The sequence below is a fragment of the Lolium perenne genome, chromosome 3 (assembly GCF_019359855.2).
Source record: "Lolium perenne isolate Kyuss_39 chromosome 3, Kyuss_2.0, whole genome shotgun sequence".
Classification (NCBI taxonomy): domain Eukaryota; kingdom Viridiplantae; phylum Streptophyta; class Magnoliopsida; order Poales; family Poaceae; genus Lolium; species Lolium perenne.
The window spans coordinates 118,765,467-118,837,555 of NC_067246.2; the positions used below are offsets into that span (position 1 = coordinate 118,765,467).

Sequence of the window (72,089 nt, forward strand, 5' to 3'; positions counted from 1 at the left end):
TGCTAGGCTCGTAAAGTTTTAACCTTAGTATTCGCATGTGCAAATCTGGCTTGCATCCGTTGTATGCACACGTAGAATCTATCACACCCGATCATCATGTGATGCTTCGAAACGATGAGTCTTAGCAACGGTGCATACTAAGGACGATCACTTCATGGATATGCGAATATTGTTAGTGCCCCAATAGTTGGAAGATTGTGACGCCTGGCATCTTCAACCTTCATACATTCCCATAAAACTTATGAGTTTATGTAGTCTCACCAAATTATATTCTATCATCTTGCAATAAGGTCTTAGATATCACATATATCTCATACCTTGATTATTTCTGAAAACTAAATTTTCAGCTCCTTACTTTTCAAACATATTTGAACTTTCAAGTTTCACGGAGACAAGATAACTTTAGGTACTAATTGAAACCATAGTTCTTTGAATCAACAATGTGAGGTTTACTAAAAGTTTGCAATAGAACTTATTCAATTCTTGATTCTTTAACAATACGGTACCAATCCGTAAAGTTTCTTGTCATATTTTAACAGTATTTATATCTCAATAACAAGACTAGCGCATGGTAGAAAGCGGATGCCAATACTACAAAAATTAATTCAAAATACTACTCAGACTATGTTTATGATAATTAGTTCATGTTTTAATCTAATTACTAATGAACTCCCACTTAATACAACATCCCTCATAGTTGTTAAGTGGTACACGATCCGAATCCACTACACCAAAACCGATCATCACGTGAGATGATGTAGCTTCAATGGTGAACATCAACATGTTGATCATATCATCCATATGACTCGTGTTCAACCTTTCGGTTTCCGTTGTCCCGAGGCCATGTTTGTACATGCTAGGCTCATCAAGCAAACCCAAGTATTCCGCGTGTGCAACATGACTTACACCCGTTGTATACGAACGTTGAATCTATCACATCTGATCATCACGAGATGCTTTGAAACGACGAACTTTGGCAACGGTGCATACGAGGGGAGAACACTTTATTATCTTGATATTAATGTGAGGGATCATCTTATAATGCTACCGCCGCGTTCTAAGCAAAATAAGATGCATAAAGGATTAACATCACATGCAATTCATATGTGATATGATATGGCCCTTTTGTCTTTGCGCCTTCGATCTTCATCTCCAAAGCACGGACATGATCTCCATCATCAACGGGCATGATCTGCATCATCGTTGGCGTAGCGTCAAGGTCCATGGCGCCGTCTTCATGGTTGTTCACCTCATGTAGCAACTATTACAACTACTTTGAAATACTACTCAACATGAAATTTAAAGACAACCATAAGGCACCTGCCGGTTGCCACAATACAATAATGATCATCTCATACATATTCATCATCACATCATGGCCATCATCACATCACCAAACCCTGCAAAAACAAGTTAGACGTCTCTAATTTGGTTTGCATATTTTACGTGGTTTAGGGTTTTCGAGTAAGATCTAATCTACCTACGAACATGAACCACAACAGTGATACTAGTGTTGTCAATAGAAAGAGTAAATTGAATCTTCACTATGGTGGGAGAGACAGACACCCGCAAAGCCACTTATGCAATACAAGTTGCATGTCGAACGAGGAACAAGTCTCATGAACGCGGTCATGTAAAGTTAGTCCGAGCCGCTTCATCCCACTATGCCACAAAGATGCAAAGTACTCAAACTAAAGATAACATAAGCATCAACGCCCACAAAACCATTGTGTTCTACTCGTGCAACCATCTATGCATAGACACGGCTCTGATACCACTGTAGGGATTCGTTGCATAGAAAACTAAAATTTTCCTACCGCGAGAACGCAATCCAAGCCAAGATGCAATCTAGAAGATGGGAGCAACGAGGGGATGAACGAGACTAACCCTTGAATATTTCCAAATCCTATAATAGTAGGCTCTTATTGCTGCGGTAGACGATCACTTGCCGCTTGCAAAAGCGCGTAGAAGATCTTGATCACGGTGCCACAATCGGGCAGCACCTCCGTACTCGGTCACACGTTCGGTGTTGATGAAGACGACGTCCTTCTCCCCATTCCAGTGGGTAGCGGAAGTAGTAGATCCTCCTCGGAATCCAGGTAGCACGACGGCATGGTGGCGGTGTCGATGGAGATCTCCGGCGGAGCTTCGCTAAGCATATGCGGGAGAAGTAGTGGAGGAGGGGTGCTAGGGTTTGGGGAGAGGGGGTGCCATGGGCGCCGGCTCAAGGGGGCAGGGGTGGTGCGGCCAAGCCATGGGCTGCCCCTCCCTCTCCTCCTCATTATATAGGTGGAACCCCAAGGGTTTGCCCAAAGTCTTCGAATAAGACCCCAACAGAAAAACTGCCTTATGGACGAAACCTAGAGGGATAGGGACTCTCCCCTTCCCCCTTTTCTTGGCCGGCCAAGGAGGTGGAGTCCACCATGGACTCCACCCTCCCACTTGGTTGGCTGGTTAGGGTTTGTGGAATCCCTCCGGGACTCCTCCTTCCATAGTGATTTATTCCGGATAATTCTAGAAACCACCTTCCATAAATTCACCGGATCATTTCCAAACTTGGAAAGTGACTTCCTATATATGAATCTTATTCTCCGGACCATTCCGGAACTCCTCGTGATGTCCTGGATCCCATCCGAGACTCCGAACAAAACTTCGAACTCCATTCCATATTCCATATCTACTTAAACGACATCAAACCTTAAGTGTGTCACCCTACGGTTCGCAAACTATGTAGACATGGTTGAGAACTTTCTCCGACCAATAACCAATAGCGGGATCTGGAGATCCATAATGGCTCCCACATATTCAACGATGACTTAGTGATCGAATGAACCATTCACATACGATACCAATTCCCTTTGTCACGCGATATTTTACTTGTCCGAGGTTTGATCATCGCTATCACTCTATACCTTGTTCAACCTCGTCTCCTGACAAGTACTCTTTACTCGTACCATGGTATGTGGTCTCTTATGAACTTATTCATATGCTTGCAAGACATTAGACGACATTCCACCGAGAGGGCCCAGAGTATATCTATCCGTCATCGGGATGGACAAATCCCACTGTTGATCCATATGCCTCAACTCATACTTTCCGGATACTTAATCCCACCTTTATAACCACCCATTTACGCAGTGGCGTTTGGTGTAATCAAAGTACCTTTCCGGTATAAGTGATTTAAATGATCTCATGGTCATAAGGACTAGGTAACTATGTATCGAAAGCTTATAGCAAATAACTTAATGACGAGATCTTATGCTATGCTTAATTGGGTGTGTCCATTACATCATTCATACAATGATATAACCTTGTTATTAATAACATCCAATGTTCATGATTATGAAACTAATCATCCGTTAATCAACAAGCTAGTTAAGAGGCATACTAGGGACTTCTTCGTTGTCTACATATCACACATGTACCAATGTTTCGGTTAATACAATTATAGCATGGTATGTAAACATTATCATAAACACAAATATATATAATAACCATTTATTATTGCCTCTTGGGCATATCTCCAACAACCGGTATAAAAGGTACCGACATAATGAGTTGTAAGCACAACCAAAAGAACTGCGAAGTTTTATCTTACATCATGAACCCCGGCATACCGGGGTAGAATTTAATAAACATTGTTTTGAGACAACCAGGTGTCGCAAGTACGAACTGAGGTATATTCAAACAACGGGGGGCTAAGGACCGGCTTCAGGAGCTACTGGGGCTTGCTCTGGAGGCACTTCACCCTCTTCCGCATCCTCCTCTTCACCCTCACCGGAACCTTCATCTTCGTCGTTAGAGACGTCGACTTTGACATCTTCCGGAGGAGGGATAATGGTGCGGAACCAGGCGAATTTGGCGATACGGTAGGCGCGGTCTTGGCGCTTGGCAGTCAAGACCGGGTCCTTGTCAGTAGGCGTGTCACTGCGAAGGCTGTGGAGGGCATCGAGATCCAGGTCCACGTACCAAGAGCAGGCAACGCGCAGCGCTGCGTCAGCTCTGGCACGGGCCGCTGAGCACCTCCATTCCCGGAACCTCCGGCAGGCATCCTTGAGGCGGTCGGAGAGGAGCATAAGGTTCTTCGAGATAGCTTCCCCGGGCCATAGCACTTTGAAGATTTCCATTTCCCTATCCGGCAGATCAACAAGATGCCGATCCACAGCGCGCATGTGGGAGATGCGGGTGGCAAGCGCAACCAAGTGGTCATAAGCTTCCCAGGGCACATCCGGGTTGCTCATAGCTTGCTCAGCCCTGCGCTCCGCCACCTTCTTGAGGGCATGTGGCTGCGAATCCGGGAAGAGCTCTGCGGGGAAAGAGAAGAGAAAAGGAACCGGTATAAAAAGATGTTGCTGGAAAGAAAAAAGCTTTTAAGGAAAAAGAAGAGAAAGGGGCTTACTGAAGGCCAGCGCATCAACCTGCATGACCAGTCGGTTATATTCAGCTTGATCTGTCGTGAGGGTGGCGATCCGGTCTTGCGCCTCTTTCCGCGCTCGGGTCTCCTCCTCCAGCTCTGTCCGCAGCACCACGCTGGCGTTGGTGAATTCCTCCAGAGACTCATCCAGCTTGGCCTCAGCTGCAGCCTGGGCCTCCTTGAGCTCCCGTGAATGCCGGAGTTCAGCTTGCGTGAGCTGGTCTTTCAGCCCGACGGTGATAACCTTCTGGGCATCCAGAGCTTTGCGGTGCTCCTGGGAAAGCTGCTCCTTTTCAGATGTAAACTGGAAGAAGAAACAGTTAACAAAATGAATCCAGTAGATTCAAGATATTCAAGACAAACAAAAAATAAAACAGTACCCTTGAAGGAGGCTTCCGGAAGAGCTGGTGTGCAAAGAAGTTGTATGTACTGAAAGGAAAAAAGCAACCGGTAAAAAGAAGCCGGAGGCACAGGAACTAACCTCGGCACTTGCTATGGGCCTTTGAGAGGTCCCGATGCTCCCATAGAAGCTCTTCGAAGAGCTTCTTCCGGGTGTCCAGCGTGCCCTGTTCAAGTTAAAAGGTTCCGGTAAGAAGATGCCGGTAATGAAAGGAGTTTCGCGCTAAGAGCTGCATTCTCAACCTGAAACTCGGGGACTGGCTATGCCGGTTTTTTGTGTTTCTAAAGAAGTTTCGCGCTAAGAGCTGCGTTCTCAACCCGAAACTCGGGGACTGGGAGTATATATATATAAGATTGAAAACCGGCATGAATGCAAGGAATTTTGAGGTTGTGCAACTTAACCAACACATTGGTGTTGGCATCGTGCCACGCGGTGTCAAACTCTCTGACCGCACGCCGGAGCCGGCTGAAGTGTTGCCCAGTGCTCCGAGGGCCGGCAGGGTCGATCACCGGAAGCTTGTCCTTCCCGAGGCCGCGGGTCGCTGGGGACAGATCCGCCTGATTCCACTTTTCAGCATAGTCAAGCAGATGCCCCAGGTCGGCACCTCCGCGGTTGAGCTCGGTAATCCTGCCCAGCTCAGCTGAGGCCGTCTCACCAGCCGCAACGGCGGCGCGGCCGGCGTGCAGCACAAGGGACTGCGAGCCGGAAGATGGAGAGGTTGTTGTTGTGACCATCGTAGCAAGTTGCTGGGCGGTGAACTTGGCACCCTTTGAGGGAGTTGGCTTCGCGGCAGCAGGTTTGTTGGCAGGAGCCGTTGGGAGAGTTGGCGCTATTTACGCGAATGGCGCAGGGGCTTCCGGCATTTACTTGGACGGGGGAGAAGCTGCCGGGGCAGAAGGTTCCGGTATGATCTTGGAGGGGGAGGCAGCTGCCTTCTTCTTTTTTTCTTCTTAGGAACGGGAGGAACCAGATGTTTCGCCCGCTTTGCTTCTTCGGTGCCGGCGCCGGTGTTGCTGGCGCCAGTGTCTTTGATCTCTGGAGGGGAAGGTAAATCCTCCTCCGCGCGGTGATCAGAAGGTTTTGGGGCCGCGCGCCCCGCACTTGTATTGCCCCCTCAAGAGGAGGCAGGAGAATTGCCGGCACCAGATGGTACCGGACTTGCTTGATGAGGAGGATAGGCCCTGGGAGCGTCCTCAGGAGTTTCCGGCCTCATGCCCGGTGCGCTCCGGGTGAGGCTCAGCGCGGGCCTGAGAAAGAAAAGAGAAAGGAGGATGGAAAAAAACAACCGGACAAGCAATCTCAAGCAAAAAAGCAAGAAGTAAAAAGAACCGGAAGCTTACCCAGAGGCAACCGGCATTTGAGACCGGTAGCGCTTGACGGTGCCCTTCTTGCCGGCGTCGCCCTTCTTGGAGCGCTTGGCGGGTGGATCCTCGCTCGTGCCAGCCTCGGAGGCCGGAGCCTTGTTCTTGCGGTCGCGCGAGGTAAGGTTGTCCAGAAACTCCTGGACAACCTCTGCCTGCAGCGGTGCAGCATACTCCACGACCTGTGGGTTGGTGCTGCCTGAGGGGAGATCTACAGAGAAACAATATATGAGGAAGAGAAAGAACAAAATACCTCAATAATAGAGACCTCGTCATCAGAACCGAAATCATGGGCTGAAAAGTTACCGGGGCGCGAGGTATGGGTCCGGCCCATCTTGTGTTTGTTCCCAACCACGTAAGGATCCGGGTCCACCTCGTCCAGGGGGCGTTTGCAGCAAGGGCCTCGTGCCTCCGCAGCAATGCGAGGAAAACGCTCGCAAGCTTGAAAAAGAGAAAAAGGATAGTTAGCTACACATCAGAGGCTACCGGAAAACAGTCTGGATTGCTTAAGCTCTTACTTTGGCAGATGGAGGATTGGTGGAGCTGAGGGGAAGGTGGCCCCAGGACCACTCCAGCGGCATATCGGTTTGGCAAATTTGCCTAGCCTTAAGGACCACGTCCGTTGTGCTCAGGTTACAGCTGGTGATCTTGGTGGGATCGCGGGGAAAACACCAGATGCTGGAGGGGGAGCACCCGGCATGAGATGAATACACGGATGATGTCATCGGAACAGATGTTCGTGTCCTTGATGAGCTGCTCCATGAACCGGACAATCCGGTTGGTTTCGATATGGGTATTCCCCGGATTGTGTTTCCAGTTGACCCTCGATGGCGTTCCCGGATGGTAGGCCGGTAGGTTGATGAAATCAGCGGTGCCCTTGTTCCTTACATAAAAGAAGGTCTTTTTCCATGCCCGGCATGACTCCAGTCCGGAGAATTTGAAGAATGGGCTCCCCTGGCGCGCGCTGATGATGCAGGAGCCGCATTGAGTCGGAGGCTTGGGTTTGGGAATGTTTTTGCCCTGGACCGAGTTGATCCGAAGACAAAAGAAGCGAGCAAAAGCTTCAAGAGTAGGGAGGAGACCTATGTAGGCCTCGATGAAGGAAACAAAGCAAGAAAGATAAAAAAATAGCGTTGCCAGGAAGATGGTGAGGTTGAAGTTCGTAAAAATCGAGGAACTGGCGGAAGAAATTAGAGGCCGGTAGGCCGAAGCCGCGCTCGAAGTGAGCGGTGAAGACTACGGCTTCTCCGGGTTCGGGCGCGGGCTCCCGCTCGTTGCCCGGAATCCGGCAAGACACCTGTGCCGGTATCCTGCGGGAGCGGTACAGCCAGTCGATCTCCGGCTGCTTCACGTCTGAGCCCTTCTAGGCACCGCGGGTAGTCGCGGCCAAGTTCACACCGGTACCTTGGCCGGAGCTGTTGGCCTCCTAGCCCCTTCCGGGACCGGCTTCCGGAGCGGATGATGAAGCATCCATCTGGGCGAGTTCAGCCTCGAGCCCGTCGGAGGCATGGTCCGCTGAGATTTCCTCCGCGGTAGATGCGGTGTGGGTCTCGCTGTGAAGGCTGCTGGCAGCAGATTCGGAAAGGTACTCTTCGGTAGACATTTTGGCCTAAAAAGTTCCGAGATCTACCCATAAACAGTTTTCCCCAAACCTAGCCGCTCGAGAAGATTTACGAGTAAGAGAAAAAGCAAAAGAAATGGGAAGATAAATACTCTACCGGCCCAGGAGCAATGCAACGAAGGAGTAAGAAGTAACTGAGTCTGTGAGGCTAACCTGGGGCAGCGGTGAACGGCGGAGACGACGGCCGCCGGAGTCGAGCGATCTTGCGGGCAACGGTGAAGAACGGAGAAGAAGAAGAGAGGATGTTGTGAAGCACTCGATGCAGGAAAGGTGAAGGTGTGCGGAGAAACTCTGCGGAGCGGAGCTCGGCGGAGTTGCTGCAGAAATTCGTCGGAGAAAGGAGCTCTCGCGGCGAACGACGACAGCGGGAGCGCATGGGGCAAGGGCTCAGAGTGCGTGAGAAGTGGTGAATGCGAAGAAGAAGAGGAGGAGGAACCGCTGCGCCCTTAAATAGGGAGAGGAGGTCGTGGGCTGGCAACGGTCGGGCCACGGCGCTTCGCGTCGTGGGCCGCCACGTGGCGCGGAGGTACACGCGCAAAAAAATGAAAATCCATAGGGAGGCCGCACGGATCCGGAACGGCGGCGAGGATCCGGTGTGGTGCCATAAATGCTAGCGCAGAAGTCGAAGGGAAGTGATCCCTGACACTGTGGCACCAGGCACAGTGCACATGTCACTGACAGGCACTGTGCCCAAGATATTCTCGACTTCTCCGAGGAGTCTTAATAACGAAGATACCAGAAAAGATCGGTAAGATGAGACGAGTTCGGCAGAGATGCCGGAAAGTTTGAGTTGATTTCCGGAAGAGATAAACTGGTACATAAAGAGATAGGAAACTGGCATGGTCCGTCGGATAGGATCCGCCGGACTATACCAGCTTCGGGGACTAATTTTGGGGGGTGACCCCCGGTATGCCAAAGGCATGACGAACCGAGCCTTGTGCAGGCTAACGATGTACCGGTTTAAAGGTTATTCCGGATAAGAAAGGTTGGTTCATGATTAACTGAATCGTACCGGTATCCCAGGAGGGGTATACCGGAACTGGCTAAGAAGGTGCCGGATTACCGGTACAGGCAATATTGTAGCATGTTGGCAAGACTGGTCAAAGATGCTCTCAAGAGCTAGAGGACAAGGATGAGCGAAGCACTTCAGCTTTAATCGAAGCCCTGCGGCCAAAGCAGATGATGACGTAAAAGGTACCGGAGGATGTCACCGTTCCTGATTAAAGGTCTACGGTGTCATCCGGGCCAAAGTGGCTTTGTAAAGTAGTTTGTCTAGTCAAAGATGCCATTAGGGTTTCCTAGGGTTCCTTCCCATGTAAGCCACCCTCTCCCCTATATAAGGAGAGGGAGCACACCCTTGCGCGGGGTACCTGGTAAGCTGTTAGCAGATGAGAAGCTAGCAGTAGAGAGATAGATCTTGTACTGTACATCTTCAACCTCTGGCCAAGGCCAAGTTCATCAGTAAACATACCGGTATTCCACCCGAATTCCATCCTTGTGTTACCAAAACCCTCTCCCAAATCCTCTAGCGCACATTCGGCCCCAACTTAAGCCATCCCATGGCATCTGTATGTTCACCATGACGACATTATGTGTTCACGGCGCACTGATCATGGGATCGTGAACTGTATACATAACGGGTATTTCGGACAGCTAGTCTGGGGTCCCCACAACTGGATCATGTGATCCTTTGATGTAAGACAATTATGAGTTGTAATGAATGATGTTCTCTGATATCAATCTATTATGTCTCGCAAAAATAATATTCCTGGGATTGCAATGTATGGCATAATAGGCATCTGGACTTAAAAATTCGGGTGTTGACAAGTTGGTATCAGAGCCATTGTTTGACCTTAGGAGATCCTAGTTAGAATGGACGTCTGAAAAACTGAGTTTCCAAAACAAATCAAGTGACTATTTATGAAAACTTATTCTCACTCTTACCCTTGAGATCTTTTCAAAATGAGAAACCCATGCTCTATTTTTCCTTATATCACTACATAAAATTTTGACACACTTGCTCACTTCTCTAATTGCTCACAGATGGAGTACAACTGTGAGTCCTATCAGCTTGGCCACGGAGGAAACCTAATGTTCAGGAAGGATTTGAAGCAGCTAGTTGAATATTTAGGACGCTGATGTCTACGCATGCTTCTATTCCTGTAGACAGTGTTGGGCCTCCAAGAGCAGCGGTTTGTAGAACAGCAGCGAGTTTCCCCTTAAGTGAATCACCCAAGGTTTATCGAACTCAGGGAGGTAGAGGTCAAAGATATCCCTCTCAAGCAACCCTGCAATTAAGATACAAGAAGTCTCTTGTGTCCCCAACACACCTAATACACTTGTCAGATGTATAGGTGCACTAGTTCAGCGAAGAGATAGTGAAATACAAGTAATATGGATGATTATAAGTAGTAATTGCAATCTGAAATAAAGATGGCAGCAAGCGAACATGTAGCAGAACTTGTTGGAAACGGTGTTTCAATGCTTAGAAATAAGGCCTAGGGATCATACTTTCACTAGTGGACACTCTCAACAATGATCACATAACTGGATAAATAAATACTACTCTCAAACACTCTCTTGTTGGATAACAAACACCATTCATTGTGTTGGGCTGCAAAAGCACACCTCAAGCCGGAGTAAACAAGCTCCACAACGTCATAAAGGAATCACACACGATGCGCAAACTGTCACCATCACACCGTGGAGAGTGACTCCGGAGTTCATATTAAAGTAACCTCTAGAGTGCATAATAGACAAGAGCAACATCTACATATTCAACTGGATTACAAAGCTCATGATCACATAAAGATCACACCATGGGAGAGAGAGATGAACCACATAGCTACCGGTAGAGCCCTCAGCCTCGGGGGATAACTACTCCCTCCTCATCATGGGAGACAGCAACGGCGATGAAGATGGTGGTGGAGTCGATGGAGATGACTCCGGGGGCAATTCCCCGTCCCGGCGGCGTGCCGGAACAGAGACTTCTGTCCCCCAAACTTGTCTTCGCGATGGCGGCGGCTACGTAACTTTTCGTGGAGGAAGACCGATCATACTAGGTTTTTCCGATATGAAGGAATATATAGGCGAAGGGGCAGCGTCGGGGGAGCCAGGGGGTGGCCTCCCCACACCTGGGCGCGGTAGGAGGTGGGGCCGCGCCACCCTATGGGGTGGACCCCCTGCTAGCCTTCTCCGACTCTTATTCGATCTTCTGGAACACTAGGTGGAAAATAGGGCCGTGGGCATTTGTTTCGCCCAATTCCGAGAATATTTCCTGTGTAGAATTTCTGAAACCAAAAACAGCAGAAAACAGGAACTGGCGCTTCGGCATCTTGTTAATAGGTTAGTCCCAGAAAATGCATAAAAACATTATAAAGTGTGAATAAAACATGTAGGTATTGTCATAAAACTAGCATGGAACATAAGAAATTATAAATACGTTGGAGACGTATCAAACATCCCCAAGCTTAGTTCCTACTCGCCCTCGAGTAGGTAAACGATAAAAAGAATAATTTCTAAAGTGACATGCTACCAACATAATCTTGATCAATACTATTGTAAAGCATATGAGATGAATGAAGTGACTCAAAGCAATGGTCTATAGTTTGCTAACAAAAAGATAATGACTAAACAACTGAATCATATAGCAAAAACTTTTCATGAATAGTACTTTCAAGACAAGCATCAAAAAGTCTTGCATAAGAGTTAACTCATAAAGCAATAGATTCTTAATAAAAGGTCTTGAAGCAACATAAAGGAAGATTTAAGTTTCAGCAATTGCTTTCAACTTTCAACATGTATATCTCATGGATAATTGTCAACACAAAGTAATATGATGAGTGCAATAAGCAAGCATGTAAGAATCAATGCACATAGTTCACACAAGTGTTTGCTTCCAAGATAGAAAGAAGTAGGTAAACTAACTCAACATAAAGTAAAAGAAAGGCCCTTCGCAGAGGGAAGCAGGGATTAAATCATGTGCTAGAGCTTTTCAAGTTTTGAAATCATATAGAGAGCATAAAAATAAAGTTTTGAGAGGTGTTTGTTGTTGTCAATGAATGGTAGTGGGCACTCTAACCCCCTTGTCAAACAGACTTTCAAAGAGCGGCTCCCATGAAGGACGTTATCTCTACCAGCAAGGTAGATCATCCCTTTTCTCTTTTGTTTACACATGTACTTTAGTTTTATTTATGGATGACACTCCTCCCAACCTTTTTCTTTCACAAGCCATGGCTAACCGAATCCTCGGGTGCCTTCCAACATTTCACATACCATGGAGGAGTGTCTATTTGCAAAATTAAGTTGCTTACTGATGAATCAGGGCAAAACATGTGAAGAGAATTATTAATGAAAGTTAATTAATTGGGGTTGGGAACCCCGTTGCCAGCTCTTTTTGCAAAATTATTGGATAAGCGGATGAAGCCACTAGTCCATTGGTGAAAGTCTGCCCAACAAGATTGAAAGATAAAACACCACATACTTCCTCATGAGCTATAAAACATTGACACAAATAAGGAGTAATAAAGTTTTGAATTGTTTAAAGGTAGCACATGAAGTATTTACTTGGAATGGCAGAAAAATACCACATAGTAGGTAGTTATGGTGGACACACATGGCATAGGTTTTGGCTCAAGGTTTTGGATGCACGAGAAGCATTCCCTCTCAGTACAAGGCTTTGGCTAGCAAGATTGTTTGAAGCAACACAAGTATGAACCGGTACAGCACAACTTACATAAGAACATATTGCAAGCATTATAAGACTCTACACTGACTTCCTTGTTGCTCAAACACTTTTACCAGAAAATGTCTAGACCTTAGAGAGACCAATCATGCAAACCAAATTTCAACAAGCTCTACGGTAGTTCTCCACTAATAGGTTTAAACTACATGATGCAAGAGCTTAAACATGATCTACTTGAGAGCTAAAAACATTATAAAGTGTGAATAAAACATGTAGGTATTGTCATAAAACTAGAATGGAACATAAGAAATTATAGATACGTTGGAGACGTACCAGACGCCCATATCCCGAGTTCTTTGGAGTGCCACTCAATACTCAGTCAGGAGGACAACCTCAATGGGAAGTTACTGCAGATCTGAGAGGAAAGCTAGGAGCCCCAATTTGGGAAACCATATGGTTTTCTGTAAGGGGGATCACTTGGAAGGAAGGAATAACCAGAGCTATGCAAGAAGCAATTGCCCGTCTTTGTGGACAGAATGTGAACAAGATCAAGAACACTCGCTTCATTTACAACCCAAGACATGACCCCATGGGAAGAGCAATAACCATGCCCCCGCACCCGGAGATGAAACACTATGTTGCCCACCTGGACTTCATGTTATACAAGACCAGAAAGGAGTTGGACAACGCTCACACCTTTCGCCAAGAACATTACTCCTGAAGACAAAGAACCCACCATGAAGAGTAGTATCACTAGAGCACTCTCGTAGGTGTGAGTTTGTATCAGGATCCCTTGTATCGTAGAACGAAGGAATGGTTCTTAAAACCAACGGTGTGTTAGTTTTTGTAATGTGTGTGGTTTGGAATGAATGAAAAAGTGTTGTTGGTGTTACCCCTCAACACTACTCAAGTTTTGAAACTTTTTGAACTTTAAACCAAACAAACCATAGAAATTTCCCTCTTATCTTATCATCTACCTCGATGTTCAGATGGCCCCTCCAACCCGCAGCACCAACCAGGATGCAATGCTGCAGATGCTGCAGATGATGATGGCAGATCGAGAAGTCGAAAGAGCTGAGCGACAAGAAAATATTGCCGCACTGCAGCAGATAGCCTAGAACAATCAAGGCCATGGAAACCATGACCACCCTGGATCCAAGCTGAAGAACTTTCAGAACACCAACCCTCCTATGTTCAGCAAGACCGAAGAGCCACTTGATGCAGATGACTGGCTCCAAATGGAAAACAACTTAGAAGTTGCGGGAGTGGAAGCCGCAGAGAAAGTACTGTTCGCCACCCACTACCTATCAGGACCTGCTAGAGCCTGGTGGACAAGTGCCCGTGCAATTAATGCGGGACTGATGATGACTTGGGAAGACTTTAAACTCAAGTTCAGCAAATATCATGTACCCCAGGGACTGATCAAGAAGATGAGAGACGAGTTCAGGGAACTCAAACAAGGAAGGATGTCCGTGGTACAATACCGCGACAGATTCCTCACTCTGTCAAGGTACGCCCCGGATGAGACCGACACCAACGAGAAGCGGAAGGAAAGATTTCTGAATGGACTGCACGATGAGATGCAGACTGTATTAGTGAACATCCCGTTTGCTGACCTCGAAGCCCTGGTGGAATCCGCCATCCAGATGGAAGGGAAGCTTCACAAAGCCAACGAGAACCGCAAGTGCCGTATGATGAACCAGAATGGGCCTAGCAATGCCCAGAAGTACAGCAACAACTCATCTGGAGGTTTTACCCCAAGACACAACAGGCCAACTACTCAGACATACCGCCCAAACTACTCCAACAATAATGGAGGACCCTGAAGCCCGGAGGCCACAACAACCACCCCAACAACAACAACAACAGCAACAACAACAACACCCAGAATGGTGCCAACAACGACAACCCCAATACTGCCCCAAGGACTGGAAGCAACGCTATCCCCGTCACCCCGAAGGACAAGTCAACAGTAACCTACTATGAATGTGGAACTGTTGGGCATTACTCCAATGAGTGCCCCAAGAAACTGGCGAAGACAGCCCCCAATACCACTGCACCTACCCAGCAACAGCGCCGCTTTGCAGCTAGAAGGAACCAGAACAACCGCAACGGCCGTCTCTACCACATGAGTGCCACCGAAGCCCAGGAAGCACCACAGTCCATGCAAAGTATGTGTTCCCGTTATCCAATTTCTCAATCTCTCTTAGGAACCTAAATTTTCTTAAATCTCGGGATGAGATTTTGTTTAAGGGGGAAGGATTTGTAACATCCCAAATTTTAAAACAAAGAAGAAAATAAATTTCCCTATTTCCAAAATTTGGAACCAACAAAAACTTTAATTGAGTTAGAGATTGTGCATAGTACTCATGCTTATATGTTGTGATTTTTTCCATGATGTTTATGTGAGGTACTTTGAAATGCTCCTAAACCCTAACCTTACTCTTCTTTTCACCATCCAAGATAAAACAAAATTAAATTAAAAAGAAAAACCTATGTGAGCAAATAGACATATTTTACAAATAATAAACTATGCCATGTTATACCTTGTTTAGATGGTTTGAAAAATCTCAACAAACCCAACCTATCACTTACCAACTAAATCAAGGGTGAAATAAAAATAAAATAAAAATATACATAGAGGCATATGTGGCATTTAGCCATAATGGCAAATCTTGACCTAAGCCCTCATACCTTACCCAAATGGGTTGAAACCATTACCAAACCCAATCTAACCCTAAATGGACCCTAAACCATGCCCAAGTGAATCAAGTGAAACAAAAGAGAAGAAAAAGAAAAATAAGAATATCACCTCATATGAGACTTTGGCCATTTTTGCAAATCTTCAACCAAGGTCATATTGAATTGTGCCAATGATTGGGAAACATAAATAAACCAATAACAAACACTTTTGAACCAAAGAAACTCAAAAAAATCAAAGGAAAATTCAAATTCAAGTGACATGTGATAATGGTCACTTGTGCCATTCTTAACATCTTACCCTCTTTGAGCCTTTGTATTAAGCAGTTCTTAAACTAAACCCTCTAAACTCTTTGCACCTAATCCAAGACCTCATCAAGATGAACAACTTTGGTCAAGACCATCCCTGCAAATTATTTCTAGAACTCAAATTATCATCAAGCAAAGTAGCAACATTCAAACAGATTCTAGATTGTGCCATTTTTGAAATCTTGCAAATCATTTAAAATTTGCACACCACCACCACCATTGTGTGCCAAATAATATATGAATCCACTCCACCAAAATTCATTGCAAAATTTGAAAATTTCTTTCTTGCGGCCATTTGGTCGAACACCTGGCAGGCTGCAATCTGCCAACTCCATACATGCAAATATCCAGCGGATTTTTGCCCTAACCATCCATCTGAGGTCACCTTGAGTCCACTCATGTACCCCTTGCTTCACTCCAAGCACCAGAGACACGAGATGGTACACGAAATCATCACCATTTGACCATGTCGTGGCATGACATGATCACACCATGCCATTCCTCTTCCCCATCACCTCAGACGTGCCAGAGCGCAGCAAGCCCTCGTCACGGCCTTGTTTTCACCACAATCAAGCTTGGCATGACTTCATTGATAGCGCCAACTCGCCTGCATCATCGCCCAACCCTCTGCGCCCATGTAGACATGTCACCATGGACGACCTCCTCCACAGAGCCGCAGCACCTCGCGGCGCTATAAAAGGAGGCACTCCCCTCTCAATTCCTTCACAGCACTCACCTCTCCTCTCCTCTTTGACCCTCCTTGACATTAGCCACCATAGCCCGCCAATTTCATCGTCGGAGCCCGTGGAGCCGCCGCAGAAGCTGCCGGAGCTAGGAGCCACCACTGGAGACGCCGCTTGTACCTGGAGCCTCGTCGTCCTCGACAACGCCGCCGCAGAACCTCACCGACAATCGCCGCACCGCCGGTGAGCCCCGACCCCCTACCCTCGCCGCGGCAGTAACCTCCTCTCGCCGTCGGCGACGATGCACCTGCGCAGTTGGATCACGATCTAATCGTGTGTTCCAGACTTAAACATACCGATTCGGTATTTAGGAGACACTGACGCATAGACCCCACCTGTTAGGTGGCCTGCTCGCCCTGGACACGAAGTGGGCCGGCCCAATTTCGTTTCTCTCTGCAGCCCAAGTGTTTTCCCGCGCGAGCCCAACCATTTCAAATCAAACATTTCGAATTAATTCAACTTCCTTATAGATGCCATTTCAAAATTGAATAACTTCAAATCCACTAAACCAAATTTGATGAATTTTATATATTTGGAAAGCTTATGAAATTCCCTAAACAACTAAACTGGTCTCAAAACTAGATTCGTTGTAGAATTAATGTAGTGAAAATAACAAGGCATGGCCTTTTTATACTTTAAACATTTATTAAAAATCAACCATAAATGATTTTGAGTTGATTCCAACTCTCATAAATCACATTTGGTATTGTCTAATTGTTTATGCAAAAATATGACATGGTTGCTTCATATGATCATGAGCTAGAGCAGAATAGTGGCTATGTGGCCATTTCTAGCCATTTCAAATTATCCAAAATTATTTATTAAATAGTATGAGAGGATCCATCTCATTTAAATCATGGTCCTAAGAAATTCAATATGAAGTGTGACTATGGTCTATAGCACCTCATAGTGGATTACTTAAGGATATAAAATTGTTGCAATAGTAGTATTTAACAGGCACGAGGTTTAGTACCTCATTTAAGTCATTTTCCCCAAATCATAGATATGAAGTGTTGACCTTGGTCAACATGTGCTCATACCTTATTATTATTTGAGGAAATTAAATCTTAACAAGATTTAATGGGAGGAAGTTATTTCTCAAAGAACATAAATAACATCCCTAAAGATTATTTCAATGAGAGGAAATTATTTTTCTTAAAAAGAAAACAAAGTCAACCAACATGTGAATAATGTTGTGATGTTAAAATAGCTTGTGTGAACCATTTGAGTGTTTAGTCTAGCCTTAAGGCTTGTTTGGTGATTGTATACCTCGTATTCGATTATAGACGCTAGTACCGAGGAGTACCAGGAGGAGGAGGTCTACTTGGAAGAAGAAGAAAACTTTGATCAATACACCACTCAAGGCAAGCTATACTCTTGCAAGTTACCCTAGTGCAATCTCAACTTGAGCAAGGCACTAACACCATTCTACTTTGTGTTTTACTTTACAAGTCCCAGTTTTATCTCTCAAAGCTTCTACCTTGATTTTTCCAAGTATTACTTTTATAGTTAACTTGAGTATAGATAAGGGAGTGCAAGAATATAAAAGTTAGCCTAAAAAGCTACAAGCTAGATATCACCCCTCATGACTAGTTGCTAGTGCTAAATTAAAAATGACTACTCTACTTGGGAACATGTGAATCTTTAAAATTTGAAAACCTTGGAATGAGGAGTCATTCTATTGAAAGATTTTGAAGGTGAAAGTGACTTGTGATGAAATGGTGAGTTTGATAAAAACTAATGATTGGGTTGGATGCGATACCATTCCAATTTTTGAGTACCCCCACAATACCTGATTATGGGTAAGGCTTTAGCTGGAAATTTATGTGTCTTAGTATGGGTTCCCTCTGAACAAGCGTCATAGAGGTTATGCTGAGGCTGCCTCCGTTGAAAGTGAAATCACGTGAAAAGAGTTGAATATCCTACCCAAGCCCTGTGCAGTTCCCGGGTTAACAGTTAGTTATCGCCGGGAGGCCAAACTCATGGGGGAGGTGCCTATACTAGGGTGTGTAAGTGAAAGGTTAATGGTTGATGATCCGCATACTGGCTATTCAAATGGCCAGACTATGAAGATGAGGACCAGTATCAAGAAGGTGGACAGCAGGACGTCTATGACAACTAGGACTACTCCTAACTTCAACAGTTGCCTGTGGAGCAGATGGACCTCTACTACGTTTTCTTCCGTTGTGTGTGTTTTGTATTGGATCCTTAGATCCACTATGTTGTATTAAGACTGGATCATGTGATCCTTTGATGTAAGACAATTATGAGTTGTAATGAATGATGTTCTGTGATATCAATCTATTATGTCTCGCAAAAACAATATTCCTGGGATTGCGATGTATGGCATAATAGGCATCTAGACTTAAAAATTCGGGTGTTGACATTATGGCTAAGTAGTATCCTTAAGAATTGTTTGGTGATTGTTACCTCGTATCCATTTATAGACGCTAGTACCGAAGGCTGCGAGGAGGAGGAGGTCTTCTACGAAGAAGAGGAGGAACACTTTGATCACTACACCACTCAAGGCAAGCTATTACCAATACAAGATATTACTATGAGCAAGCTCTACTAGAGCAAGCCACCCTTGCAATACTCTTTTGTTTAAGGATTTATCCAAGCCCAAGTTTTTATCTTGCAATCTTTTACTTTGTTTACCAAAGCTTTTTCTTATAGTTGATTTGGTCTAGAGATAGAATACTACAAGAGCTTCAAACTTAGCCTAGAGAGCAAAAATTTAGTAGCACCCCTCATGATTAGTTGATAGTGCTAAACTAAAATTGACTACTCTAGATGGGAACTTGTGATTCAAGTAAAAAAATTTGAAAACCTTGGAATGATGATTCATTCTATTGAAAGTTTTGAAGGTGAATGTGACTTTTGAATGACATTGTGAATTTGACAAAAACGGATGGTTGGGTTCGGATGCGATACCATTCCAATTTTAGAGTACCCCCACAATACCTGATTATGGGTAAGGCTTTAGCTGGAAATTTATGTATTTTAGTATGGGTTCCCTCTAAACAAGCGTCATAGGGGTTCTGCCAAGGCTACCTCCGTGAATAGTGGAATGACGTGAAATCAGGTGAATGTCTGGCCCAAGCCCTGTGCAGTTCCCAGGTTGGCGGTTTGCCCTCACTGGGAGGCCAAGCTCACAGGGAGAGGTGCCTATACTAGAGTATGTAAGTGAAAGGTTAATGGTTGATGATCCGCATACTGAGTTATGATGATTCAGGGCTATCCCTGATGGATGTAATCAAAAGTTGTGGCACAAGAGTACGACCTCTGCAGGGTGTAAAACTATTCGAATAGCCGTGTCCGCGGTCATGGACAGTTGGAAAGGCCATACTGTTCTGTCATCAAAACTTTTCAAAATGTGACTGGTGACTTGTGACTTGAACTTGAATTGTGACTTTGACTTGATCACAACAGAGTTGTGGGAATGACACTAATGTTCCCACTTGAGTATGTTAGGTCAATAATGAGTCTTTTCTATAAAGTGTTTATGAAATAAAATTGGCTTTGTGCAAATGAACCTAGAAGCTTAGAATACCTATTAGAGCTATTAGTACTTCTATTAGTATTAGTTTGCGAGTACTTTATAAAGTACTCATGGCTTTGTCCCTGGCTATTCAAATGGCCAGACTATGAAGAGGAGAACCAGTACCAGGAAGATGGACAGCAGGATGTCTATGATAACTAGGACTACCTCCTGACGTCAAGCGTTGCATGTGGAACAGATGGACCACTACTACGTTTCTTCCGCTGTGTGTTTTGTATTTGATCCTTAGATCAACTGTTGTTGTAAGACTTGGATCATGAGATCCTTTGTTGTAAGACGATTATGGTTTGTAATGAATGATGTTCTGTGATATCAATCTATTATGTCTCGCAAAAACAATATTCCTGGGATTGCGATGTATGGCATAATAGGCATCTGGAATTAAAATTCCGGGTGTTGACACTTCTCCAAGAGTCCAAGGGAGGGGCAAAGGGGGAGAACATGCTACAATTGCGGGGACAAAAGTCATTTTGTTGCGGATTGTATCTATGAGAGAAGGGAAGATAATGGTCGAAGGCTCGTCCGCAAGGACAAGTTCAAGTCCCTCTCCAAATGATTCTCTAAGTTCTCCTCCAAGCCCGGTGATGCCAAGGTCTCCTTCACCAAGAAGCCAAGAGCTTTCATCATTCGTGAAGAGTACTCCTCCGATGAAGGTGAGAAGCGTGAAGACAAGAGCTCAAACAAGGAAGTAGAGGGAGTGGCCGCCATCGCCATTTCCACTCCCTCCATCTCCCTCTTCGACTCTCCTAATGAGAACCTCGTCACCAACAACTCCTGTTGCCTAATGGCAAAGGTATCTTCGGAGGACTATGCTTCAGGTGGTGCCAAATGGGTGGTTGATAGTGGAGCCACAAGTCATCTGACCGGAAGCAAGGAAATTTTTGTCGACCTTGAGCCATCTCATTATACCGTTTCTTATGGAGACAACACAAGCTCAAAGGTATTGGGTCTTGGCAAGGTGGTGGTAACACCCGACATTTCACTTGTGAATGTCCTCCTTGTCGAGACCCTCGGTTACAATCTACTTTCCGTTCATCAAATTGCACGTATGGGTATTTGTACCTTTTTCGATGAACATATGGTGGTCCTCTTGTGGAGAAAGACACTCCGTGTAGCCTTTGTTGTATATGTGGAGAGCGGGTTGTGTGTTGTTGACTTCTCCGGAAAGATGACATCTTCCGCTCTTTGCCTATTCGCTAAAGGTGACAAGGGTTGGTTATGGCATCGCTGACTAGCCCATGTCAACATGAGGACTTTATAAAGTCTCCACAAGGGAGGCCACATTCTCGGACTAAAAGAAGATGTTTCCTTTTGCAAAGATCGTATTTGTAGGGCTTGCGTACAAGGAAAAATGCATGGAGCTCCTCACAAGGCCAAGACGACCATCTCTACCACAAGGTGCTTGGATCTCCTACATGTTGATCTCTTCGGTCCACCGTCTCATGAAAGTCTTGGAGGGAATAAATATTGCCTCGTCATTGTTGATGACTATTCACGTTATTGTTGGGTATTCTTCTTCAAGTACAAGAGTGAGACTCAACGGACCATGATGGAGTTTGCCAATCAAGTTCAACGCAAGTACAACACCACGATCCTTGCAATAAGGAGCGACAATGGAACGGAGTTCAAGAACTACACCTTGGATGACTTCCTCAGCAAAGAAGGAATCCAAGATCAATACTCCTCGCCATATACTCCCCAACAAAATGGGGTCGCCGAAAGGAAGAATCGAACTTTAATTGAAGGTGCTCGAACAATGATGATGGAGTACAAGTCCAACTATTACTTTTGGGCGGAAGCTATCTCTACCGCATGCCATGCTACCAATCGCCTCTACTTTTGCAAGGGTCTAGAGAAGACACCATATGAGATCCTCACCGGTGACAAGCCTAATGTGTCATACTTCAAGGTCTTCGGATGCAAATGCTATGTGCTTGTCAAGGACACACGTCTATCCAAGTTTGATTCAAGAGCTCAAGAAGGAATCTTTGTTGGCTATGCAACGGATTCTCACGCCTATAGAGTCTTCAACAAGTCAAATGGGCGAGTTGTAGAATCTTATGATGTGACATTCGATGAAGATGATAGATCCTTGAAGGAGCGAAGTGCTTCTTGTGAGAAAGGAGATGCCATTCCCCCGGATGCCGTAGGAAGGATGGGTGTTGGCATTCGCCGACCTCAAAAGCTACCTTCTATGAGTACCGGGGAAGGACCAAGTTCCACCCAAGTGGAGCCATCTACACCACAAGGCCAAGCTTCTTCCATTGATCAAACAAGTGCAAGCCAACTACTACAACAACCTCAAGTTCGACATCGACAAAAACAACAATCGCAAGCTCATCTACAACAACCGCAAGTTCCTCTACAAAAACAATTACCACCAAGCTTCAAGTTCTACATCGGATGTCTCGGGAACCAATATTCCGGATAATGCTTTCTCTAATTCCTCTGAGTCATCCGGCTCTCATGAAGATGATGATGCTTCTCACAACAACAATGAGGGTCAAGGTGAGGACCTAAATCATGATGAAGATCAAGAGGCCTCACAAGAACCTACTCCTATGGCCGATACTCGCCGTAAAGATACCACTACAAGGCATTTGCGCCTCAAGTCTCATTCCTTGCGTAATGTCATTGGAGATCTAAAGAGCAAGGTCACTATCCGGAGGAAACTAGCAAAATTTTGTGAGCACCATCCCTTTGTCTCCATGGTGGAACCACTCAAGGTCAACGATGCACTTGAAGATCCCGATTGGTTGATAGCAATGCAAGAGGAACTCAACAACTTCAAGAGGAATGATGTCTGGACTCTCATGAAGCGACCTGATCATTGCTGCAATGTTACCGGCACTAAATGGGTCTTCAAGAACAAGAAAATGCACACGGCATCGTCATCCGCAACAAAGCAATATTGGTGGCACAAGGCTATTCTCAAGTTGAAGGCGTGGACTTTGGCGAAACCTTTGCACCCGTTGCAAGGCTTGAGTACATCCGTATCCTTTTGGCCTTTGCCGCTCACCATGGTTTTAAGGTCCAACAAATGGATGTAAAGAGTGATTTTCTTAATGGTACTTTACATGAGGAGGTATATGTGAAGCAACCCCCTGGGTTCGAGGACCCCCATTTCCCGGACCATGTCTTCAAGCTCAAAAAGGCCCTATACGGTCTCAAAAAAGCTCCTAGAGCTTGGTATGAGCACCTAAGGGCATTGCTTGAAGACCGTGGTTTCGAAGTGGGGAAAATCGATCCCACTATTTTTACTAAGAAATTCAATGGGGAGCTCTTCATATGCCAACTCTATGTAGATGACATCATATTTGGCTCAACTAACACAAATTTTAATGATGAGTTTGCTAAGTTGATTACTAATAGGTTTGAGATGTCAATGATGGGGGAACTCAAATATTTCCTCGGGTTCAAGATCAAGCAAATGCGATAAGGCACCTTCATCAATCAAGCAAAGTATCTCCAAGACATGCTCAAGTGCTTCGACATGAAGGGGGGCAACGGTATAGGAACCCATATGCACCTAAAATGTCAACTCTCTCTTGATGAGACCGGCAAGGCGGTGGACCCCAAGCTCTACCGTTCGATGATAGGTTTGCTTCTTTATGTTTGTGCTTCCCGTCCGAACATTATGTTGAGCGTCGGTATGTGTGCACGGTTTCAAGAAAGTACGAAGGAAAGCCATATCGTGGCGGTGAATAGGATCTTTCGATATTTAGTTGATACCCCAAACTTCGGACTATGGTACCCAAGGGACACGGACTTCTCATTGGTTGTCTTCGCCGACTCCGATTGGGCGGGAGACAAGGTTGATAGGAAGTTTACATCCGGAGCTTGTCACTTTCTTGGAAGATCCTTGGTGTGTTGGTCCTCAAAGAAGCAAAATTGTGTCTCCGTCTCTACCGCGGAAGCCGAGAGTGTTGTCGCGGCGAGTAGTTGTGCTAAAATCTTATGGATGAAGCAAACCTTGCGGGATTATGGACTTGAGTATATCAAGGTCCCTCTTTTGTGTGACAATGAGAGCGCCATCAAGATCGCCTACAATCCGGTTTCTCCATGGAAAGATGAAGAACATTGAGATAAGGAACCACTTCATTCGGGACCACATTGCTCGCGGAGATATTGTTCTATCCTTCATTGGTAGCAAGGAGCAGTTGGCGGACATCTTCACAAAGCCCTTGGATGAGAAGCGTCTCATTGAGTTGAGGCATGTGCTAAATATCATTGATCCATCGAACTTTGCTTGACCGTCGTGCACACATACCACTCTTGATCTATATGTCTAGATGCAGAGCATGCATGAACATAGGGGGAGTGTGGTTTAAACTTATTGAGCTATCCCTCCCCCCATAATGCATAAAGAAATCCAAAACATGCGCTATTTTTCAACTAAGTGACTAATGAGCTTCATGATGAGTTGTAGCCGTGAGTCCTAGATAAATCTACGCGACCTCATACTACTATATTCTTACACGGTGGCTTCGGCCACCAACCTCCTCCTTGAGGAGTTTTTGGTTCTCTTTGGTTCTTCTTCATTCTTTTTGTTTTTCTCTTATCTTCGTTCCTAGTTGTTTTTGGTTTTTCTTTTTCCATGTTCTTTATGGGAGATTCACCCAAGCTTGGCTTTTCACGTTGATTCTTGTAAGCTTGGTTGAGTAGTACCTTAACAGTTTCATATTCTATCCTAAGCCAATACCCACCTCATGAGCCACCTCTATCTAAAATCACAAGTCTACACCAAAAATCTGAGATTTTCCGAGCTTTGGAGGCCGGTACTACCGCCCCAGTGCAGGGTCCTGACGATTGTCAAGATTATTCCCTGGAGCGGTACTATCGCCTGAGGTACCGGGCAAGTACCGGTAAGCGGTACTACCGCTCATACGAGCGGTACTACCGCTTGCGCCCTTGACTTAAGGTACCGGGTGGGACAGGTTCATCCCTATCCCTCACTTTTCCCCACCCACCACGAGTCAAAGGCGCCCCCAAGCTCAAAGACCTCGAGGAGACCGGCCCCAATCTCCTCCTCCGGCCATCTCCGGCCAAATCTCCTCCGTGGAGAAGCTTCCCCACCTTCTCCTCCACCATGTCCTCCGGTATGAGCTCGAACCTCTCTCTCTAGGGTTTGTTGGATTCCCTAGATGCATAGGTTAGGGTTTGTTGGAGTTTGTGGTGGAGAACCATTCTAGGAAGCCTTTCCATGAACAAGGATACTAGCTAGCAACATTGTGTGAAACGATGAACCTCAATGCCATGTATCTCATAGATCTAGTTGTGCTGAGCTCGAGCGGTAGTACCGCTCATGAGCGAGCGGTACTACCGGTATATGTTGCGGTACTACCGCTATATCTGGTTTCACTCTTGTTGCTTGTTACTGTTTTTTTTTTTTTGATCTTTAACTCCAAGGCTTGTGCACTTAACCCCTATTCCCTCCCCAACTTATGTTGTTTCACAGGTCCATCTAATAACAGCGGAAGAAGAGTCAAGAAACTCTCATCTCGTCGTCCTCGTCCCCAAGATCAAGATGAGAAAGAGGAAATTGTCTCGCCGAGGACCACCAAGCACCTAAGGGCACCAGTAGCGGCAGCTAGCAAGAGGACCACCTCGGGTCACCAAAAGCTCATGAGTGCTCTCAACAAGTCCGAGTTTTTGGAGATAAGGAGGATCAACCATTATTTGGTGCCAAGGAACCCGCGACTTTGCCCAAACAACTTCTTCTACCATCCAAACCAAGAGAGGATCTACAATGACATCTATGGGGCCAAGGAGTTCAATTGTTGCCCTCAATTCTCTATCAACATGGCCAAGCTCTACTCAAAGCCCGAATACTTTGGGGAGGCCCTTAAAATATGCGAAGAACAAGGACTTATCCCCTTGATGACCTTCACCCACAACTACTCCAAGGAAGTGATTTGTCAATTCTATGCCACCGCGGTGTTCCTCCAAGATGAGTCTAGTGCCCGTTCTATCAAGTGGATGACAAAAGAGCACGTGATGGAGGCCACTTGGGGTGAGTTTGCAAGAGGCCTAGGCTATGAGATCCCCGGCAACGACACCAACTACTTCCGTATCCATCTTCAACACAAGCCAATGGACAAGGAGAAGAGGGCCAACCTCTACATCCCTGGGAAAACGATGTGCGGAAGTGCCTATGACCTCCTCCCCACTTTTGACATCATGAATCGCATCTACCGCAACACCATCAACCCCAAGCACACCAACCACGATGAAGTGCATGGTTTTCTTGTGAATCTCCTTGTGCGCACTCAAGAGTTGAAGGGCAGCGGCAAGCTTTTGGATATCATGGACTACATTTGGCATGAGATGCAAGGTTGTGCTTTCCTCTGCAAGCTTCCCCATTATGCTCCATACATCATGAGGCTTATTTGGCTCAATTGGGATGAAGCCAGACGTGGAGACCTCCTAGAACAATGCTACCCCATTACCATCCACAAGGAGCGCAGCCCCGCCGTCAAGAAACATGATCTCCCAAGGAATGCCCCCAAGGACAAGGAAGAGGAGGAGGCCGATAGTGATGACTCCGACTTTGCGCCCTCCTCCGTCAAGACCAAAGGCCTCTTCGCCAAGCTCACCGCTCGCCTCAAGAAGTCCTTTTGCTTCAAGGAGGACCTCCAAGACAAGATGTACCAAGTCCACCATGACAACAAGAAGATTCGTCAACGCCAAAAGGCAATGATGAGGCACATGGGCCTCCCCGTCTCCGAAGGCTCTGAGGACAACATCACCCCTCCCGGTGAGTGGAAGTCCAAGCACACTTGGACGAGTTCCGAAGAATCCATCCCCGAGCACTCCTCTCCGCCACCTCATGGCAAGGGACAAGTTGAAGAAGAAGACGAAGAAGAGGAGGAAGACGAGGACGAGGAAGGTGATGATGAGGAGGACGACGAGGAGGAAGGCTACGAGGATGATGATGAGGATGATGATGATGATGATGAGTGATCTCCTTGGGGCATTAGCATGCTTCTTCTCCCTTTTTGGTGTTCCGGTGCCAAAGGGGGAAAAGTTGATCTATTAGGACAGGTATTTGCATGGGGATGCCAAGGGCTCGGCGTTTCTCTTTGGTTCTTTGGCATTGGCATCATGTCTTACCCCTAGTTATTCGAGAACTTATTTGTATGCTTGCTACCCTATTCGTGGATCTCCCCCCGGTTTGTATTAAGACCTATCGTGGTAGCCTATATTGGTCTTCGTTGATTATCTTATTGTTGGCTACGCCAATTCTATGGAGGCATTTATTGGGAGTTTGGGTTTTCTCAAGGCAAACGTATGAAAAATCCAACCAAAACTCTTTGTATGATCATGTGTTGCCTCCATAGTGTGCATATACTATATGAATATGTAATTTATAATTGTTGCATATGTGCATGGTTTGTAAAATCTAGGGGGAGTTATGCCTCTAGGATGTGTGTATATGTATTCAAATGCATATTCCAATTATGCACACGTCTAGGGGGGGCTCCGTCTAGCTTTTGCAACTCTAGAACCTTATCATAATATCTTATGCCATTGCAAATTCTTGTGTTGTCATCAAACACCAAAAAGGGGGAGATTGAAAGAGCAAGGTCTATACCCCGTGTTTTGTGTGTTTGATAACAACACTTGAATGAATTTAACCGTGTGCATATATTGTCTTTGATAGATTTGTCGGTGCACGGTGCCCTCGTTGAACACGTCATGATCGGAGGACCGAAGCGTAGCTTATAGGTTTTCTGGTTTTGTGTTTGTGTCGCGAGGTGAAGTGTCTGGAGAGGGAAAGAGAAAAACTGGTACCGCTCTGGGATTTCAACAGAATTGACCCAGAGAGAGTGTTACGGTACCTCTACGGTACCATGGGCGGTAGTACCGCTTTGGTACCGCTTAGGTACCGTAACTCAAGCCCGAAACTTACAGAGGTCATTTCGGTAGCAAAGCGGTAACGCCAGCGGTACTACCGCTGTAAGTCCACATGGCTATTCTGTGGAGAGCATTCGAACCCAGAGCGGTACTACCGCTTGCCCAAGCGGTAGTACCGGTCGTGCGGGAACTGCACATAACGGTTGGATTTGAAGGGACCTATATAAAGGCCCCTTCTTCCCCAGCTCGATTTTTTCTCTTCTCTCTCTCTCCTCCATTGTTGCTGAGCTCAAACCTTGAGGATCTCCCCACCTACCCAACCAATCTTGCTCAAACTTTGTGGAGTGGTGGAGGAGGCCCCGACCTATAGTTCTACCAAGAGAGATTTCGCCAATACTTGTTAGTCCTTAGTGGATCTTGGAGTTAGGGTTCCTATGGTGGGATCTTGGAGGATGTGCTCCTATGGAGGCTAGCTTGGAGTTGTGCTAGCCCCATATGGTGTTGGGAGCCTCCGGTGTTGTGGAGCTCGCCCCAACCTTGTGAAAGAACCACCGCCTCGACCGGTGCCTTAGTGGAGAAGGGGGAGCCCCTTTGTGGAGCTCTCTCGAGGAAGAAGGTGAGGCCTTCCTTCGTGGTGTGGCCGTCTAGCCTCTTGTGTGAGGCTAGCACCTCCTCAACGCAGACGTACTCCCTTTTGTGGGAGGAACTGCGGGAAACAAACCTCGTCTCATCTCCGCGCCCCCCGGTTGTCCCGCTCCCTAACTTTAGTATCTTGCTTGGTTCCTTTCCTTGTTGCACTAGCCTAGGATCATACTAGGAACACCTCTACCACTAAAGCTATCACCTTTACCTTCTGCATCGCATAAAAACTGAAAAAGGCATAAAAATTATGTACCGTCCATTCACCCCCCCCCCCCCTCTTGTTCGCTACAATCCATTCAGGAGCCACCAGGCGGCCCGGATGGGCGGCCACCGGAGCGACCGCTGTTGGTGTCAACGAAGGGGCGCCCCCCTCCACGGCTGTCACCGCCCTGCCGTGCCACGGTGTTGGCGGAGGTGGAGAACTCGGGGGCTGAGCGTTCTGCTCCTTGAGGGACTCACGGGAGAGGAGCATGGAGTAAAAATCCTCCACGCTAAGGTTGGCCGCGCCGGCGGCGGCAAGCACCGTGAGAGAGTGCTGCAGGGACTCATACTGAGGCCCAAGACCGACGACGATGTAGTCGATCAGTTCCTCGTCTGAGATGGGAGAACCGACCATGGCCATGGCATCCGCAAACCCCTTCATCTTGTGGAAGTAGGCGGCAGCAGTGAGGTCGTTCTTCTTCAGCGACGTAAGCTGTCGTCGCATCTGGCGCCCCAGCCCTGTTCTGCGCCGAGAACATGGACACGAGGCATGCCCACACGGACGCCGAGGTGGTGCGGCCGATGAGGTGACCGAGGATCTCCTCCTTCATGGAGCCGACGAGGATGCTGAGGACGCATTGATCCATGTAGAACCAGAAGGCGTAGTCCGGGTTGGGCTTGGAGACGGTGTCGTTGCCGGTTCCCTCGGTGATCGTGGACAGGGGCATCTTGTAGGAGCCGTCGAGGAAGCCGTACCATCCCTGGCCAGCGATGTTGGGGACGACTTGCATCTTCCAAAGAAGGAAATTAGTGTGATCTAGACGCACGGTGATGGTGTTGGTGTTGTGGCCGGTGGGGGCGGAGATGATTACGCCAGCGGGGATGGTTGGGGTGGAGGACGAAGCCAACGCGCCGACGGTGGAGAGCTGCATCGCGGAGGAGCTCATCGCGAGAGGCGGCGCGGCGGAAGACACGCGCGGCAGGCGGCGATAGGGAAACCCTAGGAGGTCGACTTGCACTGATACCAAGTCAAAAAGAGTTGTTTGCTGTGGTATCCCCAACCAGCTGGCCTTGCTTATATATTAAGATCAACTAGTACAACAAGATTACACCGGTATAAAATACCGTACATGTACACATACGTATATACAACTCTAACAAAGAACTTTGGACTTATATCAAGATCTTTATTCTTTTTTCCCCGAGTCGGAAAAACTCTCAATATTGGAGTACACAGTGGAATGTCAGTATGGAGCACAGGCGTTTTGGCACACAATAGCGCACCAGAGAGATCTCCAAGGAACCCTCATGGCCGTGAATCCACTGATGCTGCCTTTGCTACCTGCAGAATATATTGCCTTATTTCAAACAAGATGTGTAAAGACAGTTAGCCCAGTGTTCACAGACTTTACAGGAAAACATCTTCTACCCCAAGTTCAGGAAAGGAAATCTTTGGTTCTACCTCCCACAGAGAAAGTAACAACAGGGCATTTTCCGAAGAGGCTATTGGAAGCGTTCAGCCAGCAAAGAAGTTGCATTCATCCATTGCCCACTGTGCCACGAAAAATACAAAACTGCAGTCCTCAAAGGAAAGGTAATCAGTTGAAGAGCCTGTTGAGTGTGCCAGGGATGAAGTTTTCTTACATTGGCATTTGTTGTCGGTCGTTTTTCCATTTTTCCTATCTATTACCCCTTCTATGCTCGTTTTCGTTATTTGATGACTTTCTTCTCTCTCTCTCTCTCTCTCTCTCTGACTAACCAGTGCTCCAATGCAATGGAGTCAGTTTTGGCATGTGCATCAGGTTGAAACGCAAGCAGCCAGGATATATTTTTTTTGTGTGTGTGTGTGTGCAAATTGACTAAAACTATTTCAGAACTTAAACTTATTTGAGCCGTCTGATGCAACGCAATTGCCATTTCACGATATGTGCGGATTCTTTTTTCTTTTAGGAAACAATGGTGGACAGAATCCCACCAGCAGGACTTTTGTTACTCAGAAAGGGCAGGTTGTGTTACTCAAGTATGTCGGTGATTTGGGTTTTAAATAGAAGTTCTCAATTCCAGCAAAACAGAATTTTCAGGTTTCCTGTTTAAATGGATCATTCAATCTCTATTCATTTAACAGGTGCTTTTGTATGTCCATATCAAGTCAACAAATGTAATCTTATCATGGTTTGAACGTGTTTGAACATTTTTGTGACTGAAAGGAAGACGCACACACCTTTTTGCCAACCACACAGTACAATTGACCCAAAGAAAACAGGGATAAATATGGAGATGTCGCCGTTTAAATGTCAGCATTAGGATTTGAACCCTTGGTCATGCATTGTGGCGCCAGATAGAACAATATTGATCTTGATCAATGAATCATCCGACAGAGCAATACGAAATCTAGTGAACACATGTACCCACCTCGCCCAGAAAAAGGGAGTAAAAACATGCACCATACCTAGTGTGTGCTGAGCAAAATGTTTTACAACCACAAACACAGTAACAGTTGGGAGCTTGTTAGGATGTTCGGGCAATTTATAATTAAACTACTCCTCACGCACATTTCCCTGCTTAACAACTTCAAACATCATCGACCCCGCCCATAAAAAGCCAGCGAACCACACTCTAATTAACCTCAACAAAGGACGTGCAGAGGCAACAAGAAAAACTTGTACGATGGGCATGGCGACCGCAGCCGCCACGACGGACGATCTCCGGCAGCCGTGCAGGCCTCGGCCGGGCGCGCAGCTGTGCTCCGGCTCCAAGAACCGGGGCCCGAAGCCGCCGGTGGTGATCGCGCACGAGTGCCCCAGCGCGATGCGCGCCCACGTCCTGGAGGTGCCCGCGGGGCGCGACGTGCTGTCGTGCGTGGCGGCGTTCACGCGGCGCGGGCGCCGCGGCGCGCTGGTGCTGGGCGCGGCCGGGCGCGTCGTGGACGCCGTGCTCTGCAGGGAGCCCTCGCCGCTGGTGCTCCGGGGCACGGCGGAGATCCTGGGACTGGCGGGGTGCTTCTTCCCGTCTTCCGCCTCGCCGGCAGGCGTGGCGGTGTTCCTGGCCGGGCCGCGGGGCGGCGTGCTGGGCGGCGGCGTCGCGGAGGGAGGGCTCATGGCCGCCGGGCCGGTGGTGGTCATGGTGGCCACGTTCGTCGCGGCCGCGTTCGACCGGTTGCCGCTGGTGAAGGGGGACGAATCCGCCAGGGCTGACGGGTGCGGCGTGGCCGGACACTGGCGGTGCGCTAGCCTGCCGCTGCAGCAACAGTGCGGCTGGGCGCCGCTGTGTCGTAAGCTGGGCGCCAAGAGCTGAACGGGACAACGGAGCCGGTTTGAAGAGACAACTTGGGCTGAGGTAGCGTGGGTTTGCACAAGGCCCGTACGAAACTTAGTCCAGCTTTGAATAGTTTCGTATATTTTTTTCGTGTTCTTCTTGAAATCATTACCGCCATGTTCTTTGACTGCGAGACAGCATAAACTTTTCATCAAGATACAATATTTGTACTGGAGAACATATGAGGTGGATGGCAGTTACTAAACAAAATAGAGCATTTTGATATTCCACTCTCTTTCCAGATTCTCCTGTATCATGTGCTTCCCCGGAAAATCGATCTCCTTACTTCGAGCCAAATAGCCCAGGCATGGACATTCCAACCATCAAAACAGAATATATGTTCAGGTTTTACTCAATATGACATGTGCCATATATGTCCTTTGCAATAAGTTCATTAATACTGCTCACAGAGAGTACAACTGACAAGGTCGCAGAGAAGAGATCTAATACATATCTAGACACCTGCACAAGCACTATCTAAATAAATGTCCACAAGGTACCACTAGGAGCCCAAAGAAGGCTTATTATTGAGTTCACCGATCATATCAGTTTAGGAACAAACACCGGTCTGAAACACCATCGTCAAATGAAGAAGGGAACATAATGCAGATAATGCAACTTCCATGTCAGGACTACTGGTAACAGTGGCCTACACCCTGCAAGTGCTAACCATCATCTACCCCTCCTGCGCTTTCCCGGTGTCTCCATCTGCTGGAAGATGTACCTGAACACCTCTTTCATCGTCGCCTTCCTATTTTTCTGGAAGTTCCATAGCTCTGGAACCACATACCTTCCGCTGGGGTTGTACTCGTTTACTTCGCTCAGAGCGATCTTCACTGCGTTACACACATCGTCACCATAATCAAGCCACAATTCCCGCAGTCTTGGGTCATCGTTATTTACAACTTCCTGTAATATCCGGTGAATATTATGATTTCTCAACAAAAAGAAGAGATAGCCTCTACAACTACCAAAGATCAAGTCAGTAGAGATACCTTGTCGGTTCCATCATCAGCCTTAATAAACTTATAAGGATGCCATGCTGGCTTCTTTATTTCGTCCTGCCAAGCTGAGATCAGCTCTGCTGCTCTCATCTCATAATCATCATTCCCATACTTTCTCCTGCATGCATTCTCAAAAGGCCTTACATCAAGTTCGCCCATTCTTTTGATCCCGATAGCTGTCCGCCCGCTTAGTATGTCATCCAAACCCTGAGCATGGTGACAATAACTATTTCATGAACGAAAGCCTATTCATCAACGTCAACTACAAAAACAGATTAGGTGCAAGGATATTTCTCAACACTGTAGAGAGAAAGGAGCAGTACCGTTATCAGTTCTTTCCGGGCCTCCTGTAACTCGTCGTTACTTTCACGCTCTTTCTTCACCAGCTCTCCGCTCATCTCTTCCAGGCGTTTCCTTTCATGCTCTAGTCTTTCACTAAGCTTCTCCATCTTGTTATGAATATCCCCATCATCATCTCCCTCCAAATGTTTCATCACTTGGAGTGTGCCATTCAATCGCGTCACTTCAAGCTCAAGTTCTCGTTTCTCATGCAGCTCCTTTTCCAACTCAAGCATTCTTGCAAGGGCATCCTCCTTTTCCCTCTGTTGTTGTCAAGATTAATTCTCATGTCCAGGGTCCAGAGTACACATCTATAGGAAATAACACGGGTAACAAAGGGTAACAAACCTTCTGGTCCTCGACTAGCTTCAAAATATCTTCATCATTCCTCTGCTGCTCTATACTCGCCAGCTCAAGTTCACTTTTGTCGTCTTTTGTCTGTATATGTTTCATAAAGGACACTCAAGACAGAGTTATATCTTGAATTACACATTATAAGACATAAATATAATTTAAACTACACTTGTGCCATCAATGATGTGTTCCATGTTAATAATTGTTCAATACCTTGATTGGCAATTGTAGCTTTAAGGGAAACTAGAAAATTTTCAGCACTACTTTTATCCAATATAAGTGAGCCACTATTTAAGCTGTCCGTTTATGGCTCTTGGGTGCATATTCTCCCTTTATTTTGAAATGCATCTTTGATACATTTTGAAATGTCAAAAAAGTTCAAACGAATAATTTAATTGTACATCTTCACATGCTACGTGCGCACAAAGTCTTTCCGTGAAAATCGACTTGTTGTTTGGGCTGTGTAAAAAGACAAAAATTGGTGCTAAAAACAAGGCTTTTTGTGAGACATGTTTTGTCTTTTTTACATTGACCACAAAAAAATATCGGATTTTCACGAAACTTTACGAACGCACATAGATTATCGAGATGTACATGTGAAATTTTTTGTTGGAATTTTTTAACAATTAGAAATATATTTTTTGGGTGGAGGGAGCATATGGACCTGGTAGCCGAATTGAATTTCCGTTTCTGGACACACTAGGATATAACTTAGACAAATTAGTAAGTTATTAGTAGACACTCATGGCATCAATGGTGTGTTCCATCTCAAATCTAACTTAAATATGAAAAGGCAGCTGATAGCAAAATTTTGGTTTCAGACTGAAGCTAGCCACTCGAAGGACATAAACAACTGTTGATATTCTGAAAATTCAGAATATTGCAGTTAGCCACCGAAAATATAAAAAAAAACAGTCCATGTCCTGAAATTTCAGAATAGTGTGTCGCAGGCATGGAAATTTTAGCAGACAGTACATTAGCATAGCTTAGTGCCTCACATGCACAGTTCAGCAGTTTACCTTTTGCTTCTCATCAGCAAGTTCAGCAAGCCTTTTCCTGTCGTTAGCATTCTCAGCTGACAACTTCTCCAGCTCCTTAGCACGTGAAATCAGTTCTCTCTTGTTGTTTTCTATTTCAAGCTTCAAATTTTCGTTGTCCTGGAAGATCCTCACAGCATTGTCACGAGCCTTGCGATGCAGGTTGCGCATTGCTGAAAGGGGAAATGTCAAACTCATTACAATGCCATAGGTTAGTGTATGGAAGAGTAACAACACTTGAATGATTTTGCAACGGCAAGAAAATAAAGCTAAGCATTTAAAGGGAACCCAACATTTATCTCATCAGACAAGTCTTTTAGTGGTCAATACATACAATGTTAAAGAATATAACAGACAAATGAACAAATTGCATTGCATAATGATATATATATGTGTGTGTGGAAACCCAGCAGAGCTGATCATTCAGGGCTCTTGACATTCAGTTGTAAATGAGAATTTTTAGCAAATAGTACTAGACAGAAATACAAGGTACTGAATCACAAAGTTTCAGCTACATTAGTAGACATGTGAAACATGGGTAAAACACAGACAGGTAACAACCATAAAACAGTTGAAAAAAGATAGACCTAGAGAAAACGAAGCAGCACAGTGTACCTTCATTATATTCCTCATGCAGCTTCCTATTGTCAGCCTCAAGCCTTGCAATAGAGAACTCAGTTGCATTTGTCTTTGTCTCGAGATCCTGCACATGTTGATTCTTAGCCTGGAGCTGAGATGCCAGTTTAGCCACAACCTTGCCCATTGGCTCCCTCTGACGCTTGGTGATCTCATCTATGGTGTTGAGATTGGTATGCTTCCTCAAGTATCTTCCCACCAGATCCCCAGCGGTGTATTCCACCTCTCGGGCAACCCATCCATAAACCTTAATCTCAGAATCGCTGCTGTTGTTCCCCTCTCCGTTGTTCAGAGCACCTCCAGAACTAATCTTTGATGCCTCCCATTCCTTCTTGCCAAGCTTATTCATGCTGAAATGGTTGTCGAGCGCGAGAGCGTCGCTGAATCCACCCCAGCCAGGAGCGAAGCGCACGATCGCGTAACATTCCATGCCTTGAGACTCGTCGAAAACTAAGGGCACGATGTTTTCCGGGCTGAACATGGCCACTCTATCGGCAAAGGCATCGGCATTGAACCCGGCACCTGCGGCAAGGATCCCACACCATGGCCAAGCGAACTTCTCCTTCCCATCCTGCGGCGGTCCCTGGGTGGCTGCCGCAGAGCTGGATCCTCCAGTGATGTGGCCATTGGGAAGGACGGCCTTTCCCTTGTCAGCGGCGGCGGCGGCGGCATCTGGTTTAGGAGGGGCAGCCGGATACGGGTCTGGAAGGCCAACGATGGTGGCCAGCTCGTGGGCTAAGGAGGGGTCCTCGCGGACGAAGCGGCCAAAGGCGCGGTGGAAGGCGCGCTCCCTGCCGTGGCGGCGGTGCTTGCTGGAGACGCCGATGCCGTCGGCGTGCTGGAGGAGGTCCTTGAGCTTGTAGTCCTGCTTCTTCTTGCCCGGGCAGAAGGGGCAGCGGAAGGTGCCGTCCGGGTTGCGCACCCGGTGCTTGCCGGACTTGAGCAGGGCGTAGGACTTGTCCTCGTAGTCGCTCTCGGCGTCGGAGTCGTCCGACTCCTCGCCGTCGGACGCGGCAATGGTGGGGCCGTTGACGCCGGCGGCCTCCGCGGCGGCGTCGGCCTCCGCCTCGTCGTAGGGGTCCATGTAGTCGTCCATGTCGAGATCCATTGCGGGGCTAGAGATTTGGCTGCAGAAGGGCGGGATTTGAGGTTAGGGGATTATCTCTTGCCGAGGATAAAGAGTGAAATCGTAGAAAGAGGAACCGGGGGATTTACCTTTCCGCGACCAAGAATGACGGGGAGCGGCGAGATCAGGATGGGGGGGCAAGAGTTAATAAGAGCGCGTCGGAGGCAGCAGGGGTTTTTTGGGGGTTGGGCGGCGGCGGCGCACGGGAGGAGAGATGCCACTGTACTGTTACGGTCGGCGATGAAGGACGAGATGCGTGCCCCCACCACTCAGTCGCGCGGGGCTCATGTTGCAGGGGCTTTTTTTTTTTTTGCGAATTTTAACATTCTCACTTATATTGTTGTTGTGGGATCCCTGACAACTAGGGTGCCATGGACCTATGGTTGCTAGGCCCATGATAACCCCTCGGAGACAATCACTCCGGGAGGAAACTTTCGAGTAAGGCTCCGCGAGGTGTAAAACCCTCGTGGGGATATCAAGCCGGAGCAAAAGACAGGATTGGAGAGGAATTCCCTCGCGGAGATTCCTGAGCCACGGACTTCTCCACATGGGGAGGTCCGTGTGAAGGTAACAAGACCAACCTATTACTTCTCCACTAAGCCAGCTGCCCGGACCAACGGAGTGGGCTCCCAGGCTACAAGACAAGCAAGGCATGCACCACTCACGTCATGGATGAGCTCACAAAGCTCCGTCTCGAGGAGGCAAGATTCCCTTGCCCCTTTGGTGATTAAAGCGGGCTCGATGAGGACCAGAAGACCAAGGCCCTGCCCTTGCCACTTTAGTGCAAGGCTGGGTGGACGGCATAAGCTGTCAGTGGAGGCGTCATTGACGACCTCAACATCTGCCATGGACCGGTAGTTTAATCGACCATGGATTGTGTCCATCTTATAAAGGGTAGAGAGTTTCCCGCCCTCAGTTTGGAGATGTGGGAACCCTTCCCCCTCAAGATATTTCGAGGGGAAGAGGACCAACTCCTCTAGCCTTGCTAGCGTAGAGGGGGCGATCCTAGGCGATCACAAACCCTAGATATATGTACGGTCATCTTCTCCATTGTGACCTGCAATACATACACCAAGGCAGGACATAGTGGCTTCACCTCTCCGAGGTCTCTGGCCCTGGGTATCTGTTGTGTCTCTCTCTGCAGTGCCCAATGATACGTTGCAAACATATCTATAATTTGTGATGCCCCATGCTTGTTTTACACCAATTATATATGTTGTGTTTACACTTTGTTGCTCTTTTATACATTTTCCGACACTAACTTATTGACAAGATGTCATAGTGCCAGTTTCCTGTTTTTTGTTGTTTTGTATTTGAGAAAAGTTATACAGGAAATATTCTCGAAATTGGACGAAACAAAAGCCGAAGATCTTATTTTTCCGTAGCGAAGACGAAGTCCATAGGGGAGACGAAGAGGAGCCACAGGGCGGCCAGACCAGGCCTAGGCGCGTCCCAGGCCCTAGCCGCGCCTAGGGGTGGTCTGGGCCGCCCTAGCCTCCACCGACCTTGCTCGTCCGCCTATAAATGCCTCCCGGCGCAAAAACCCTAAAAAAATAAGCCTCCATCCATGAAAAGTTCTGTAGCTCCGCCGCGACCGAAGACAAGATCCGGGGGATAGAACTCTCTGTTCTGGCACCCTGTCGGAACAGGGAATTTCCCCCGGAGCCATTTCCATCGACTCCACCGCCATCTTCATCACCGTTGCTAACTCCCATGATGAGTAGTGAGTAGTTATCCCCCCGGAGCTGAGGGCTTTACCGGTAGCTATGTGGTCTATCCATCTCTCCATGGTATGATATTTATGTGATCATGAGCTTTGTAATCTAGTTGAATAAGTAGATGTTATTCTTCAACTATGTGCTACTCAAGTGGTTTTATTATGTGATCTCCGAGGACACCTTGTCCAATGGTCTGAAGGTGACAGTGTGCACACCGTGTTTGTTTTTAAGCTTGATTTATAGAAATACTTATGAATTGTGGTGTCTAGTTAGTATCATCTTTGTATGCTCAAAGTGACAGCGTGGGGTGTCCATAGATTGGGAATGCGAACTTTAAGGAATGCTTATGCAGCTCTACGCAATGAATTTGTGTTTATTATCATACCGGAGAGTGGTTCAGAGTAGCATAGTGAAGTGATAATATCTATGTATTCAATTATGGTATCATTGTTGAGAGTGTCCACTAGTGAAAGTATGATCCCTAGGCCTTGTTTACAAGCATTGAAACACCGTTTACAACGAGTTCTGCTACATGTTTGCTTGCTGCCATTTTTATTTCAGATTGCAATTACCACTCATAAGCATCCATATTACTTGTATTTCACTATCTCTTCGCCGAACTAGTGCACCTATACACCTGACAAGTGTATTGGGTGTGTTGGGGACACAAAAGACTTCTTGTATCGTAATTGCAGGGTTGCTTGAGAGGGATATCTTTGACCTCTACCTCCCTGAGTTCGATAAACCTTGGGTGATCCACTTAAGGGAAACTTGTTGCTGTTCTACAAATCTCTGCACTTGGAGGCCCAACACTATCTACTAGAATAGAAGCGTGCATAGATATCAAGCTCTTTTCTGGCGCCGTTCCCGGGGAGGTAAGGTAAAAGGTACTCACATCCTCTGGCTACTAAGTCTTTTAGTTGCTGGTGAGTGCTCGAAGTTATTTTTTTTAGATTCTGCAATTATATATTTTGTTTCTTGTTTTTATTTTCACTAGTTAAGTTTAATGGAAAACAACAACAAAATTAGAGAGCTTTATAGCATTTATCTTGAGTTAGGACATGAGGTGTTTGAAGAGAAAATTAAAAAAAAACATATGGAACTTTGCTTGCATGCTTGTAGAAATGTTATTAGTATGAATTCTTTGAACACCATTATTGCTAATGATATGGAAAAGTCTAAGCTTGAGGAAGCTAGTTTTTATGAAAATGATCTTTTTAGTTCCCTAGCTTTAGAGGATGAAATTTTCTATGATGATACTATGCCTCCAATAGATGATGATTACACTGATGATTATGTTATTTTCAGTCCACCTACTATTGAGGAGAAAATTAATTATGATTGTAATATGCCTCCTATATTTTATGATTATGGTGATGACAATAATAATGATAGCTATTTTGTTGAATTTGCTCCCACTACAATTAATAAGAATGATTATGCTTATGTGGGGAATAATAATTATTTTATGCATGTGGCTTGTGATAAGAATGCTTTATGTGATACTTATATTGTTGAGTTTATTCATGATGATACTGAAAATTATTATTGGAGAGGAAAATATAGTTGTAGAAGTTTTCATGGTACTAAAACACCTCTCTATATGGTTGTTTTGCTTTCCTATGTTTGTTACTACTAGCAATGACCGGCGCGGCGGCACGCCGCGCCCGAAATGTGATTTCAAATTGAAGAATAAACGATGGTCTTTCTTAAGATGGTTTTTTTTAAAGAGTGCGTTGCATAGTTCTACAAAAATGCTAGTCTGTCACTTTCACTAACATTCAAATGCTAGACATGTAGGTGCATGCCCGTACATAATGTGCAGATTAGCTTATAGGTTTGTATCTCAGACATAATTTTCATTACACCATTAAACATAAATGCAACAATACAATTAAATATAAAACAGGACACACATTTGATAACAACCGGAGCCTAAAAACACATTAGAACACCATGGCAGTACAATTATTTTATTCTTTCTACTTGTAAAACCATCCGTACTTGTGGAAGGTGTCCTTGCAATCAGGGGATAGGATGATGATTTTCATGCATTCGCCTACTATGTTAAGGAACAGCACCACATGTGAGATCCTTGTGGAAGGCTTGGCTTTGGCACCGTTTGGGAAGCTAACATCTATCTAGTCGAGAAGACGATCTCCTTTCTTTTGTGTCTCCTTCCTTTTGATAGGCAGCGTAGATATCTTGTATGGTTTCGATATCTAAGTTTCAACTGGACCGACTCCTCTGTGGTATGCCTCATATGTGTCTTTTTCTTTGGTCTTTGACCTGAGCTCGTCTATTCAAATGAAGGCTGCAACCCTTTCATGGAAGTAGGGTATCTGGAAACAATGTACAAATACTATTCGGAAATGCAGTGCGAATGCAGATGCTGTTATTAACTTCGCCTATGTTTGGACATGGATAGAGGGTTGCATGCCTATAAGAAAATGAGGACAAAGTTAGCTGATTTGATTATGATAGCATGGTACAGAAAGTAGGATGCATGAAGCTGAATTGTGATAAATGACTAAGTGTAGATGTAAATGGTTACATATTGTTTTTGACAGTAAGCAAGCCAAGTGTCAAGTTTTCAGAAGATACCTCTTGGTCGTCGACAATAATGTCTACCTCGTATGGTTGTTGTCGAGTTGTTTGAACCCTGTATTCCTAGATGCAAGCAACACATTGGTATCCTGGAGGAGAGAAATCTTTCAGCGGGGAAGTCTGCACGATTATTCTTCCAATCTCCCTGCGAGCATATAGTTTTAGCATCGATACTCATAAATAAATCACAAGCTAGACCATGCAGTGAGAAGATGTATCTTGCTTAATCTAAATGAAAGTCAATAACTGAAACAACTTGATTTGATAAATAAATAGAAAAGAAGAAAAGTATGAAGGAGAAACAAAGGAAAAAATATACATAACCAAGGTGATAAAGGATCAAGTTGTGCAATGCATTACCTACAACTGAAATGATGACAATCACACTATTGTTTTACCGTTAGGGAAATAAGTGTTGTGTACCCGGGCAAATCATAATAGAAAATGATAATGCTTGAAAACATTTCAGTGGCATATCTTAGACACAACATAACTTATATGTGATATAATGATGCACAAAGGGAACCCTCCAGTGGAATTAATACCCACGGTGACTGAATCATTTCATGGAAACCTCAGCTAGCTAGCTGTGCTTCCAAGCTCTCTAATTGCTTAAGAGAACAAAAGAAGCCAGATTTGGTTACCATCAGTATTAATACTTTTGCAAACTGGCATGTACAAAATTTACTTTATGCGTTTCCTTTATACTTTTGCAAACCGGCATGTACAAAATTTACTTTATGTGTTTCCTTTATACTTTTGCAAACCAGCATGTACACATTTTACTTTATGTGTTCCCTTTCTCCACATCTCTTAGCACCAAGCTCTGAAACTGATGCATGATTCTTTTCTTCCGCATACCGTATTGATCCTTGGATTTGATATAACACAGTTAGATTTCAAATCTCATAGAATATAAGAGTAACTAATTGTCAAATCTGATCACGGCTATGAACTACAAACATCCAGAGCTATGCAAATGATAAACCACACATAGATACAGGGTGATCTAATTCTGGATCCACATACATGCCTAGACTAAAACCTTAGAATAACATAAGGCACTATATATACCTACTGGTTTTTTTAGAGCAACTGCACTTAAACATTCATGGCACTCCCTGCCAACGCTAAAATATGATGCCTTACCGGTAGGCAATGTTGAAGTCTGGGACCTGAATGGAGTGTGGTCTAGAGTAATCAATAGTTTACACAAAAATACCTAGAGTGCATTATATCTTCAAGCAATCATCTTTATGAAAGTCAGATGTCTCAAGAGCAGTTCGCTGAATGACCCATTTGTAGCCCCTGAAATGAGGAAAGAATATCAGAATCCAGAGTGTATCACAGAATTTTTTAAAGAATGCACACCTCACTTCAGTTTAAAATATTATGGGTTGATAATTGCATCATATCTAAGGTTTCATATTCTATCTTGAAAATAAGAACTGTAGCACAATTGTTTCTCCAATACCGGTGTCAACCTGAATGGTCTGAAAGTTTCATCCAAATCTATACTCGAAATTTGATTTTGGCGATGGATAAACTGAAAAGCTACAAATTATTGCAGTTGTGAGTTGAGGATTCAAACCAGACCTGTAGCCATCCTAGGGCAGTAACTTATCACGCCTAGAAGCTCAGCTTTGTGGTGAAATCACGGCCATTGTCCGGCAGGGAAATCTACAGGAACCAACAAGTGTGGAACAGAAGCACTCTTCACTGGACTCTAAAAACATATGATTTGCTTAGATATCAGTTCTATCCTTCTACAGAAAGGCTCTCTGAAATACACTATTACAAAAATCTATATTAAAAAGGCTATGCTATCACAAATATTAAGAGGGCTACCTACTAAGGTCTACTCACAGATCATACTGCATACCAGCATTGAAATAGTAAAATTCTGCAATAAAATGGTTGGGATAACATGTAGATCAGTTTGGCAGTAATCACTGGCTATCTCCTGCTGGGGTCACAATTCCAGACGCACATGTATCTATATGAGACATATCTGCATTGGAAAAATACTGAAGTTAATATTCACATGTACCTATGAGCAATATCCATGAGGAGATAAGGTAAAAAGAAACATTCAAATATTGTCCTCTTGGATAATCTCTTGCCGCTAATTCAGAAAATCGGGTGTAGAACAGGTAATGCATAGGAATTTTGGTGATCTCATATTTTAGTCAAAATGGTGTTTATAGGGATGATTAATGGCTTTTGTTACAGGGGAAATGCTGCTATGATTTTGGTGATCTCATCTCTTAGTCAAAAGGGCCTCTACAGAGATGATTAATTCACTTCGTCGTAGAGTAAAATCTATGTTAATTAGCAGTTCTAGTACACAGACATATGAATAATAATATGGCGGTGCCACAGAAGCAATTCATTAGCATCTCTAGCTTTAGTGCTCGGACCTACAGGCAAGACATGAGACATCTCATATGAAATTTATTTTGGAGCAAAGGAAATTCACTTCAGCAGGTACAGCCTATGCTAGAAGGGGTGTGAAGTGAAGAAAAAACATATACAGATGCTACTTTTGATATTCTGTGAAAAGATTTCTTCAGTGATATATACTAATAATTGATATCCTCGAACATATTACTCTCAACTCTCGATAGATATCTGGCCAATAAATCTTCCAAACCCAATTTGTATAAGACATTGCTTGGAAAGTTGGAAGCACAAAAAGATGATACAAATCGACGCAAAAGCTGGAAAAATATCAAATTGAATGGATGCACTTATACGTGTCAATGTAATTCTAATTAATTGGGGAAAACAATATAGCATATATTAAATATGGTTTGGTGACTAAAAATTAGAGTACTATTGCTAGGAACCTGGAGCCTACCTAGGATGCACCACAAGGACGGTGAAGCTGTGATTGTCTGGCCTTGAGGGCAGCTTAGCTGAACCTTGCGTTGGCTGCTTGGCTCGATACTGCCTGCGCGCTAGCATTGGCGCCACCTGCTCCCGCAACCTGCAAGGGGGCGCTGTCAGGAGAGACTCCATCACCGGGAGATCCCTAGATCGTAGATCGAGAATGAGGCAAGACAAAACGGAACCGTTGTGCAGATTGCTTTGAGGGTCGAAATAGGAATGTAGTGCCATAAAAACAAAGTCGAAGCAGCGAATTATACCTGGCGAATTTTGCCCAATTTGAAGGCCATGTGGGAGCGGACAGCTCAGGCAGTTTGGCTCGCCATCCACCAGCAGTTGTGCCGCTTGCAGCCACAAGTTCGACACGCAACTTGCGGCCACTGCCGTCTCCGCGGCACCGCCGCCTGGAGGAGCCGGAGCAGGCGCCGACACCTCGCCCCAGATCGGCGACCGCGGGTACCCGCCATCTGCTGTCCAAATCCAACGCCACCGGCGGCCTCCCGTGCTGCAGCGGCGCGAGGCTTAGGCCCCCGCCGGAGCCGCCATCCTCCTCCTCCATCGGCGCGGGGCCGAGGCCGCTCTCCGCGCCCAGCTGCCGCGAAGCGAACCACTCGGACAGGAACCGGTTGGGGGCGTGCGCCTCCCCGGCGGTGGCCGCGGCGGCGGCGCGGACTGGAAGTCGCTAAGCAAGCATGAGTGGCGCCCGCGGGAGGCCTTGAAGAGCAAGGCCGACGCGGCCGCGAGCTCCCGTCGAGCAGCGAGCGGCGCACGCCGTAGCCGCCCTGCAGGCAGTGCCCAGCTCGCAGAGCGCGTCGACGTGGCCGAGCGAGGACGCCCGGAGGTTGCGGTCGCTCTTGGAGCCACCGCTGCCGTTGAACTGGAAGACGACCAGCGAGTAGAGAGTGTCGCGGTGCCTGCCAACGGCCGCCGCCGTCATTAGCGCCGCGCTGTACCCACGCTCCTCCTCCATGTCGCGCCAGTCGATGACGGCCGACACGACCTCCACACGTGCCGCGTCGGCATTGGAGCATGCGACCGCCGATTTTCTTGATGGAAGAGGGTCGAGGTAGAGGGGTATCGGAGGAACGGGAGGAAGGCGACGGGGCCGTGCCTTGCCGGAGGGGCTGCCGTGTAGTGCGCCGGAGGAGGAAGAAGAAGGATGGGGCGGAGGGCTCCGTCCCTGAGCTGGAGACAATGGGGCGGTGAAGATATAAGAGAGAGAGAGAGAGAGAGGACGGGCGTGGGGAAAAAATGAAGGACCCGTATAGAAGATCTTTCCAGAAATAGTGAAAGCGGTTTAATAAAATGGTACATCCACCCATGATAAAAGGAGTTCAGCACAGAACAAAGAAAAGAGAAAAAGAAAAATTGCAAGAGGATGCCCAAAATATACACACGAAAATCACAGCGGGAGTTAACTACAGAATTACTTACGTGTCTACCTCTCGTTAATCCTCAAAAAAATTCAAAATTCCCACAAAAAAGATGTGGGTTGCCGTATAATATAGTAGTTATGTGCTTCTTTCATTTATTTTCTTACAATATTTCTATGCATAGGAAGTGGGTTGGACTTAAATTTGTTGCATATTTTCTCCTTGATGCTCTCTCTTTCTTCAATTCATATTTCTTATGTGAGCATCTTCTCAAATTACTGAGCCTAGCTGAAAGGCGTTAAAGAAAAGCACTATTGGAAGATAACCCATGTATATTTCTGTTTTTTTTGTTTTGTTTAGTCTGTAAGTTGTTACCTATGTAATAACCTCTCCTTATCATCTATTTCTTTTTTGTGCCAAGAATAGCCAATAATAGGAAGAAAGTAAGATTTGGGGAAGTTGCTTACCTGAAACAGATTCTGTTTCGTCACAAAAAAAATCGTATTCCCAGCGAGAACGTAATTTTGAGCTGCCAATTTTTGAGCATATGTCTCAGGTTATTATCTAACTTTTATTTGTTTTGCACTTTTCGATTTGAGCAATAGAAGATTTTATAAAAAAATAGATCTTTACCTGCTGTTCTGTTTTGAAAAATTTCTGCCACTATTTGTATTTGCCTCTTAATCTCTTTCTTTTGGAGTTCTTTTGAGGAAAGATCTTTTTAAAGAAGTTTCTACAGTAGCTAATGTTTTAATAGATTTTTTATATATGTTATAACTGAACTCAAGTGGCTTTGTTATTTTGATTGCACTAATGCTGCTATTAAGAATTGTGTGAAGTTTTGTGTGAAGGAAGTTTTTAAGTCTAGGGAGAGAAGAATGATGTAATGATATGAAGTATGGACAAAAGCTCAAGCTTAAGATTCTCATGTAACCTCAAGAAATATTCAAGAGGTACAAGCGTCAAAGCTTGGGGATGCCCAAGGCATCCCGTCTTCATCAACAAAGCATCAGGTCATCTTTCTATACGCTATATTTTTATTGCTTCATATGCTATGTGTTGTTCTTGGAGCATCTTTATTTTTGTTTTTAGTTTTCTTTTGTTTTGTTTGCTGTAGCATATGGTTGGATCTTGCATTCGTGTGGGATAGAGACACGCTCCATTTTCATTGCATAGAACACTCTAGTTTCACTCTTATTGTTCTGCAAGTGTTCTCTTTTGTTAGTGCTGCGTTTAGCTCTGGTTTTCCACTTATATTTTATTCAGAGCTTGTTAGTTTTATTTATTTATGTATGATTAGCTCTATGGTCTTTATTGATTATTATCTATGAGAGTTGTTTCAAATAAGTTGATTTGTGTTGGAGACGAGTAAAATGGTTCATGATTATAGTGATGCAAAAGGAAGCTTGTCTAGACCGTGGAACATACTTTGGCATGTCATTGTTGGAGATATGCCCGAGAGGCAATAATAAAATAGTTATTGTTATATCTTAGTGTTCATGATAAATGTTTACACTCCATGCTATAATTCAATTAATCGGAAACATTAATACATGTGTGTTGTGTAAACAACCAGAGTCCCTAGTAAGCCTCTCATTTAACTAGCTTATTGATTAATAGATGATCATGGTTTCCTAATCATGAACATCGGATGTTATTAATAACAAGATCATATCATTAGGTGAATGATGTGATGGACACACCCATAGTAAGCATAGCATGAGATCTAGTCATTAAGTTCAACTTGCTATAAGCTTTCGATACATAGTTACCTAGTCCTTCGACCATCAGATCATGTAAATCACTTACACCGTAAGGATGCTTTGATTACATCAAACGTCATTGCGTAAATGGGTGGTTATAAATATGGGATTGAGTATTCAGAAAGTGTGAGTTGAGGCATATGGATCAAGAGTGGGATTTGTCCATCCCGATGACGGATAGATATACTCTGGGCCCTCTCGGTGGAATGTTGTCTAATTATCTTGCAAGCATGTGACTAGGTCACAAGAGATGACATACCACGGTACGAGTAAAGAGTACTTGTCAGAAACGAGCTTGAACTAGGTATGGAGATACCGATGATCGAACCTCGGACAAGTAAAGTATCGCGTGACAAAGGGAATCGATATCGTATGTAAATGGTTCAATCGATCACTAAGTTATCGTTGAATGTGTGGGAGCCATTATGGATCTCCAGGTCCCGCTATTGGTTATTGGTCGGAGAGGAGTCTCGATCATGTCCGCATAGTTCACGAACTGTAGGGTGACGCGCTTAAGGTTCGATGTCGCATAAGTAGATTCGGAATATGAGATGGAGACCGAAGTTTGTTCGGAGTCTCAGATGGGATCTAGGACATCACGAGGAGGTCCGGAATGGTCCGGAGAATGAGATTCATATAAGTGAAGTTGATTTCTAGGTTTCGGAAAAGTTCGGGATTTTTCCGGTGGAAGACCGGGAAGGTTCTAGAAGGTTCTGGGGGTCCCACCAGTGGGCCCACGATCCTAGGAGGCCTAGCATGGGCCGAGGGGGTGCACCCTAGCCTAATGGGCCAGGGGCACATGCCCCTCAAGTCCCAAGTTGGCCAGCCCACTAGGGTTTCCCCAAAAGCCTAGGGGTCAACTTGGGGGGAAGAAATCCCCCTTCCCCTCTTGGCCGCCGGCCCTAGATGGGTTTGGGGCGTGGGGGGCTACCCAAACCGACCCTCCCCCTATATAAAGAGGGGAGGGGGCAGGGGCGCACCACAAGGTTCCCCTAACCCTGGCCGCCCCTCTCTCCTCCACCACGACTCTGTACCGGCTTGGCGAAGCCCTGCAGTTTTTCTCCTCCACCACCACCACCACACCGTCGTGCTGCTGGGATTCCGAGGAGATCTACCACGCCTCCGCTGCCCTCTGTAATGGGGAGAGGACAGACTTCATCAACACCGTATGCACGACCGAGTACGGAAGTGCTGCCGGATTGCAGCATAGGACGATCGACTACATCAACAACGAGATCTAATCTCGTAGGCTTTGGAATCTTTGAGGGTTAGTCTCACATACATCTCATTGCTTTGATCTTGGTAGATTAGATCTTGCTTCTTCCTAGATTGGATCTTGGTTTTTGTTCATGTTCACGGTTGAAAATTTTGTTTTCCATGGAACAAACCCAGCAGTGGTATCAGAGCCGTGTCTATGCATAGATCTGTTGCATGAGTAGAACACAATGGTTTTGTGGGCGCTGATGCTCTTTTTGTTTTTAGTTTGTGTACTTTGCATCTTGCGGGATGGTGGGATGAAGCGGCACAGGCTAACTTTACATGACCGTGTCTCATGAGACTTGCTCCACGCTTGACATGCAACTTGTATTGCATAAGTGGCTTTGCGGGTGTCTGTCTCTCCCACCATAGTTAAGATTCAATTTACTCTTTCAATTGACAACATTAGTATCACCGTTGTGGTTCATGTTCGTAGGTAGATTGGATCTTACTCGAAAACCCTAAACCACGTAAAATATGCAAACCAAATTAGAGGCGTCTAACTTGTTTTTGCAGGGTTTGATGATGTGATATGGCCATGATGTGATGATTATATTTGATGTATGAGATTTTCATTATTGTATTCTGGCAACCGCAGGATCCTAATGGTTGTCTTTAATCTTGTTAAGACATGCGTGTTTATTCACCATGTAATAGCTTTATTCCATTACTATGAGTTAGTAGTTGTAATAGTTGCTATGGATGGTGGACAACCATGATGTGGCACCATGGATCGTGGTGCAATGCTGATGATGATGGAGAACATGCTTGTGTGCTTTGGAGATGGAGATCAAAAGCACAAGAAGAAAGGCCATATCATATCACATATTATGAATTGCATGTGATGTTAATCCTTTATGCATCTTATCTTGCTTAGATCGCGAAGGTAGCATTATAAGATGACCCCTCATATTAATATCAAGATAATAAAGTGTTCTCCCCTCGTATGCACCGTTGCTAAAGTTCATCGTTGTAACATCCCTGTTTTGCTAAACCCTAATTAGGAGTTGTTTGTGCATCATGAGCATCATATAAAATGCATTAGGGAAATTTTGCAAATAAATTAAAATGGAAACCCTAGGTTTATGCAAGTCTTTGTCTTTTTGAAATGTGTTCAAATGTTTGAAAACCCCAAAATAAAAATATGTGGACTTTCAACTATTATTAGGAAGGCCACTAAATATTTTCCCTAAAGTGTTTGAGTTATTTCAAATCTTCAAAAGGTTACCAAATAGCAAAATACAAATGGTTTTGTCCCTGTTTTGAAGTTTTCTGGAAAAATATGCAAAACCAGGGGGTATTTGAAAGATGTGGGTGTTGTCTTCTTCCTGGTGCCCAGGCAGGCACCTGCGTGGCCGTGCCCGCGCCGGCCACCTCCTGCTCGCCGCCCTCCTGGACGAGGAGGCATCCTGGAGGCCCCCTCTCCCTCTCCCTCGTCCCTATCTTCCCCCTGGCGCCCTCCTTCCTCTCCCTTTCTCTCTGTGAGCGCGAGCAAACCCTGGCCCCGACCAACCCTCGTCGTCGCCGCCGTTCCGGCCACCCCCGCGGCCAACCAACACCGCCATCGGCTCCGCCTCGCCTCCCTGAGATTCCCCGTCAAAGGAATCGGCCGGGGAGGGCTCGAATCGCCCCCGGCGCCTCCATCTTCTCCGCGGCCGGCGAGGACGCCGACGGCCGCCGCGGCGCCTGCAGGTCTCCCCCGGCCTCGCTGAGCCTACCATGACGCTCCTGGTGAGCTGCTGGTGCTCCTGCACCCCATCACCCTCTCCCTCTTCCCCTGTGCTAGCCCCGCACCGTGCGCCCACTTCCGGCCGCCGCGCTGCTCGTCGTAGTCGCCGCTCCGGCGACCATCCCGGGGCGGCGCCACCTCCCAGAGGTCGCCCGCGTCGAGGCGCTCCTAACGCGCCCGCTCACGCTGCCCCGCGCGCCTCCAAACGCCTAGGCCGTGCCCGACCTGGCCGGCCAGGCCATGGGTGACATCACGTTGACGTCATAATGACGTCAGCCTCCCTTTTCTTTTTCTGTAATTCATTTCTGAAATTGTATAAAATTGGTAAATTCAATAACTATTTCATTTTAAATCAGAAAATGATGTATAATATGTCAAAATGTTCAGAAAAATGAAACCTATCTACTTATGCTATCATCATGCATAGTTAAGCAACTTCAATTAACACTTTTGTTAGAACAATGAAATACCACTTTATGGAAGTCCTCGAAATGCAATGTTTTATGCATTCGAATTCCATTTAATTTGACAATGATGGCTTAGGGTTAGTTTCAATAACATTAATATGACATATCATTCATACTTGTATGCGCATTGCATCGATGCCATGTGTTGATTGTTATTTCTCTATTTCTAGTATTTGCTTCTTCGCGATCGATAGAGCACGAGTCCGAGACGACGAAGATCGACATCACCGAAGGTCAATACTTGTCCACCGACAAACAAGTCAAGCATGGGATCTCCGAAGATCCACATTGGTTTGCCAGGGACAAAGGCAAGCCCTAGCCTGGTTCATATATGATTTCGAAATGCTTTTACTCTGGTTCCTACATATTGCATACGATTCAACTGTCTTTTATCGATAGGTAGAGTTATCCTATCTATTGCATGTTTCACCCTTGTAGCCTCAAATACCTGATCCACTGCTCCTAGCATAACTAGGTTTGGCATGTGTGCATCGCTAGAGCCTTTATCTCTTTATGCTTAGCCATGCTTAGTTTGTTACGCTACTACTCCGGTCTTCGGACTGGAGCCATACAATGAAATGAAACTAGCATGACAGGTTGACGTGGTAAGTATAGAGATGTTGATAAACATGATTAAAGGCTCAGACGAGAGGCCACATTGGGATGTGGTGGGTTGTTTCGTTTCTGCCGACCCTAGGAACCGAGTTCTCGCCTCTTGAACCAAGACTGAGCGTACAACCACGCGAGGCCCTATTATGGTACCCTCTTGACTCACTAACTTGCCTAGTAGATTCCATGAGTCACATAGTTTGCGTGTTATCTGGACATATGCATCGAAAACGTTTGTGAAAAGGTGCATGGCATACAGGTAGGTAAGCGTGGCCGAGGTGGCTTGGGTTAGAGTCCCTGGTGAAACCCACCTCGCCTCACATCGTTAAGGACCGACTTCGGGACTTGACCCGTTACGGCGGAACAATCCTTAGCGCGTGACTCATGGTCTCGGCGACAGCAAGGTAAAGGTCGTGGTCAGCCACCCTCTGCCGGCTTTCCAAGGAAGAGAGCTTATGATCTGGCATTAAGAGTCGGCTGGTACGTGTGGGTAAAGTTGTGCACCCCTGCAGGGTTATGAATCTTTTCGAAAAGCCGTGTCCACGGTTATGGACGACTTGGGAACGGACGTGGAGATCATAGACAACCTGAACCTGATCGTAAAACTTGGCAAACAATGTGTGTTTACGGATACCTTCTCCGGGTTGTTGAGGGGGTAATCCGAGGATAATGGTTCGAGATGATGAACATTTGGTGGATACAATATGATGATCAATAGAGATAGAGATATCGCTCTCTTATCCCCTTTTAAAGATTCTAAGTAGTCGAACTTCTTATCCCTCTTGTTTATTAAAGGAAAACTGGCTTTACGCAAAAGAAGCTCCACAGAAAGCCCGCCTACCCGCTTTGCTAAAAGGTTGTACTAAGTCTTGCTGAGTCCCTGTACTCAGCTTTGCATGCTTTTGTTTCAGAAGAAGTCGCTCCAACAGATGGTGGTTTCTATGTCGATATCGACGAGTAGCTTGGGGTTCCCAGGTGGCAGCCTGGAATCTATGGGCTGGGACGTCGCCGTTATGCTCCTGGCCTCTTAGGCCTTTTGCTATCTTGCTATGTCTAATAGCATAACTTTGCTTTCGTTGATTGATGTTTGCCAGGTCAGTGACCTCTGCTTGTAATACTTTGGTTCTTCGCTCAGTTATGAGCTTGTATTACTTTTGAGTCGTAGAGTCACTGTTGTGTTACCGATTCTCTCACTGTAGTCTCTCGAGCTCTAGGTTAGGCTTACGTCAGATGAAGATCTGGTATTTGTCTAACCCTGATCCCGGGGGTGCCACAGGTTTTGGTATCAGAGCAGGACTGCCTGTAGGAAACCCTTCTACTGGTCGATGTTGAGTCTAGTGTTTGTGAAAACTATTGAAAGCTAAAAGTATTTGCGAAAATCTGATTAGGCTTCTTTTTACTCCTTATCTGGTATCGCTCTAATTCTAAGGTGCCTTACCTTGTGTTGTTTGAAAATTTTCCTATCGTTTCTAGTCTTTCAAACTTAGGTGCATCGAAGGCATGTCGTTTCTAAACCAGTTGACCTAGTGTAGAGTTCTCTAGAGTCATGTGTGTTCTTTGCATCCTCCTTGTTCTGTTTCAACAGAGAGATTCCTTTCCATCATGATCTCTCTATTTTGTGGGTTCCACATCCTTCTGTTCTAGGCTTCGAGGTTTCCTTTCGCCTTGAATGTCTCCTTTCTATTTTCCTGGGTACTTCGGAAGCTATGCATTGCTTCTAGAAGCTACATCGTGATTACTACCTTGCAGTGTCCTCTGTGTCACTCATCTAGTAGTTACTCCTTTCTCGGTTTTTAACCCTTGGACTTGAACCGAAGGTCCCCGATTGTGCTAGATTCTAGTATACGAATCTTCGTACATGAAGCTGGCCTTTAACCCAAGATCCATTCCATTGAACACTGGTGTTAATGTTCAAACATTACATCTGGATGGCTAAATTCAAATTAAGCTAGCCTTCAAGATTGTGGTTATTGTCGTGTTGAACTGCGGCAATAAAGGTCTTTCCCTTTCACTAGCTATTGCAGAAGTTCTTTCATCGAACCAAACAGATCATGACAAGAGTGCTCTTTGAGAGTCTCATATCTATGCCTGTAACTCCGCCACACCTCCCTTTTTTTGAGCATGAGTTTCACAAAAGTGTTAACTTGTGCATCCACCTCTCAGGAATTATGTTCCTGATTGTGTTCCTCCTCTTTAGTCGCTTTCCGGTCTTTGTTTGCTAGTGAGAAGACAAGTTCTAAATGTGCATTGGTGTTTACCAATGTATGTTACTCTTGTGGTTCTTCAAGACATTCCACTTCAGTATGTCAGGAGAAACAAACTCCAGTACCTCATCCGTTTCTAAGACTTGGTCAAAGTGTTGTAATCCGCAGATTAAGAGGCCTCGTTAGCTTCTGTTCTGTTCTACCTTGGAGTATCACCCTCTTCCATGTCATGAGGTCGTGTTGTGTATCATGGCCTTATTGACGAAGTGATTCTCTTGCACGTCTTTACTCGCCCTTCCTTCGAGCTGGTGCTTGGGAATGTTGGGGTGTACTTATTGATGTGGCCATCCGAAATTCTTAGCAATTTTAATTGCTTTGAAATCCAAGGACAATTGTGTCATCCCTAGCACGATTGGTTAACCAATCACGACGCAAAGTTTGACTGTGATGCCAAGTCCATTCGTTCAGGCACACATCTTCGGTCCAAGAGTTAGGTTAATACCAAAGCTCCCAAGACCACATCGTATGCTTTGTAAAGCAAGCTCCCCTTCCGAACTCAGTGATATCGGTGGTTCGTGATATTCTAGTTGTCTTTCTAGAAGTATTACCATGTTGTTACATGACCGTGTTGTCAAGTTCATGAGTACGTTGGTTCGTTCAACTACTCCTTATCCAAGAGCCGTGCTGGATAACCCTGGACTAGTTGGTATAGCTTAATCAACAACTTGGAGAGTTGAAAGACAAAAGGTCTATCCAACTTTGTTCCTTCATAAAGGGATGTCTAGTGTTGTTTGTGTTGAAGTCAGAAGGTATCTCCTTTATGGATATGCTATCTTTCCCATATTTGATTTGAGTTTGGGCTATCGTCAAATCAAACTCAGTTCCAAGGACTATCTTGATGATGTTTATACTCATGGTGTCTCGCCTGAGTATATCTGCATGTCCTTCGGTCTGACCAATATTTCTACCTCGTTCATGCAAAATATGAGTTTCTCATTGGAGTATCTTGATAAGTTTGTTATTGAGCCCATCGATGACATTCTTATTTTCTCCATGTTTAAAGAGATTCATTTTGAACAGTTGGCACTAATATTGGAAACTTTTGAGAACCATATTCGTGTTATCATGAAGTATGTGTTCTGGATGTTGGAAGTGACCTTCTCTAGTTCACGTGCACTTGCTGAAAGATGTCGCCGTGGATCTGAGTCGAATTTCCTTTGTTTTCCTTGGGAATCATCGCAAGTCGGTCAGGCATGTGCGAAGTATTCTTGAGATGGAAGGTTGTTACCTCCATTCCTTGAAACGCTCATCTATGCACACTAAGCCATTGACTGGTTTGCTCAAGAATGAGAAGAAGCTTAATACCTTCAAAATCTTCTTTGATGTGCCCACAACGACTCACTTTGTGTTACATTGCAAGTTCATGTGCACGCAATTGCCTTGGCAGTAGTAACCATATGTATTACGCAATCTAGCTCAATCCTTTGAAGCTTGACATTGTGGTTCATATCTTGAGAATCTAGCGACTTTACCTTGGTGGTAACTGTTGCAAATCTTACATTCAAACATGTCGAGTCTGAAATATCTTTCTACTTAACCTAAGCTGAATCTCAAGCGGCAATGATGGTTAGTGTTTCTCAAGGATTTTTGACATAGGTCTCTTTGTAAATCCGACAAGATTGATGTCGTGGTTAACACATTAGTTGGAAGGCCTAATGCCATAATCTCTTGAATCATCAAGAATAACCACTCTCCATGAGGATCTTATGTGACTCATTCTAGGAGTTTCCCTCATAGCATCTTTTCAATCCTGAAGTCTTGACCTCCGCTTGATGACCTATTGAAGGCTATTCAATAGCCTAATATTGGTGTCTATAACATCAGGGAGAACATCATAAGCAGTGTTGCTAAATGTATCTCGGTCAATTCCTTGAAAACTATTTCCCTGGTGACAACAACCTTGTCCAGAGAAATATTCACTCCCCGGTGATCCTTGCTACGTCTTTCGACGATGCTTTTCCCCTTACTTTGGCTTATACCTGAAGTTCTAATCAATTCACACGTTGTGTGAATTCGTCAGTCATCTAGGCCCCAGCCTTTTTAGTAAACAACACTCGTTTCATGTACCCATACCAAAAGAGTGACTATGATTCTTAAATTCAAAGTTTCTCTGGTTGGTAATCTTTTGTGCTTCCACGAGTCACCCTCTCTAAGAGTGCCTCGTCATGGTATCAAGGGAAATAAAATCTTCGCTACCTTCTCCAATCTTGTCAAGCGTGGAGCAATTGCCTACGAAATTTGAAACTTCTTCAGTCCCCTCCTTTATCTTGACGTGTTTCATGTTTGTTAGCTCAAGAGTTGTTTCTAAACACTCCTTCCACGAGTTGACCATGAAATACCCGATCTTTGTGAAGATCCACCATCCAGTGTCATTCCGTCTTTCCTTTAGAGTGAAGAAAGCAAAATGAAGACCTCTTCATAGTGTTAAAGATCAACCTCTTCATGGTGTTGTGGATCAACGTCATTCATGATGCCATGAATCAACTTCCTCAACAAAGAAGATCGTCGTGGCATCGACAAGCTCGTTGAAGACCGTTGTAGTCTTTGTTACCTTCTCTTTTCCTACCTTAGGAATCTCGGGGACGAGATTCTTGTAAGGGGGGTAGAGTTGTAACATCCCTGTTTTGCTAAACCCTAATTAGGAGTTGTTTGTGCATCATGAGCATCATATAAAATGCATTAGGGAAATTTTGCAAATAAATTAAAATGGAAACCCTAGGTTTATGCAAGTCTTTGTCTTTTTGAAATGTGTTCAAATGTTTGAAAACCCCAAAATAAAAATATGTGGACTTTCAACTATTATTAGGAAGGCCACTAAATATTTTCCCTAAAGTGTTTGAGTTATTTCAAATCTTCAAAAGGTTACCAAATAGCAAAATACAAATGGTTTTGTCCCTGTTTTGAAGTTTTCTGGAAAAATATGCAAAACCAGGGGGTATTTGAAAGATGTGGGCGTTGTCTTCTTCCTGGTGCCCAGGCAGGCACCTGCGTGGCCGTGCCCGCGCCGGCCACCTCCTGCTCGCCGCCCTCCTGGACGAGGAGGCGTCCTGGAGGCCCCCTCTCCCTCTCCCTCATCCCTATCTTCCCCCTGGCGCCCTCCTTCCTCTCCCTTTCTCTCTGTGAGCGCGAGCAAACCCTGGCCCCGACCAACGCTCGTCGTCGCCGCCGTTCCGACCACCCCCGCGGCCAACCAACACCGCCATCGGCTCCGCCTCGCCTCCCTGAGATTCCCCGTCAAAGGAATCGGCCGGGGAGGGCTCGAATCGCCCCCGGCGCCTCCATCTTCTCCGCGGCCGGTGAGGACGCCGACGGCCGCCGCGGCGCCTGCAGGTCTCCCCCGGCCTCGCTGAGCCTACCATGACGCTCCTGGTGAGCTGCTGGTGCTCCTGCACCCCATCACCCTCTCCCTCTTCCCCTGTGCTAGCCCCGCACCGTGCGCCCACTTCCGGCCGCCGCGCTGCTCGCCGTAGTCGCCGCTCCGGTGACCATCTCGGGGCGGCACCGCCTCCCAGAGGTCGCCCGCGTCGAGGCGCTCCTAACGCGCCCGCTCACGCTGCCCCGCGCGCCTCCAAACGCCTAGGCCGTGCCCGACCTGGCCGGCCAGGCCATGGGTGACGTCACGTTGACGTCATAATGACGTCAGCCTCCCTTTTCTTTTTCTGTAATTCATTTCTGAAATTGTATAAAATTGGTAAATTCAATAACTATTTCATTTTAAATCAGAAAATGATGTATAATATGTCAAAATGTTCAGAAAAATGAAACCTATCTACTTATGCTATCATCATGCATAGTTAAGCAACTTCAATTAACACTTTTGTTAGAACAATGAAATACCACTTTATGGAAGTCCTCGAAATGCAATGTTTTATGCATTCGAATTCCATTTAATTTGACAATGATGGCTTAGGGTTAGTTTCAATAACATTAATATGACATATCATTCATACTTGTATGCGCATTGCATCGATGCCATGTGTTGATTGTTATTTCTCTATTTCTAGTATTTGCTTCTTCGCGATCGATAGAGCACGAGTCCGAGACGACGAAGATCGACATCACCGAAGGTCAATACTTGTCCACCGACAAACAAGTCAAGCATGGGATCTCCGAAGATCCACATTGGTTTGCCAGGGACAAAGGCAAGCCCTAGCCTGGTTCATATATGATTTCGAAATGCTTTTACTCTGGTTCCTACATATTGCATACGATTCAACTGTCTTTTATTGATAGGTAGAGTTATCCTATCTATTGCATGTTTCACCCTTGTAGCCTCAAATACCTGATCCACTGCTCCTAGCATAACTAGGTTTGGCATGTGTGCATCGCTAGAGCCTTTATCTCTTTATGCTTAGCCATGCTTAGTTTGTTACGCTACTACTCCGGTCTTCGGACTGGAGCCATACAATGAAATGAAACTAGCATGACAGGTTGACGTGGTAAGTATAGAGATGTTGATAAACATGATTAAAGGCTCAGACGAGAGGCCACATTGGGATGTGGTGGGTTGTTTCGTTTCTGCCGACCCTAGGAACCGAGTTCTCACCTCTTGAACCAAGACTGAGCGTACAACCACGCGAGGCCCTATTATGGTACCCTCTCGACTCACTAACTTGCCTAGTAGATTCCATGAGTCACATAGTTTGCGTGTTATCTGGACATATGCATCGAAAACGTTTGTGAAAAGGTGCATGGCATACAGGTAGGTAAGCGTGGCCGAGGTGGCTTGGGTTAGAGTCCCTGGTGAAACCCACCTCGCCTCACATCGTTAAGGACCGACTTCGGGACTTGACCCGTTACGGCGGAACAATCCTTAGCGCGTGACTCATGGTCTCGGCGACAGCAAGGTAAAGGTCGTGGTCAGCCACCCTCTGCCGGCTTTCCAAGGAAGAGAGCTTATGATCTGGCATTAAGAGTCGGCTGGTACGTGTGGGTAAAGTTGTGCACCCCTGCAGGGTTATGAATCTTTTCGAAAAGCCGTGTCCACGGTTATGGACGACTTGGGAACGGACGTGGAGATCATAGACAACCTGAACCTGATCGTAAAACTTGGCAAACAATGTGTGTTTACGGATACCTTCTCCGGGTTGTTGAGGGGGTAATCCGAGGATAATGGTTCGAGATGATGAACATTTGGTGGATACAATATGATGATCAATAGAGATAGAGATATCGCTCTCTTATCCCCTTTTAAAGATTCTAAGTAGTCGAACTTCTTACCCCTCTTGTTTATTAAAGGAAAACTAGCTTTACGCAAAAGAAGCTCCACAGAAAGCCCGCCTACCCGCTTTGCTAAAAGGTTGTACTAAGTCTTGCTGAGTCCCTGTACTCAGCTTTGCATGCTTTTGTTTCAGAAGAAGTCGCTCCAACAGATGGTGGTTTCTATGTCGATATCGACGAGTAGCTTGGGGTTCCCAGGTGGCAGCCTGGAATCTATTGGCTGGGACGTCGCCGTTATGCTCCTGGCCTCTTAGGCCTTTTGCTATCTTGCTATGTCTAATAGCATAACTTTGCTTCCGTTGATTGATGTTTGCCAGGTCAGTGACCTCTGCTTGTAATACTTTGGTTCTTCGCTCAGTTATGAGCTTGTATTACTTTTGAGTCGTAGAGTCACTGTTGTGTTACCGATTCTCTCACTGTAGTCTCTCGAGCTCTAGGTTAGGCTTACGTCAGACGAAGATCTGGTATTTGTCTAACCCTGATCCCAGGGGTGCCACAATCGTTTTGAAGCATCTCGTGATGATCGGATGTGATAGATTCTACATTCACATACAACGGGTGTAAGCCATGTTGCACACGCGGAAATACTTGGGTTTTCTTGACGAGCCTAGCATGTACAGACATGGCCTCGGAACACAGGAAACCGAAATGTTGAACACGAGTCATATGGATGATATGATCAACATGTTGATGTTCACCATTGAAGCTACATCATCTCACGTGATGATCGGTTTTGGTGTAGTGGATATGGATCGTGTGCCACTAAACAACTATGAGGGATGTTGTATTAAGTGGGAGTTTATTAGTAATTAGATTAAAACATGAACTAATTGTCATGAACATAGTCTGAATAGTATTTTGAATTAAAATTTTAGAATTGGCATCCGTTATCTACCATGCGCTAGTCTTGTAATTGAGATAGAAATACTGGTAAGTCTGACAAGAAAATTTATGGACTGGTACCGTATTGTTAAAGAATCAAGAAATGATTAAGTCCTATTGCAAACTTTTAGTAAACCTCACATTGCTGATTCAAAGAGCAATGGTTTCAATTAGTACCTAAAATCATCTTGTCTCCGTGAAACTTGAAGTTCAAATCCTTTTGAAAAGTAAGGAGCTGGAAATTTTGTTTTCAAAAATAAGCAAGGTATAAGATATATGTGGTATCTAAGACCTTATTGTGAGATGATAGAATATAATCTAGTGAGACTGCATAAACTCATAAGTTTTATGGGAATGTACGGAGGTTGAAGACGCCAGGCGTCCCAATCCTCCAACTAGTTGGGCACTAATGATATTCGCATATCCATGAAGTGATCGTCCTTAGTATGCACTGTTGCTAAGACTCGTCGTTTCGAAGCATCACGTGATGATCAGGTGTTATAGATTCTACTTGTGCATACAACAGGTGTAAGCCAGATTTGCACATATGAGTACTAAGGTTAAACTTTACGAGCCTAGCATGTACAGGCATGGTCTCGGAAAGTCGTCATGATTTGATGGATAAAAACTATGAGTGAAATTGTTCATCACATTAAAAGGTTACTAATAGTGAAATCTAGAACACTTGTCATGTGATGATCAACTTCAAAGTAAGAACCTCAAGGTTATTAGTATTTGACCAATGGACCTAGAAGTTATTGAAGGTGAAGTTTTTTCTGAGAATGAGGAAAGCTAAAAGAGAAACTACAAAAGATTTTGGCAGAAAGAAAGAAAAGACTAGAAAGTCTAACGCAGGTGTATATAGATGATATACATGTTATGAATGTATTCCTTGTTTGGTCACACAATGAAATTCTTGGGAATTTATACCATATTGGTTGGTATGAGGTGTCATACACAACAACACAATACAAGAATACAATGGCCTAAATGACTGATAAGGAATATGGTAGGAATGCACGTCTGGAACAAAATAAAGTGTTATTGTGTTTGTCGTTGGCATTCTACCTAGCCCTTCAGATTTATAATAAAGAACTTCATAATTGTTATTTTGTTCTGGTCAAATGAAAATAATGAGTTGTTCAAATTATGACAGTATTCCAAGTACGATGGATAACTTATTATAAATCTTTATGGTGAAGCACACATGCATAACACTGACGCTAAAATGCCATAAGGCAAGTGATGTGAATTCCACTTATTAGTGGAACTGCCATTTAGGTCATATTAGAAAGGAACGCATGAAGGAACTCCATGCAAATGGATTTTTGGAGTCATTTTATTTTTGAATCGTTTGGCGCTTGCAAATCTCCTATAAAGAGAATGAATGAAATATCGTTCATAGGCCAAGAGTTGAACGGGCAACTAACTTAGTGGAAACATACATGATGATGTATGTGGTTCACTGGGCATAGTTGTGTGCGGGGGATTCTTCTACTTCATGAAAACTTCCAACAATGAATTAAGTATATATATGTGGATATATTTATTCGATAAGGAAGAATTTTGAAACATTTGAATATATTCAAATAAATTTCAGCATGACGTGGAAATCATCGTAATAGAAAAGTCAAATATCTATGATTGGGTCATGGTGAAAATATTTGAACTACGAGTTTTAGCGAACATCTAATAGAGTTATGAAATTGTTCTACAACTCACGTTTCTTGGAGTATCATAGTGATGATGGAGTATCCGAGAGACGTATCCAAACCTTGTTAGATTAACGATGAGATAAAATAAAATGATGCTATTATATTTTTGTGGATTATGCTTTAGATACTACTGCTTTTACACTGAATAGAGCATCATCATAATCCGTTGAAATGACACCATACGAGTTATGGCATGGGTATAAACCCTAATAGTCTTTTCTTAAATTTTGGTATGCGTAGCATAAGTAAATGAGTTTACAACCAAAACCGGATGAATGTCTTTGTTGTTGTCTAAAAGAACAAATTGGGAATTCTTTCCACTATGAAGTCAAAGACAAAAGTGTTTGTTAATGTTACTTGCTTATTTCCAAGAAATTGTTTTCTAGCGAAGTATTTGAGTGGGAGGACAATGGATCTTGATAAGGTTCATGAACCTGAGCATGATGATCAAAGTAGCGCAGCATCAGAAATGGTTCCGAAAGCGGCCACGACGATCATGGCTCCCATGTATACAAAGTGTTATAGTCATGGAGATCAAAGTACCTATTGAAACTTTTATATGTGGTTTACTTTGTGATCAAATAAATGATTTGTGGACAAAGGATTGATTTTGAACAATGATAAACCAACTACATACAAACAAGTTATGATGGGCACTGACTCCGTTAAATGGCTATGCGCCATGAAATCCAAGATAGTTGAATACTTTTTGAAAGTAAATGAATCTATAAAATTTATGGACTTGGATGGAATATCCTTGAAGATGCTTGACTTGTCAAAAAGTAGTTTACGACAAAGTTCAAAGCGTTGACTAGATAAGATTAGATCTTCCGTAGCGATGATTATAGTCTATGTGGATTATTCTAGTAATCGCTACATATTTCTTTTATGAGATATGATAGTAGGATGGTAGAAATACATTCCTTACCAGAAGTGTGTATGAAGGATGTATACTAGATACAAACCAGAGGTTTTTGCTAGTCCATGGAATACTAGATAGGTATAAAAACTTCACAGGATGAAGTAAGTATCACGGAGTTGGAATCTTCACCGAATGAAATAATCAAAGAGTTTTGATTTCATCAGAAACGATGAAGATGCTTGCATTTGCAAGAAATTAAGTGGGAGCGCTGAGACATAGTTATAATATTATATGTGGATAACATATCATTGATTATAAATGATGTAATTATATACTTGATGTGATTAAAAGGTTTCACTGAGAATTAACTTCAATGAAAGGATATGGACTGAAACATATTTAGTGTCAAGATCTATGAAGATAGATGAAACACATAATAAGTTTAAGTTAAAGTACATAGAATGAATATTGAAATAGTTCAATATAAAAATATTAAGAATGTGTTCTTTTCCATGTGAAGGTTTAACAATACTTGAGTGTATTTGACACTTGATGAGTAAAAAACACATGAGTGATTTTAGATCACGAATAATATTTACAAAATCAGATGTCCTGTGCTCTAAAGTGTTACGATCCTATACCAGAATGATTCATGTAATGATCATTGAACAATAGTAAGAATATCCTGAGTGCTTTAGAAGAACCAAGGATACATATATAGTTTTGTATGGGGTAATGACAAACAAATCGCTGTAATGTGTTGCACCGATATTACTTTGGTCACATATAAAAATAAAATTTCAATCTCAATTAGGCTAAGTGTTGTTTAAAAGGTAGCACAATGAACTAGAAAAAGTCTATGCTAGATTTAGATGAGTTCTAAATATTGTGACGGATTCTACAAACGAAGGCAGAGTATGTCATTGTTTTGACAATGACTAAGCATGTTTAAGTCGAGGAGTTCTTTGAGAACTTGGTGTAGTTCGGATAGTGTCAAAACTTTGAAGCTACATTTTGTGTGACAATATTAGTGACATATTTCAGACCGCGGAATTAAGGTTCCACCAGAAGATTGAACATATATGATTAATGCCGACTCATTTGGAAAATGAGTGATGCATTGAGACACAAATGAATTGCAAAATACATACGTTTCTGAGCGTGTCAGATCCGTTGACTGAAACCTTCCCCGTGAGCAAAACATGATAAGCACCAGAAGGCCAAGGTGTTATATGTTTACAAATGTAAACTAGATTATTGACTCTAGTGCAAGTGGGAGACTGTTGGAGATATGCCCGAGAGGAAATAATAAAATAGTTATTGTTATATCTTAGTCTTCATGATAAATGTTTACACTCCATGCTATAATTGTATTAACCGGAAACATTAATACATGTGTGTTGTGTAAACAACCAGAGTCCCTAGTAAGCCTCTCATTTAACTAGCTTGTTGATTAATAGATGATCATGGTTTCCTGATCATGAACATCGGATGTTATTAATAACAAGATCATATCATTAGGTGAATGATGTGATGGACACACCCATAGTAAGCATAGCATGAGATCTAGTCATTAAGTTCAACTTGCTATAAGCTTTCGATACATAGTTACCTAGTCCTTCGACCATGAGATCATGTAAATCACTTACACCGGAAGGATGCTTTGATTACATCAAACGCCATTGCGTAAATGGGTGGTTATAAAGATGGGATTGAGTATTCGGAAAGTGTGAGTTGAGGCATATGGATCAACAGTGGGATTTGTCCATCCCGATGACGGATAGATATACTCTGGGCCCTCTCAGTGGAATGTTGTCTAATTATCTTGCAAGCATGTGACTAGGTCACAAGAGATGACATACCACGGTACGAGTAAAGAGTACTTGTCGGAAACGAGATTGAACTAGGTATGGAGATACCGATGATCAAACCTCGGACAAGTAAAGTATCGCGTGATAAAGGGAATCGATATCGTATGTAAATGGTTCAATCGATCACTAAGTTATCGTTGAATGTGTGGGAGCCATTATGGATCTCCAGGTCCCGCTATTGGTTATTGGTCGGAGAGGAGTCTCGATCATGTCCGCATAGTTCACGAACCGTAGGGTGACGCGCTTAAGGTTCGATGTCGCATAAGTAGATTCGGAATATGAGATGGAGACCGAAGTTTGTTCGGAGTCTCGGATGGGGTCCAAGACATCACGGGGAGGTCCGGAATGGTCCGGAGAATGAGATTCATATAAGGGAAGTTGATTTCTAGGTTTCGGAAAAGTTCAAGATTTTTTCGGTGGAAGACCGGGAAGGTTCTAGAAGGTTCCGGGGGTCCAACCAGTGGGCCCACAACCCTAGGAGGCCTAGAATGGGCCGAGGGGATGCACCCTAGCCTAATGGGCCAGGGGAACATGCCCCTCAAGGCCCGAGTCGGCCAGCCCACTAGGGTTTCCCCAAAACCCTAGGGGATCAACTTGGGGGGGGGGGGGGAGAAATCCCCCTCCCCTTCTTGGCCGCCGGCCCTAGATGGGTTTGGGGTGTGGGGGCCACCCAAACCGACCCTCCCCCTATAAATAAAGAGGGGAGGGGGCAGGGGGCGCACCACAAGGTTCCCCTAAACCTGGCCGCCCCTCTCTCCTCCACTACGACTCTGTACCGGCTTGGAGAAGCCCTGCAGTTTTTCTCCTCCACCACCACCACCACATCGTCGTGCTGCTGGGATTCCGAGGGGATCTACCAGACCTCCGCTGCCCGCTGGAACAGGGAGAGGACGGGCTTCATCGACACCGTATGCACGACCGAGTAAGGAAGTGCTTCCGGATTGCAGCACAGGACGATCGACTACATCAACATCGAGATCTAATCTCGCAGTCTTTGGAATCTTCGAGGGTTAGTCTCACATACATCTCATTGCTTCGATCTTGGTAGAATAGATCTTGCTTCTTCCTAGATTGGATCTTGGTTTTTGTTTATGTTCACGGTAGATTTTTGTTTTCCATGCAACGAACCCAGCAGTCATGTTGGATGTTATTCTTATCAGATGCTTAGTAGTTATTGTTGTAGCGTGATTTGTCTCCAATAGCTGAGAGTGCATAATTTGTAATTGAAAGAATCATGTTTTGTTTCCATCATAAAAAGCATAATATTGTGGTATTCTGCTTTGATGCTTTATTGGGTTGACTTGGCACATGTTTAGATCATGTTATGACTACAAACCAGTCAACTAAAGCCTATATGATTATTTAGTTTTTGACTTGTAATATCACTTAATGCTCTTACTAAAAATGTTTTGTCGCTATGCATGATTATGGCCATTATTTCTCTCTTAGTTGGTCACTCCCAGTCTTTTGCTAGCCTTCGCATGTACTGAGTATGAGCTCTACTCGTGCATCCAACCACCAAAAAATCAAAGTTTGCCAATTGTGTCAACCATATCTACCTACTAGCATCATTGCTATTCCAAGTATATTCATCATGTTTTTATCTATCTTCCACATTAAATCTTGTCATGAGAAAATTAGTTAGTAAAGCTCCCACAAACTTGATGGAACATTTACTTTCTTGCACTTAATAAACTTGAACCATTGTGACTATCTTATGAAGATTATATGCTTGCAAATTTTGAGTTGGGAGTTAGCACAACCATGCTTTCAACATTCCACTTATCCTATTTAGTTGATATCATGTTCTTTTGTTTATGGATGCCTAGCAGTGTGAAATAAAATGGAAACTTGTAAGTCCATGGAGTTTGTATATGTTTTAGAGAAACGCCTGGGCGGCCAACTTAAGCCATGAATCATTCATGGTGGAAATTTACAGCAAACCATGGTGAGCATTCTATGAAACATCTTCAATAAAAAGCTATACCCATAGTAAATAAAAGGATTGCTGACATGCTCATTGTCTGTTTGTCTTGTCATTTTGGTATGGGATGATGTACATTCTTCTATATCATGGGGCAGGAGGTACCCCGTTGGCGTTCTCAATGATACATGTATACTTACAATGACAAGAACCTATTTGGGACCTAAGTTGAGTAGCATGAGGTTTAGGTACTTGTATTCAAGGGGCATGAGATATTCAACTTGTTATTTGTCAAGCATACAAATTATATTTTCCCTCACATTAACTTTAACCATTCAAGATGCTTATGATAGGGGTAATGAGAGCACAAAGCTAATGAGTACCATACTTTTTGGAAGCTATATAAAACTTGTTAATCTTGCTTCCTCTGCAAAGAGCCTTTCTTTTATTTTGATGTTGGGTCTTGATCTTCTTGCTTTATGCACCAATTAAGAGAGCATAGTTGTCATTCTGAGTATAATGTGCGTAGTCCCAAAATTTATTATTGATTGATTCATGGTTATGCTACTGCTTGTTCTTGAATTACTTGTATCTAGTCACCCTTTGAATTTTAAAGGTGTCCTAGCATTTATGTTTTGCTACTTCATAAAGGACATGCTCAGTACCATTTTGCTATGTTTTCTTTATATACAATAAACAAATAGTTGCTTTCAATACACAATTATTCATGATCCTTTTATTTGAGTTAGTTTTCATGTTACAACATAGTTGCTAAGTTCTATTGTTAGAATTATACCTATCATACCTATGTTTAGAGTACTTTGATCCCAGCTTACGATGCTTTTACAATAACTTGATCAAGATTGTGTTGGCTACATGCGACCTCAAAAATTATTTTTTTATCACTTACCTACTCGAGGACGAGCAGGAGTTAAGCTTGGGGATGCTGATACATTGCAAACGTATCTCTAATTTTTCATGCTCCATGCTTGTTTTACACCAAATTATATATGTTTTGTTTACACTTCGTTTCACCTTTTTACATTTTCCGGCACTAACCTATTGAAAAGATGCCACCGTGCCAGTTCCCTGTTTTCTGTTGTTTTGTATTTCAGAAAAGTTCTACAGGAAATATTCTCGGAATTGGACGAAATAAAAGCCGAAGATCTTATTTTCCGTAGCAAAGACGAAGTCCAGAGGGGGGACGAAGAGGCGCCACAGGGCGGCCAGATCAGGCCTAGGTGCGGCCCAGGCCCTGGCCGTGCCTAGGGGTGGTATGGGGCCCCTGGCCTCCACTGACCTCGCCCTTCTGCCTATAAATGCCTCCTGACGCAAAAACCCTAAAAAAACAAGCCTCCATCCACGAAAATTTCTGTATCTCCGCCGCCACCTGTGGGGACCCCGGACTAGCTATCCGAAATACCCTGTTATGCATCCAACTCGCGATCCCATGATCAGTGTACCATGAGCACATAACCGAACTGAATATCCAGAGTTACAACATCCATTACACGTACCAAATAAAAAGTCTTACAACAATAGGGTCACATGACCCGGTCTTACATAAATGCCACTTCAGGCGAGTTCACACAAACATAGCAGCGGATACATGTCAACAACGTCGGGCCCAAGTCATGCCTTAGACCTACAGGCAACTGACTTGGAGATCGTCCTAGGTCGCATAGTCGTCTAGGTAGCTTCCGTCGTCTTCATAGTCCTCCTCATAGTCTGGCCAAGTTAATAGCCAGGGACAAAGCCGTGAGTACATTTGGAATTGTACTCGCAAACCATCACGAAGATACTAACAAGATCTAACTATTGAGACAAGGGAGAGAGAACGGTTTCTCTTGTGGATATAGCATGCACGAGAGTGTCATTTTCTTTTGTGGATATAGCATCCCGACATCTCAAATGATGGGGACACTAAGGTGGTACTAGAACATCTCTATATCTTTATTGAAGAAGGTACTTCAAAGGATAACTATGACATCTCTATATTTTTATTGAAGAAGAGTTCCTCTACATGAAAACTAGGTAAGGTCACCCAAAAGTATTTTCTTTTCCTCGACCATCCTCATAAGGTCGACACAAGCTTTTCGTACCCTTCCGGTACATCCAACACTTTCTCACTTTATAAAGCGCGTTATAAAACAAAACTCGACACAGCTTGGCAACGACCATTCCAACCGTCCATGACCGCGGACGCGGCTATTCGAATAGTTTTAACTCTACAGAGTGTGCGTACTTTCCCCACAAGAACCGATAAATCCGTCGGGATCATCCCCGGATCGTCATACGAAAGTATGCGAGTCTCGGATAATCAGTCATAGTCTTTCGCCTGTCTCCCTTGACATGAGTCCTTCCCTGCGGGTTTACCCCTTCCTGGCACCCCAGCAGCATACCTCCTTTTGAGCGTATCTCTGGCGCCATGACAGAAGACCCTCAGTAATCGTCCGGCTATAGGCAACTACAGTGTATTGCCTCCTCCAGAGCGCAACCCGGCGTCAGAGGTCATCGTGACCCTCCTAGAGAGTTCTGAAGGTGGCTCATGCCAATTTCAACAGACGTCAGACTAAGGCCGTGCCCACTTTGGATAGTGTGGTTGCGTTGTTTGGTTGTTTCGGGCGAATACTAAGAACCATGTGTCGTTTTTCTCAAAAACCAAAGTCACACACACGATCCTTCTCACACATCTTTGACAAGATCCTTTTTCCTTCTTAAACCATACACTTGGGTAAGATTGCCTCGCCCAAGGTTTTCATAAACATTTACAACAAGGTAAACCTTGAGGGGTTCCCAACCTATAGTTTCATGAGTGGAACTAATACATCACCATGGCCGAGATGAGGGTCATCACGCCATTGAGGGTATGAAAAAGTGGTATTGGAGAGGATCATACTTGCTTAAGGTAAGCCTGGATTAAGACAACTCAAGAGAGAATATACTTTCAGATTTGTGGTCTATCTAACTAAATCAATATATGGGGATGGGAATTGACCAATACCAACACTACTTAGGTAAGTAGGCATACTCATCAAAATTTGAGAATACACCAAGATTCATGGCATTGATACCTCTACTCTAAAAAGGGGGTGTAGTGTGAATCTTGTCCCGAGGTGGAACATGTTCAGGTTAAGTATAGAAAACAAGTTGGATAGCAATGGCCATGGTGCCATACACCCAACTAATTACCAATACCTTGACAAAATAACCACAAGGGTAGCATGCTTGAAATCAAGCATAGATGACAACAATATGGAGATCATCACACATAGAACCAAGATGCTAAGAATAGCAACAAGATGTCATCCAAAGTGACACCATATCAGAGATCAAAAGATGGCTTGCCTTGGTTGGCTTGGCCCTGGTCTTCCTCAAATCTTTCTCCAAAGTCATCCCCTTCAACCTCACCCTCGTTCGTATCTAGCGTCGCAAAAGTAAAGGATACATACAATCAATATACAACTCAAGGACCAAGGGTAAAATAAATAAAAGATGAAAACATGCAGGGGAGTTGGCCATTTTTAAAATAAAAAGGTGACAAGGATTTGAATAAAACAAATAGATTTTAAACCTATCATTGCATGTGACACACATACATTCATAACCAGAGACAAAATATCATGAACAGAGACTATTGGTATTTTTCCTAGATGTGTAGTAACAAAACAAGATTAACACAATTGGATTCATCCAAAAATATTAATTTTCCAATTTTAGGGATTAGAAATACTAACCAGAATACAGTGATCATGTTTTAATCATTACAAATCGTATAAAAATCATAAAAATACAAGGTCAGTGGCGTCTGGTAGATATTTTCATTCTGCTTCTACTGCAATTGGAATCATCTCTATCGGATCTACCAAACTCAAGTTATTTACAAAAAGGCTCGCACATACATTTCTGTTTCAAAATTTTAAATGATTTTTGCGTGGGAGGTAAACTTTGGGCCGTGCTGGTGCTGCCGTTATGGGCCGGCACAGTGGGGCTCTCCAGTTGGCGGGAGAAAAAGGAAAAAATAAAATAGGCCGGGGGCCCGCGGCCCGTGGCGGGCCAGGCCAGGCGGACGTGGCCATGCACGCCGACGTGGCCGTGCATGCGCCATGCGCCCGTCGGATCTGGATCGGACGGCCCAGATCCGGCTAGTGCTCGACGTCTGCGGCGCTCGCCGGTGCAGGAGAAGAAATGGGTGGCTCGGCGATCTTACCAGCGCCCAACGACGGCTCGGTAGCGTGCAGACGTGCGGGTGGCGTGGTCGTGCGGCTTGTGGTCGTCCTGGCGGCGCTCGGACACGTCATCGTCGCCTCGTTCTGCGGCGTTTTCGTCACGGGCGTCGTCGGATCGTCTTCGTCGTCGCCTCGCTGCAGATCTATGCGACAGGGGCAGGGGAAAGGGTTAGGGGCTGCAGGGGATGGTGCTGGCAACGAGAGAGAAGAGAGAGGTGTCGATGGCATCGCGGCGGTGACCACTGATACGTCTCAAACGTATCTATAATTTCTTATGTTCCATGCTAGTTTTATGACAATACTCACATGTTTTATATACACTTTATATCATTTTGATGCATTTTCTGGCACTAACCTATTAACAAGATGCCGAAGCGCCAGTTCCTGTTTTGTGCTGTTTTTGGTTTCAGAAATCCTACACAGGAAATATTCTCGGAATTGGACGAAACAAAAGCCCACGGTCTTATTATCCACGGAGCCTTCCAGAAGTCCGAAGAGGAGACAAAGAGGGGCTGTAATACCCCAACTTTTGCAACCATGCTTTATTGTCCTTAGTGCAAAAATTAGGGGGAACAAAAACTTTTTCTATAGACTATTTAAGATGAATTGTCTTGATCTGTTTGTTATAATGAATTGCTTTGATCTGCTGGTGGCTGAATTGTATTGTTATGCTTGTTGAAAATTGTCTTGTGCTACCTCAGAGAACAACACCTCTTTTAATAAAACAGTTTTGCAACCCTATGACTTTTTTGCTTGGTGTCTTCCCATAAGTACCTCGAGTCCTCGACTCACATCTTCTAGTTCTACTCTGGAGTTGTAAGACCATAGCTCTACGGACTTGTATCCTGACCAACAACTACCTTAGCATAATGTCACTAACCAGATCACCATTATCTTGTGTTCTCTTTAAAGAAAACTTTTCATACCTAGGTTCCCACTACTAACTCTATTTTGAAATCCTCCTCATTTTTTTCCAAACAAAACCCTATGACCTATAAAATCCTTTCTCTTTTGTTTTGTTTTATAAAAAAAAGAAGTTTGAAAATAATATTTGTTCACTTATTCTCTCAACTTTATTCCTATTTTGTTTCCCTCCTCACATAGTCACTTAAAACTATCTCCCTCCTTGGTAATCGAACTTATTTACAAAAATCGTTTTTAGTTTATGATGCCAAGAAAAGGTTGTGAGGAATAACGACTCATTAGTTTTTCCAAAAATAATATTTGCAAAACTATACTATTATGTTTTAAAATCCCGTTTTCAAATCTTATTTTTTTAAATTTTGGTAAAACTATGCAAAGCCCATATTTGGGGAAGGGGCATTAACTAGTCCGAAAGCCATCTTGGTTATTTTCAAATTCTTCAAATCTGCAACATATCTTTTTTTTACTATATTTGAAATTCGAAAAAAAGTAGGGACCAAACCTTTTCATAAAATTTACAGAAGCTTGTGAAGTAGTTCAACCTACCCTTTTCATCGCTTTTACACTAAGAAAAAAAAAACACTCTTATGTAAAAACTGTACAATCCTTTTCACACCAAATTTGGGACAATTTTGACCAAATCAGTTTTCTTCTTTTTCCCAAAACAACCATGCTTGCCAACCTCTCTCTTCCTACCAGCCATCTACCTCTCACGTTTGTTTCTAATCTGATCAACTGATCGAGCCACGATGTTTTTCGGCAAAAAAAAAAAAAAAAAGAGGAAGAGATGGCCGTGGCCAAGTTTTGATCAAGACTTGTGCCCATCCTAATGATTGGCCAGAACACGCACCACACACACCCCAGGCCATGCAAACGCACACCCACGACGCCCTAGGCCACCAGATCATGCCCAACCCGACCAGAACGCCATGGCCATGTCCTAGAGCGCGAGCAAGAACCGAGCCCCAGCGACCTTTCCATGACACGCCCATCCTCGTAGATGCTCGCAGCACCCCCACCTCGCTGACGCCAGCACGCATGCGTCATCAACAACAACACCCATGACATCAGCCTATGCGCGGCATTTCGTCGGGCGTTCCCGCTGCACTCCGACCCCACCTCTCTGCAGCCGTTTTCCGGCGCAGCACCTCGCCCCCAAAACGCCTGGGCGCGCGGAGCCGCTCACCACCGCCCCCGCTGCCCAATGGCGAGCCCATGGACCGACGCACCGTCGCCCTGCACCGCGTCCACTGTACGCCGCTCCGAGCCTATAAAAGCCGCCCCAAGTCTCTGCATTTCGCCACACCGCTCTCAGAGCACTCCTCTTCGCCCCTCCTAGACAGCCAGAACGCAGCTGGGCAGCCTCGACCGCTCCCTCGCCGGCGGGAGCCCTTCTCTGCTACGGGCCATCGAGCGGAGACACGTAAGGTCGTGCTCGGCCTCGTCCCTCTCTATCCTCCTTTTTCTGTCTCGTTCATCTC

General features: G+C 44.8%; 2 protein-coding genes across 2 annotated transcripts; one reads left to right on the forward strand and one right to left on the reverse strand.

The window, feature by feature from the left end:
* The first annotated feature begins 30,927 nt into the window (after positions 1-30,927).
* On the forward strand, positions 30,928-31,904 carry LOC127342201 (AT-hook motif nuclear-localized protein 21-like). Its single transcript, XM_071828104.1, has one exon. The coding sequence runs from the start codon at positions 31,162-31,164 to the stop codon at positions 31,786-31,788; it is 627 nt and encodes a 208-aa protein (XP_071684205.1). The 5' UTR covers positions 30,928-31,161; the 3' UTR covers positions 31,789-31,904.
* Positions 31,905-32,183: 279 nt separating this feature from the next.
* Positions 32,184-36,546, reverse strand: LOC127342200 (factor of DNA methylation 1). Its single transcript, XM_051368151.2, has 7 exons — positions 36,395-36,546; positions 35,159-36,306; positions 34,526-34,716; positions 33,501-33,590; positions 33,137-33,415; positions 32,805-33,020; positions 32,184-32,718 (listed from the first exon to the last, which is right to left on the reverse strand). Exons 2-7 carry the CDS (start codon positions 36,285-36,287, stop codon positions 32,482-32,484), a joined length of 2,142 nt encoding a protein of 713 aa, XP_051224111.1. The 5' UTR covers positions 36,288-36,306; positions 36,395-36,546; the 3' UTR covers positions 32,184-32,481.
* Positions 36,547-72,089: the final 35,543 nt, after the last annotated feature.

Coding starts and splice junctions, on each gene's coding strand:
- LOC127342201 (XM_071828104.1), top strand. CDS start 31,162: ATGGGCATGGCGACCGCAGCCGCCACGACGGACGATCTCCGGCAGCCG.
- LOC127342200 (XM_051368151.2), bottom strand. CDS start 36,287: ATGGATCTCGACATGGACGACTACATGGACCCCTACGACGAGGCGGAG. Junction 34,717..35,158: donor GCATGAGGAATATAATGAAG/GTACACTGTGCT, acceptor TTCCCCTTTCAG/CAATGCGCAACCTGCATCGC. Junction 33,591..34,525: donor TTGCTGATGAGAAGCAAAAG/GTAAACTGCTGA, acceptor AAACATATACAG/ACAAAAGACGACAAAAGTGA.